Source organism: Musca autumnalis, unplaced genomic scaffold (assembly GCF_047663935.1).
Source record: "Musca autumnalis isolate F117 unplaced genomic scaffold, ASM4766393v1 scaffold_2, whole genome shotgun sequence".
NCBI classification, from domain to species: Eukaryota; Metazoa; Arthropoda; class Insecta; order Diptera; family Muscidae; genus Musca; species Musca autumnalis.
The window spans coordinates 94,301,043-94,372,529 of NW_027411755.1; the positions used below are offsets into that span (position 1 = coordinate 94,301,043).

General features: G+C 35.3%; 1 protein-coding gene across 21 annotated transcripts; it reads right to left on the reverse strand.

Moving 5' to 3' along the window:
* Positions 1 to 16,848: 16,848 nt before the first annotated feature.
* On the reverse strand, positions 16,849 to 48,048 carry LOC141394288 (uncharacterized). Of its 21 annotated transcripts, none has more exons than XM_073968478.1 (9): positions 47,200 to 47,499; positions 46,326 to 46,495; positions 44,981 to 46,198; positions 29,556 to 30,066; positions 29,383 to 29,488; positions 24,754 to 25,049; positions 24,151 to 24,690; positions 21,489 to 21,701; positions 16,849 to 18,048 (listed from the first exon to the last, which is right to left on the reverse strand). In XM_073968478.1, exons 4-9 carry the CDS (start codon positions 29,706 to 29,708, stop codon positions 17,824 to 17,826), a joined length of 1,533 nt encoding a protein of 510 aa, XP_073824579.1. In that variant the 5' UTR covers positions 29,709 to 30,066; positions 44,981 to 46,198; positions 46,326 to 46,495; positions 47,200 to 47,499; the 3' UTR covers positions 16,849 to 17,823. The 21 variants fall into 21 exon arrangements, with proteins under 21 accessions (XP_073824579.1, XP_073824580.1, XP_073824575.1 ...); XM_073968479.1 differs by lacking the exon at positions 46,326 to 46,495 and adding an exon at positions 46,510 to 46,572 and having other exon boundaries at positions 44,981 to 46,195; XM_073968474.1 differs by lacking the exon at positions 46,326 to 46,495 and adding an exon at positions 46,510 to 46,572.
* Positions 48,049 to 71,487: the final 23,439 nt, after the last annotated feature.

Sequence of the window (71,487 nt, forward strand, 5' to 3'; positions counted from 1 at the left end):
TATTTACGCTAGAACAAGGTAATGATAAAAAGAAGAGAGGGCGCCCTAATGTGGATTATAGTGAAGGAAGAAAACTTGCTTCGGAAGTCTGCTATGAACACGGCAACAGTACCAAACCCTTGATTCATGCCGCCTCTGTTTCGGCCAATTTGTCAAAAGAAAAATATTTAAACCATGTTCTCAAGGAAGTCCGGTATCAACCAACTAAATTGAGAAAACAATTAACTTCGACAGAGAAAATTTATGAACGATATATCCAAATCTGAACCGATTTCAATATGATGTCTCAATAATGTTTTCTAGACCAAATTCCGTCACACACTTTTAATTTCATCACAATTGGACATATATAGCGTGATTGCTGCACGAAATACCTAAAATTGGGTGAAAATATATATGGGAGCTATATCCAAATCTGAACCGATTTCGATATAATTTGGCATACTTTTTTTTCTAGGCGTAATTTCGTCACACATTTTAAATTTCATCGAAATTGGGCAGAATTTGCTTGTTTGTTGCACCAAATACCTAAAATCGGGTGAAAATATATATGGGACCTATATCCAAATCTGAACCGATTTCAACATAATTTAGCAAACATATTTCTAGACCAAATCCTGTTACACGTTTCAAATTTCTGCGAAATTGGACAGAAATTACGTGTTTGTTGCACGAAATACCTCAAATCGGGCGAAAATATATAAGGGAGCTATATCCAAATCTGAACCGATTTCAAAATAACTTGGCAAACTTATTTCCAGTCCGAATTCCGCAACATATTACAAATATCATCATAATTGGACAGAATTTTCGTGTTTGGTCCATCAATTACTCGAAATCGGGCGAACATATATATGAGAGCTATATCTATATATGAACCGATATCAACCAAATTTGGCAGATTAGCTTCTAGGCCGATTATAAACATCTGCACGAAATTTTGAAGGTCTAGCTTGCCCCTGTGATTTTTTGCCTCAAAAACATATCATCGGCCCCATCGTGGAATGTAATGAAATTTTTTCTCAAAAATGATTTCCTGTTGCACGAATGAATAAACATAATCCTACTAATAACTAAAACAAAAAGCCAACTTGAAACAAATTTTGATTTTTTTGTTAAAAAATTATATTTTTGATGAAAAAGCGTTTACGACATTTTTATGATTCTCAGAATTAAAGAATATTAGTAAGAAACAAATGTCATGTCAGTTTGGTTATCTCATGTGGCTTTAAAGTTTATTTTTAATTATATATTTGCTAACAGTGGCTTAAAACGTGTCCATAATTCTGATAAATTCAAATTTTGATACTGATATGAGGTTGTGAAGAAGTCATAACCCTAACGGACATACTCCGGAAAAATGTGTATCGTTGTAATAGGTACCATGAAAACAACCTTCAGCAAAAAATTTCAAATATATCCGAGACGAGTCCTCTAACTGCACTTTTCCCAAATTTTGTGTGGGAAGTACCCGAAGGACAGGTCCGATATAGTTCATATTCGAACCTGATACATGACTGCATGAAATAATATGATGTGCACATTTGGACCAATCAGAAACTCCCTTTGAGAGTTATCTTGTGGATTTGCTTTTTTAATTGGTGCCGTCAGACTTTCATGGAGCTGTTAGGCCGTTATCTCAGGAAGTATGGACAAGACCCTGAAAAAATTCTATCGGCCTCAAGTAAAACTGCTGAAAAATCAAAACTATCCTATTGGATATTTTTCTGACTTTTGTGTGGGGTGTACCCGATGGAATGGACCGATATAGTCCATATTCAAACCTGATCTATATCTGGAAGGAATAATACGATATACAAAGTTTGGTCCAAATCGAGAGATATCTTTCACACCATTTTAAACATTTGTGGGGGAGGTACCCGAAGAAGTGGACCGATATGGCCCAACTGCGAACTTAAACAAAGTTTGGAAAAATATTACGAAGTGCGCACAAACCAGCCAGACAGACGGACGGATCGATTCCAATTTGTCTGAAAAGGAATGTCTGACCTTGCTACAACCCACTTTAAAATAAAAATGGTTATCCTTTTATAAAGGAGTGGATAAAAAAACTATTTTAAAAAAACCGATACACTGACCTTCTATTTTTTTCCTTCTTTCATTAAAGGATACTTTGTTAGAATACGCTCCTCATCCGAAGTACATCTTACAAAACAGTACGACCTAAGGTCAAGGTCATATTATTTGATTTATGTATGTACATAAAATCAAGATTATTGTTATATTATTTATACCTTTACATGTAAACATTCTTATTGAAAAAACTGTTCCTGCATCGACAACTCTATATGCCGTTCGATAAGATGAGAGCCAATAGCGAACTGTGCCCATCCCGGCACCTTATGCTTGAATGAATCTGCTGCTTCCTTAAAATAACAGCAACAGTAAACAACAGCAAATCTATTTAGGACTATGTAGTATATTCATATGTATATTCCTATGTACATACGTATATATCAACCAATTTTTCGGCATTAGATGTGTGCGTGTCGATGAAATTAAATTAGCACAACTTGTTTCAGACATACTCCAACAAATCCAAATAAAATTTATACACAAATGTAATCATGCTGCGTTAGTATTAGTAATAGTTCCGTTCACAATTAATTTATTATTTAATTTCCTGCTAATCAGATCATTACGCTTTTTAACAGGCGGGAGTTTTGCGTTGGTCTGGTTTGGTTTATTGATGTACCGTTTGTGGAGTAAACAGTTTCAGTTTCTCCATGAGCTGGTAGTATAAATGAGGAAGTCCTAGCCAAAAAATAGATCAATAATATATTAAATTTGTTTATTGTATTTAATTCATGCGTTCATATGTTTTCACTCATTATTTTATTGCAACTATCAATGTGATTTCGTGTTAGTGCGTTGTAACACATATTCACATATGAAAGTAGAATAAAATTATAGGACAATAAAGACTACCAGGAGTAAAAACCCGGGCTGCACTTTTGTGCAGGAGGTTTATGGAGGAGTGGAAATAAATATTTGGACATTTCGGGGCCGATTAGAACAAAATATATCGCAACAGTCATCATCACTCGAACTACTCGCTATTAAAATTTCAACACTATCTAAGAATTTACCCGCAATTAATATTTCCGTGAGATCACAAAAGTGACTAAATTTAACGTAAAAGTTTGAACCTTTTGTGGATGATATAACTTAAGCAATGGTGTAACATAGTCCATCTTAAGATTTACTGTAAGATTGGGAGTGGCTACTTTCTACAATTACCGTGCCTCTAGCTATTTTAGATGAACACCACAGGATATTCTTGAACTTTCGGGCCATTATATCAGGAAGTATGGACCTGGATGCGAAAAACATTATTTATGTAATTTATTTATACGTTGCGAAAAGAGAGCCTTTATACCAATCAGTGTCGAAACACAGCGGGAAACTATAAATACTTACTTAACATTATTTACACAATGTATGTACATATGTTGAAACAAAACACGGTGCTCTTGAACCAACTGTAAATGAAAGGAGCTTATACCTGGGAAGTTTTGCGGATTCTGAAACTACAATGTTCATAGATGAGAAAAATCAAAAAAAAAAAAAAAAACGCCGGAGAGCTTTTGAAATAAATCGCGGTGAAAGTTCACATTTTTAGGGTTTTTTTAGGTTTTCACAATTTTGCTTGGAAACCGCAAGTCCTATCGAAAAGGGATTAGAGAAAATATTGTTCTTGTTCTCTACAAGATTGACCTTCATGATATTTTCGTAGGTTTTACCATTTTTGTGATATAGAAGTTCAAATTGGGACAATGTACTGACTGCATCGCCTTCTTACACAACAATGTCATGTACGGTTCGCATTAGCTAACTTTAAATTAAAACCGCTTACACCTGGCTGTGAGAATTCTCTACAACTGTCTCTTTAGTTCCATTCATTTAACCAGTTAGGAAAGGATCATAGTCGGGCGGGGCCGACTATATGATACCCTACACCACTGTGAATATGTAAAATATATATAGGAGATATATATCAACTTGAACTGCTTTCTATATAATATGGTACCCTTATTACTAGACAAAATTTCGTCACACATTCCAAATTTCATCAATATATATATATATATATATAGCATGTTTGGTGCAGCAAAAAAATATACATATATATGGGTGCTATATCCGAATCTAAACCGATTTCGGTACAATTTGGCACACATATTTCTAGACCGAATTCAATCACAGATTCCAAGTTCCATCAAAATCGGACGTATATAGCGTGTTTGGTGCAGCAAATACGTCAAATCGACCGAAAATATATATGGGAGCTACATCCAAATCTGAACCGACTTCGATGTAATTGGGCACATTTATTTTTAGACCGAATTCAGTGACACATCCCATATTTCATTGAAATCAAACATATATAGCGTGTTTGGTGCAGCAAATACGTGAAATCGGGCGAAAATATATATGGGAGCTGTATCAAAATCTGAACCGATTTTCACCAAAATAAATAACGTTCTTTCTATGGCTAAACAAATTATATTCCAAAGTTTCTGCTGAATCGGGCAAAAAATGCGACCTGTACGTTGCGAACAAAAATACATGGACAGACGTACGGACATGCATGAATCGACTCAGATAGTGATTACGAGTATATGTATATCCCCAAAAGGAACTATAGGTCTATTTCGTTTCCTTTTGTATGTTACATACAAATGCACAGAGACATAATACCCCTTACCACAGTGTGGTGTAGGGTATAAAAAGCGCTCCGACGACTTTTTTGTTTTTTGATTTCTCATCTGTGTGTGTGTACAGTAGATTCGTATTCATATTAGTGACAATTGTTATCAATATACAGGAATGTTCTGAGTTTACTATATTTGACCACACGAATCACATTGGTATACAAATTAAAGCTTTGTTCCCGTACTTTTTAATAGTAAAACTATTAATAGAGAGAAAGAGGGCAAAATTGTTGTCACACAAAAGTTTTTTCAAAAAGTTCGGGAACGCAAAAATGGAAAAAAACGTCAAAAAAAAATGCTGGAACAAATGTCAAAGTCGGCGTACCAGCCAATCAGATGCCGGTATTCATGTTACTATTTTTTGCACGCTCAAATTTTTCGAGTAAAAAGTTTTTAAAGAGAGCGTCATTCAGCGCCATTTTTGTTTAAAGAGAAGTGAACATTTTACAACTTTTTTGTGTACGGGAACGGGTTTTCGTGTAAAATGTGTAAAAGTCGTAAAAATTGTAAAAAATTTTTGGTTCTGGAACACAGCTTAAGAAATAGTTACCTTTTTAACGTAATATAAAGGTCAAAAGATTCTCTTCATACGTAATTTACTTCCTCAGAACTAACTACTTGTCCAAATAAAAAATATTTTTATACCCTCAGCATTTATGCTAACGAGGGATATACACTTTCATACGGGCAAAATGTGCCTCATCGAAATAATGGTTTTTTAGTTTGAACGAAATGTGTTTTAGACAATTTGGAGTTGATTTAGCCATATCCGTCCGTCTGTCTGTCTGGCTGGAGCGCACGATAACTCTCGAACGGGTCAACCGATTCGGTCCAAAATTTGGCTTTAGTTTAAGTTCGAAGATGAGTTTTATCGGTCCACTCCTTCCGGTACCTCCCCCACAAACTTTTGGAAATGTTTGGAAAATTCGTGCGCACGATAACTCTTGAAGGAAGTAACCGATTTGGTCCACACTTTGCACATCGTGAAATTTGTACCAGACTTAGATGAGGTTCCAATATGGTCTCAATCGGTCCACTCCTTTGGGTACCTCCCACACAAAATTTCGGAAAAGTTCAGATTAGGACCTGTTCACGAATCGCTTTGATTTTTGTTGTAGCAACTTGTATTCACTGCCTCCCACATAACGGTATAAGTTTCGTCAGGGGCAAGTCAATACTTCCTGAGAAAATAATCTGAAAGTTAGAAAAAAACCTATGACACCGTGTGTAGTGGTTGGAGCGCAAGATAAAGTCATATCGGTCCACTCCTTCAGGTACCTCCCCCCACAAAAGTTCAAAAATGTTCGGAAAAATTGTACACACGATAACTCTTGATGGGAGTGACCGATTTGGTCCACACTTTACACATCCTAAAATATTTACCAGATATAGATCAGGTTCGAATATGGGCTATATTTGTCCACTCCATCGCACTATAGGTAATATCCCCTGTTTTTGAGACAAAAATTAATAAAGGCGGAATTAAACGATCTTTAAACTTTTTAAATGGTTAATATGTATAAGTGAGATAAAACAAAGATTTCTACAGATAAATTCGGATATAACGAACAACGGTTATAAGCATATACGTTAATAAATATTGTAAAACAGGCAAAATCGGGTTTTGAAACCTATTAATACCAATGCGGAAGACCTTCAGTAATGTTTTTTAAGTGACAAAATCACGACCAAACACGGCCAATTTAGTAAAAGTATATATGAAGTAAGTTTAAGAAAAATAAAATATTTTTTTTAATTTTTGTGTTTTTTGGCCGCTACATAAAATGTTTAAGGTATATTATATATTAAATAAATTCCACTCGCAATGGTCAATCTATTCCATTTTAAATAACTTTATATTTGATTTATATTTCCACGGTTTTAAACAGATTAAAATAGGCCTTATAAATTATTTATTTTTTGTTTTTTTTTCTTCGAAATTCTCAGTTTGACTGCAATTTAAACCGCGATAATGGCGGTATTTTGAAAAATGTCATTTATATTCATAAATTTTGACATGTTCTTTTTTCAATGCCAACTTAAAAATTATTAATATTAATAGTTGCAAAATCGACTTTTTGCTTCAAAAACTGGGCAAATTACCTATAGTGCATCGGGTACCTCCCACACAAAATTTTGGATAAATTCCGGCCCCCCTCAGGATATGGTTTGGTCGACTAAAATTTTTTGAGCTACTTTAAGAAATTATTACGTTTTTTTAATAAAATAGTTTTTATTTTTGGAATTTTTAAATGAAAACGTATATTGTTCTGAATGTCTTGTACTAAAAATGTACTTTATAAACAAGTTGTCTAAGAAATATTAAAATTTTTTTTTTGTTTGAATACTCTTTTTGAGAAAACTTCCAGTGAAATCTGAATTACTTCTTTTTCTCATGTAACTTCATTATAAAATAATAAAAGGTCTAGGAATAAAGGTCATTCTGTATTCAAAAAATTACGAGTTTAGTATTCTGCGGATTGGAAGTGCTTGAAATGACATGTTTACTGTCCATGGAGTACGAGTATATCTCTAAAACCAATAAGAAAATAGTTTTACTGCCTTATTTTTTTTTATTTATTTAATGGAGAAAATTTTTTGTTGTGCGTCATAAAGTGCTAATATCTGCTTTAAGTAGCTTACCCACCTGAATTTTTTCCTATCATTAACAAAGTTGTAACTGAAAACCGCAAACAAAATTAATGCTCAAACATTGGTAAGATGGTATTAAAATCTGATGTAACTTCGGGCTTTAGGCTAACGATAAAAATGTACCTCATCGAAATAATGGCATTTGACTTCTCATATGTTTCGACAAAATCCGCTTCAAATAATTTGGTGTCGATTTAGCCCAGTTCTTTCGTCTGTCTGGCTCGAGCGCATGATAACTCTCGAACGGATCAACCGAACTTTAAGTAATATCGGTCTACTCATTTTTCCCACAAGTCTACAAAATGTTTCACCAAATCGATTTTTTCGAGACATAGATTATGTTCGAATATGGATTATATCGGTTCACTCCTTCAGGTACCTCCCATACAAAATTTCAATATCCGATTTCACCGAAACTTTGAACATCCTAAAATTACTTCCGGAGGTACATATGTATATCAAGTACTAAGAGGGTCTATATGGGGCAACATCTACGGATACTTCCCTCACAAATTATCAAAATAAGTACAATATAAGGGCTGTTCGAGAATCCATTGGTCATTTTTGCCAATGCTACTCCTTGCGGTCGTGTTTACAGCGTGTTAAGGCGAGAAAAGAAAAGACGCACAACTGCACTGGTCGATTGCTATTTCGATTCTAATTTTATTTTAAAATATTTTACTTAAGAGCTACATAAACTAATCTAACCTAGCCTAATCTTAGCCACTCCCAGCACATTGAGGATTGTTTTGTCCCTACACTTAAATGTGCATCTACCTACGCATCGACATCTCGGTGTGTGGACTTTATCATGTTATCAGTGCACACACAAACAGATTTTACGATCGCTTATAATTATGCATACTTTAAAATGCATTAACCACTTATCGTCAGCGCGAGCGCGCAATGACTTATATGATATTTAATGGCACTGGGAAATTTATAATTGGAATATTTACTTTTAGTTGTCTGATTTTTCCCAGTGCCTTAAACTAACCCAAAATATGTACAATTTATTTGTATGTACACAGCGATATTCTATTTTTCGTAGGTAAGTGGATGCTTCCTGGCATAACGGTTCAAAAGTTCTAAATCTTACCATGACCAACTAAAATGACGGATTGACACGATAACTACAAAAGGAATGACTTCCAAAATTAGGTCCACTTCCAAAATGGAACATTCTTGCAGGTATCTTCTCCACAAAAGTGCAAAACTTTTGCGCTCTTATCGTAGTCAAATTTATGACCACAACATAAACATTTATTCGCAACGCTCACAATCGTGTAGTTTTATACCCAAATGTTTCGATATTTTTGTCGGAAAGTGTATATGTCCTAAAAAGACAACGAAATTCTGAAACTCCCTGACTACACAATTTTTAGGACAGAGATATTGGTTATGAAGCCCGTATTCAATCTGTCTATAGATAAAAGTCTCAACTCAAACAGGCTGAGGGTATATCTATGACGGAAAACCGGACTGATACTTTTTTACATGTTTTCGAGAAAACAAAAGTTATGACTTTTCATAAGTTGGTGCCGACAGAAGTGCATAATCTTTGTTCATAGTCCTTGGAAAGTTTTAAATGTGATCGAGTTCATAAACATGTAATCGTATAATTAAGGTAGAAATAAATCGGAACAACCATTGAGATATCAGATGGAGTTTCTTGACTTAACCTATTTTGTCAGGACTTAGCTAAAATTTTGTGGGTTTCGTAGTCTCAAACAGTACTGCGTGTAGAATTCGTTGGTATCGCCCGACTCCTGATAAAAATGTTTTCTGTTCTATATGCCTGTTCCAAAACCTGCAAGAATCTACAGATTTTTACTACTGAAAATTAATAGATTCCTGCGGTACTGGAACAGACCATAAATGTAATTTTCTGAATTTTTTAGTTGGCTTCCATGGTAGTAAAGTTTTCGTGTTTTTATGACATAGAAGAATATTATTTTCTTACAATAGCTGGCAATGTTTGATTGCAAATGTTCGGTACAAGTCTAATCTGCACTCGGGATTCGAGTTATTCTTTTTTTGGAGTTATTTATTTCAATTAATTAATGGTATACAACTCTCTCTATTGAAATTATATACTGTGTGTCAATATTTCATATAAAATCAACTAAAAACACTTTAAAATAGCTTTATGTAACGCTACACAATTTCATGATTTTTGGTCAAGGTGGTAGTGGTAGTGGTTTGTTATGACAATTTCTCTGACATTCTTCTTATTAAAAAAAACCTGATAAATCAGCTCGTATCGAAAGAGAAAAAAATAACAAAAATAAAAATTACGCTTTTTGGTCATTTAACCACCTTAAATATTTTACGATCATTATCAATAACTATAGGTATCTATACCTGTCGGAACACGACCTCTATTTCGCGTGGATCGGTACTTTTTGTACATTTTAATCATGTTCACGGTGTCCCTTACCAAATTTAAATGGAAGGTGCTTACACCTGGGAAGTTTTTGCGGATTTTGAAACTGCTATGTTCATAGATGAGAAAAATCAAAAAAAAAACTAAAAGATCGCGGAGGACTTTTTAAATAAATCGCCGTCAAAGTTGAAAAGTTGCTTGGAAACCACAAGTCCTATGGAAATGGCACTAAAGAAAACGTTGTAGCAGTGAAAATTCTCTACAAGATTGATCTTTATGATATTTTCGTAGGTATTACCGTTTTTGAGATATAGAAGTTCAAGTTGGGACAATGTACTACCTGTATCGCCTCCTTATAAAACAACGCCATGACTACAATTTCCAAACTTAAACTTATATATCTCAAAAATGGCACAATCTAGAAACAATCATGTAGAGAATTTTCACGGCTATATGATTTTCTATAGACACATTCCGATGAGACTTGCAGTTTCCAAGCAAAATCGTGAAAACCTAACAGAAAACCCTAAAAATGTGACCTAAACTTCTATATCTCAAAAATGGTTAAACCTACGAAGAAATCATAAAGGTCAATCCTCTAGAGAATTGTTACAGCTACAATATTTTCTTTAGCTCCATTTCGATAGGACTTGCGGTTTCAAGCAAAATCGTGAAAACCTAAAAAACCCTAAAAGTGTGAATTTTGACCGCGACTTATTTAAAAATCCCTCCAGCGATTTTTTCTTGTTTTTGGATTTTTGTCATCTACAAACATAGCTGTTTCAGAATCCGCAAAAAATTCCTAGATATAAGTGGTTTTCATTTAAAGTTAGTTATGGCGCACGTGTATTATATTGTTTTATAAGGAGGCAATACAGTCAGTGCATTGTCAAAATTTTAACTTCTATATCTCAAAAACGGCAATACATACGAAAATATCATAAAGATCAATCTTGTAGAGAATTTCCACTGCTACAACGATTTCTTTACTCCCATCTCCATAGAACTTGCGGTTTTCGAGCAAAATTGTGAAAACCTAAAAACCCCTAAAAGTGTGTTCATTGACCGCGATTTATTTAAAAATCCCTCTGGCGATTTTTTTAGTTTTTTGATTTCTGCATATTTTTGAAATGTCAACCAATTGTAACTACGTTATTATGCAGAACTATTCGTTCTAATGACAGAAATTTGATGTCATATTGAAAATAATCAATAATACGTACAAAGCTCCAGCTTCTATTGTTTAATAAAGGAATTATTTGCATTACAATTTCCAAGAATATGCAAAAATCCTACTAATCAAAATCTACTTATCACTAGACATCGGATTTTGCATATTTGTGTATTTTTTATTAATAAAGATACGAAAATTCTGATTGGACCAAAATTCGTTTCGAAAAAAAATTTACGGGCTCATATTTTTTATTTTTTTTTTTTTGCATATGCATAAATAATGCAAAATATATGCAAAGTATGCAAAAATTATGCAAGCATTTTTTGACGAAAACCGTCAATTAAATTTGGAAAATCATCAAAAATGTGTTCTAAATTAGGTTTATTGTCGTTAAACGTCGACTTCTTAGCAGATTATTTAGTTATTAAGACTCTCCAGATATGCCGCCACAGCAATAAATCTGGACCAATAAGACTTAAATACAGATATAAACAAAATCAGTTTTCACAAGGTGAGAAAATTTCCATAACCCAGCCTTCTTATTATAACATAAGTTGCTTTCCTATACAAATTTGTTCAAAAACTCAATCAGTAAGGAAAATAAATTATTTTCTATGATTAAATCACTCGTGGTAGTCGTATAATAATACTTTTTATACCCTCAGCATTTATGCAAACGAGGGTATATACACTTTTATACGGGCAAAATGTGCCTCATCGAAATAGTGGTTTTAGACCCCAAGTATGTTTGATTTAGCCATGTCCGTCCGTCCGTCTGTCTGGCTGGAGCGCATGATAACTCTCGAACGGATCATCCGATTAGGTCCAAAATTTGGCCTTCGTAATATTTTGTCCAAACTTAGTTTAAGTTCGAAGAAAACCCATATCGGTCCTCTCCTTCAGGTATCTCCTCCACATAGGTTCAAAAATGTTCGGAAAAATTGTGCCCAAGATAACTCTTGAAGGGGATGACCGATTTGGTCCATACTTTGCACATTCTAATATATCTACCAGATATAGATCAGGTTCGAATATGGGCCTAATCTTTCCACTCCTTCGAGTAACTCCACCACAAATTTTCGGAAAAGATCAGTTTAGGGCCTGCTCTCGAATCAATTTGATTTTTGTTGAAGCACCTTGTATTGGCTGCGTCAATTACGACAGTAAAAGTTTTTTCAGGGGCATGCCATACTTCTTGAGAAAACAGCCTGAAACGTGTAAAAACCCTTATACCACCATATGTAGTGGCTGGAGAGCTCGAACCAAATACTGCTTTCGTCTACACTTTGGATATCGTAATATTTCTTCGAATATTAGATGAAATTCGAAGGTGGTGCTTATAGGTCTACTCCTTCCGGTACCTCCTCCACAAAAGTTCGATAATATTCACTAAACTGGTACGCGCGATATCTCATTAACGCTCCAAACAGGCTGAGGGTATATCTATATCGGCAAAGCCGACTGATACTTTTTTACTTGTTTAAATTGTAAAAGCCAACCAGATTGTGAAAGTAGAGCTAAAAATATGACGCTTTAAAAGTTTACATCAGGATGTAAGTAAACAAGGGAACAAGTGTGAAATTTCATCTTTTTGGAAATTAAGATTCATTGAAATCTTTGCCTTCAAAAAGCGCTTTTAAATAAATCGCGATCAGAGTTCACGTTTTTAGGTTATGATATTTTCGTAGGTTTTACCATTTTTTGAGATATGGAAGTTCAAATTGGGAAAATGCACTGACTGTATCGCCTCCTTATTAAGGAAGGTCATGTACGGTGCGCCTAACTAACTTAAAAAAAAACCGCTTACATCTGGGAAGCGTTTGCGGATTCTGAAACATCAATGTTCATAGATGAGAAAAATGCAAAAAAAAAAAAAAACAAGAAAAAATCGCTGGAGGGATTTTTAAATAAATCGGCAAAGTTAACATTTTTAGGTTTTTTTTAAGTTTTTTGCGATGTTGTTTCCAAGCAAGCAAGTCCTATCGAAATGGGACTAAAGAAAATGTTGTAGCTGTGAAAATTTTCTAGAGGACTGCCTGTTATGATTTGTTCCTAAGTTTTACAATTTTTGAGATATAGAAGTTCAGGTCACATTTTTAGGGTTTTTTGTTAAGTTTTCACGATTTCCTTGAAAACGGTAAGTCTTATCGAAATGGGACTGGGGAAAATCTTATAGCTGTGAAAATTCTCTACAAGATTGGCTTTCGAAATTTTTTTCTTGGTTGTACAATTTTTGAGATATATAAGTTTAAGTTGGAAAATTGCAGTCATGACATTGTTTAAAAAGGATACGATACAGTCATTGCATTGTCCCAATTTGAACTTTTATATCTTAAAAATGGTAAAACCTACGATAATATCATAAAGGACAATCTTGTGGAGAATTTTCAAAGCTACAACATTTTTTATAGGTCCATATGGATAGGGCTTGACATTTCCCAGAAAAATCGTGAAAACCTAAAAACCCCTGAAAATGTGAACATTCACCGCGAAACTAGAAAAATTCCGCTTTTATCTAAAGAAAAATTCGAATGATTATCTCTGTCTCCTTTGTTTTTCTGCTAGACAATTTTGGTCGAGTAAAACTGTTACCATTTTTGGATACGTTGATTTTGACATTTCTGATTGAGTTTTTGAAATTTTTGAACTTTTTTTTTTAATTTTTCCATTACCGACATTTGTACGGGAAAACAACTTATGTTGTAATAGGTTTTTATACATTTTCTCACCTCGTGAAAACTGATTTATCTGGAGAGTCTCAATAACATAATAATCTGGAAAAAAAACTATGTTTAACGGCAAAAAACTTAATTTAGAACGCTTTTTGATGGTTTTCCAAATTTAATTGACAATTTTCGTAAAAAAAACAATTGCATATTTAGCATATTTTTTGCATATTTTTGCATATATTTTGCATATATTTTGCATGTTTTTGATATGACCCCAAATATCGAAAAATTTACCATCAAAACGCCTAGATCCAAAATTTGAGTCCAATCAGATAAGAAATAAAAAACATGCTAAAATCCGATGTCTACTAATCGCCGCTTCAGAGATCTGTCCAACTCTACTAATGCTCGACGTTCCAAGACATCATTACTGCAGCAGCCGCTCGCCATATAGCTGCTGGTCGAAAACCCGAAGTGAGGCCAAACTTCTAAGCAGAGGCGAAGGGATTAGCAAATGAGCGTGATGAGCTTTATCGTGCGAATCCCAGTGACCCAAGAGTCAGAGAGCTGACACTGGAAGTTACCAGGTTGGTCGGTGAACATAAGCGGATGCTAAAGCCGGAATAAATAAATTGTGGGCAACGGTTAAGACATTATCGAACCTTTGGAAGAAGGAAGATAGGATCTCACTCACTTTTGGCGACGTTGCGCTGATCAAACCGTTAAGCCTTGACGGTAATGCTGAAACAACTAGATGAACCGGTAGTTGAGTATCTCACATCGTGTCAACATCAGAAATGTCTATCCAGTTACCGATCATCTGCATGGGTTCCATAAGCAGCACAGTATTACAACAGCGCTGCACGCCATATCCATTAGAGTTTCTGGTCGGGAATTCCCGACCCGGAATTTCCCGGGAATTCTTAATTTCTTTCAGACGGGATTTCCCGGGAAATTTTTTTGAAATTTCCGGGAATACGGGTATTTGTATTTTTCATATGTAAGTCTTATACTATTTGTCTTATAGTTATTTAATGTTGACAATATAGTGGAATAGTGATTATTCATACCCCGATAATTCGCAATTCCCGATCATTTGTAAAAAACTTAGGGTCCATAGTAAAAATCGCAATAATTCGTGTATAGCACATACATTTTGATCCTCTCAATAATTATTGTTATTTCTGGAATTCGAAGTCTGTATAACCTCACATAATTCTGAACTTTTTGGAGCCATTTCCTTGTTGTTCTAGTCCATATTTTTATTAATGGCATTCTTGAAGTATATTTATTTGCTTAGATATAAATTCTGTGATCGCACAGTGGATCCACTTGTATGGAGAAAGTGGCCAAAAATATTTAGAGTGTAAAAATCAACCCAATGCGCCGGTTACAGCTTTGAGCTGCTGCGAAGAGTGTTTTAAGAAACCACGAGCGTAACATTCCCTTTCCCCTCTGGAGGGGGTATACAGTAAAAATTGTTTTATGTTGTTAATACAAACTGACATGAACAAAGGTCCCGATTATCTTATGATGCAAAAATAGGCTTGGGGAAACAAAACAATCTCCAAAACAACATAAAATCCAACCAATTTAGCGGATAAAAAAAATTCAAAATTGTTGTCTGAAAATTGGTACAATTTTTAATATAGATCTTACAGCGTTGTTCCCGGAAGGTATGTACCGCCAACGTAAAACAAATTTGGAAGAAGATTTCTTCATCTTGCCACTGATACCAATTATGTTAATGTATGTAGTCAGATAACAGAGTTATACGCCAATATATCCATAGAAACCCTATTCTAAGGGCAGCTTTAGTCAGCGGCCCACCATTTATAGTCTGGCACTAGATGGCAGCTGATTTTAAGACTGAATAATCTTAAACCCATGAACTACTTTTGGAAAATTATTCCGGAGGTGGGCACTGGTGGGCATCATGATAAAACCTTAGGTCAAATTTAAGTATATGATCGAATTGTCATTACAAAATACGCTTAGAAAATATGCAGCTAACTAGAATTCCACAACACGCTAAAACACTATTTTTTAATGAAAATTAAGCTATTACCTCCTCCTTCAAAATCCACTATAATATTTTGCTATACGTATTAGTTTCGCGATTTTTTGAATATATTTACTTGCACATAAAATTTAGGTTGTTCTCACAACAAAAAATATTTGTCAAATGTTCCGACTTTTGAAGCTATTCTTAAGAAGATCGCGTTCGAATGAGACAAAAACTAATACATTTTGAAAAAGGCCCATGTCATAGCTGTCAGAGTTGCCAGATGTTGTACCAAAATTTTGACATTCATTTTTTTATTTTTGGCCAATGGATGGATCCACTGTGGATCGGTTCGAATCGTTGTTTTCTCCGAAATTATTGTATGTAATATTAAAAACTGTATAATGTCTATGTGGCAAATCGTGTATATTAGGAATGGAGGTCAGTAACAACTTGGTGCCTTCCTGATGCAATTGTGAAGTTTTGGTCAACCTTGTAATAATCCTTTTTTAACGGATTTATTCTATAATCGACACGCCCTTCGAACCATAAAAAGAACGTCTCATATAATTGACCTGAAAAATAGAGTCGCACAGCAATCATTGATATGAAGGAAGCTTTTGCGAGGATGGTCGTGTGAAACAGCATTTTATATAATCTCCGCAGATTAGTCAGGAAGAATTGGTTGGCTTGAACAGCTGCCATATGTGATGTATTGGTACTTTCAAGATTTTGGCGCATCGTCGTTAATATTGTTTCAAAGAGATAACTAATGATACAACTATAAATATAAGGAGTATTTATATACTTTATGTTTGCTCTCTGTCACGTCTACGAACTCGATTTCTCATAGTCCCGGGAATTCCCGGGTTCCCGGGTGTGAGAAATTTTTATTCCCGATTTCCCGGGAATGAAAAAAGTCGGTAATTCCCAAACTCTAATCTTCATACATATTAGAGATGATTCAACTAGAGCAAGCAGTGTGATAGCACAGTGTTAGTGTTGTACACGCTGTTTGAGGATAAAGACTTATATGTGTGGATGCTAGTCGTACATAGAATTCAGAAACTAGAAGTCTAAACTCCGTAGAGTGAAACAGGGATATCCGTAAGATGGAGTGATATCTCCGGAACTGGTGCAGGCTATTACATGGCCAGCATAGCAGATCGAATCTAACCATTCCATACTTTATAAAATGTTTAAACAAAATAATAAACAACTACATCTGTATGTGTATATGTATTTTTATAATAGTTATTTATATTTTATTTTAAAATCAGTTTTGTTTAAAAATATATTTGTTGACTAGTATTAGATTGATTTTTTTTATATATGGTTTGGATTAGTATGTTCTGTTTTTTTATATATTTTCTCCACATTTTTTTCTTGTCTCCTCTAAAAAATGTTGTGAACAAAACAGTTTTGAGCTCAAAATGCTTCAATGTTTTTTATAGGGGACTCTGTATTAGCTTTTGCCTCAAATAGGATATCCATGTGGTTTAATACGAGCATAACTATGTATGTATGTGTGTAAACATAAATATCATAATAAGATACTACATAAAATACATAATCTATCATAACACAATTATTATTAATTTATGTATGTGGTCATTTGAATTTGTTCGAATATTCTATACCAGCAATGGACGCTAAGAAGCAAACATCAAATGGTTACTATGACCGCGTTCCTTTTGGAATCTATGCAGCTTGGGCTTCACAGCTACACGGACATAATAACAAGTTTTTTTTTGAGGAGTAGACCATTGGTCATAATACGATTTACGCTTTTACACTTGAGTGTGGCCCTAGCTGATCTAGATATCCGAATCATTCTAATTTCACTGGATTAGTAAATTGAGAAGCAAACAAAAATAAACATTAATAACTTATTATTGCATGTAGGTATGTATGTATATATGGGTGTATTAGTTATGAATATGCACTCTTTTATATCATGTACTGCTGCAGGCTTTTTGATAGAGGACAATTGCTCTGACAAAATATGTATTAGCGTCTCGTCTTATTTATGTAAATGCAGTATTATTTAACTTGGATTTATATGTATGTATGTGTGTGTGTAAATTGCATGGGGGTTACTCTTTATGTAGATGCGTGTGTGTATGTGAGTTATGTCTACAATAACAAATAACAGATATCAGTAATATGCTTGTATACACATTCTCTGCAGCGTATACATTCTATTTGGTGGATGGATAATAATAGAGCACCGTATTGCCGGGCAATTGCCAGTGTGATGCCTGTAACTCAATCAATTGCAACAAGGTCCTTCGGATAGCTGGAGCAGAATCACTTGCATTCAAGAAAGCGTCTCGTATCATTGATAACAACAATTCCAATTGTTGTGGCAATTGCATTTCCAAATCCTGACCAATGCAGGTTAAAACATAGAATAAGCACTCAATCTGAAACATTGATCAAATTATTATATAAATATATAGTGGATACACATATATGTATGTACATATATACATATCGTCCATTTACTCCAAGAGTATGTTAAATAAAAAAATACATCTGAAGCGATCCATTGTACAGAATTGGTCGGTTCCAGAACTACAAGAACCTACTATTTGTTTACAATTTTGTTCGATAAGCTTCTTGCATGTTCTGGAACAGAGCAAATATTTAAATATTTTCATTTCTATCCATATTCAAAACCTTAAATTCACATATATTTTATCCTTAATGTAAGTTATAAATTACTAAGATGCAACTTTGTATTTGGAATTCAACTGACTAAATTCAACAAAGTAAAATATTTTAGTTACTACTATTTCTAATGTAAAAGTAGGTCCTAAGTAGAATTGAAAGAATTCGTTTGTTCGAGGAAAGATCACCTTTAGTGAGGTTTTCTGTTGACTTCACTGCTGACAATTGGACTCGTAATACTACTGCTAAGATATCCACCTCGAATATAACCTAGGCACATGGGCCAAAGAAAAAGTCCAGCGGACCTGATGGTATCCTGGACATTGTGTTAAGAGCAACAGATACTATCACGTGACAAACCATTTGTTTAACCACTGCATCAATTTTGGATACTTCCCGAAGACATCTATTACGGTCTCAGTCCGGAAGCCTGGAAAGACCCATCCAAAGCTGATAGCTACAGACCAATAAGTCTCTTGGGAAATTATTCCATTTTTTCTTGTTGAGAAAATTAGACAATGCTATTGAAGATAGAAACAGTTCTCAGGGCGGAATTCTAACAGGATTGCATATTTTTCCATCACTTTGCTCATATTTTCGTGGATCATACTGGCGACGCATAGCTTACCACAGACCGACCTATCGCGGTATATGTGGTCGTCAAGCTTTCTTTATCAGCGCCCCAAGTGCTGCCGGCTAGGGACTTGCGGAAGTTGTTCCTACATCTCACCCCTAGAATCTTGGGGTAGTTCGCTAGTAGCGGATATTTGGATATTCCTCGAATGAAAAAAGGTGGTAAGGGCAGTCAAATAAGAGTATAATTTTTCACAATTGACAACAGGGAAGCTACCAGACTCCAAGATCGTAAAATCTTCCGCATACGTTTCGATCTCAATGCCGTCTGGAGGGGTGGAATACTGGGGAGATAGAGGTTAAACAGTTCCAGAGGTATCACCCAACCTTAGAGAACTACCTGTTACACTCTACAAAGCTTGGACTTGTTATTCTTGAATTCCACGCACGACTGGGGTCTAAACATATAATTAATTATGCAACGGTTCAAACATGGTCGGAGGGTAGTCTGCTCGATGTCCACAGAGAGCATGGAGTGCTTGACAGTATCAAAGGCTTTCGATAAGTCAAGTGCCACCACCACTGTTCTATCACACGGCTTGCTCTGGTTGAGTCCTCGACTAATATGTGTGCAGATGTTCAAGATTGGCAACTGGATATCTGTTTCTGACGCTGGGGAAGACTTAAGCCTCAAGGGTCTTTGCTACGGGCGACAAAATCGAAATCGATGTGAAAGATTCGCCTTTGCTGGCATCCTTGCCTAGCTTAGTAGCTGGACCACCTTGTCCATTTTTCATTGGGAGGTGGTCTGATCCAAGAGAAGTGCCAGGTGACGTCATTTGTCAGACCACCATGGTTATGTCTGGAGAAGTGTGACATTCTTCCCTAATTTTTGGTAGAGGCGTCTTCATTGACCGTGCAAAACGTAGAGCTGTCAATCTCATGATGTGCATTGAAGTCCCCAAGACCAAACGGTAATGACCTTACAAAAGCGGGCTTATGTTGGGCCTATAACCTGGATTACAGCTGTTTATCGGCGGGATGTACACTTTCAGCAACTCTACCTCGGCAGTTCCACACCTGCCAGCGCCAGGCTCAAACGAAATAGGTCTGTATTGAACAGACTGTTGTAGTTGGAAAGCTAATCCCCCACCTCAACTTCGGTTGCGATCCTTCCTCAGTACGTTGTAATTATCACATTTGTTAAGCTTGATTTGCTACACCGCCGCACTATGTCGGAGTTCATAAAAAACGGTGGCCAAAAATAGAAGGAGTTGGTGTAGGTGGGTTAAACTTATTGTTGGCTGACAATGTCGAGGGTGAAAAATTGGTAAGGTCGGTCCACGTTTTGGTATAGCCCTCATATAACGGTACCTCCCGATTTTCGATATTTTGAATATATTACCTAAGTTTCTCTACCAAATTGGCTGAATTTTTGCATCGAGGGTTCCCAGTGGACGAAAAAAATATCTGATAAAAACTATGAGCATATGTCCACGTTTTGATATAGGCCCTATGTTACGGTACCTCCCGATTTTCGGTATTTTACCTAAGTTTCTCGATCAAATTGAATTTTTGCATTGAGGGTTCCCAGTACACAAAAGAAAAATGTCTGATTAAAAAAAGAGCATAGCTAATTTTTTTTATATAGCACCAAAAGAACGGTACCGACCGATTTTCGGTATTTTGAAGGTTTAGCCATATTATCCACTCGTAATGACTAAAATGTTGTGTTCAGTCTTCATATATTTTGTGGGCTTATTGGATACATCAAAATTTTGTATTTAAATAATGGAATTTTCCTCAAAAAAGTTTTTTACTAAAAATCGGAATTTTGACTTTGACAGTTCACCCTTTTCAAATTCTTTCGCTTAAAGACAAGCTTATTAGGTACCTAATAAGCCCACAATGATATATGATGATCGACCCATTCGTTTTCGATCTTTGGTGGACACCTCAAAACACTTGTATAAAAGTGGGGGTAACCCCTTAATGAGGTGGTCACTGAAAAAAATAAATAACATGTCCGTCTGCAAACTTCTACAGCTGGCACCTTTATACATTTGAAGTACTCACTCTTCACAACTCAAACAGCAAATAATATCGGCATACACTTTTACTACACTATTTTTAACATTTGGTTCACAAAACCGATGTACTAAGTACTACAGTAAGTATAAAGACAATATGATCATTATTTACTGCCAAATAAAAAGAAAGCCAACTTTATTACATTCTAAGAAATTGTAAAAATTACTTTTAAAGCGACCATTACTTTAAATATTAGAATATTGGAGTATAATAAAAGTTATTAATTTTAGTAAAATCAGAACAAAAATACGTATTTCCAACAATTATCGGATTTGAACTTTCACATTGACAAAACTATTTGCAGAGAGCTATGAACTAGATTTAGACAACTGTAATCTTAAATGTTCCGCACAATATTTGACATAAGTTTCGTCTCTTGACTCTTTAAAAAAAAACGTTGACAAACTTCAAATGCATTTTCTGCAAAATCGATTTTTTTAGTTACGACACTCTTTCAGTAAAGGAGCGATATGCATATATATAGTCGTAAATATGTACATACATATGTATGCAATTATATTGTACTTACCTCCGATAAGGATCTGACTGGGGGTTTAACGCAATCTTCACAGCATTTGGACAAGAGAGTTAGGAGAACCAATGGTGGGGGTGCTCCCTCACACTGTGTGCTCAGCTGAAGTTGGCGTCGCTTTAATTGACAAAACATTTCCGTTAGAAATGCCATGAAAGCGGTAAAGCGAGCTCGCGATGGTGACTTCATTCCTTGTATAGTAAATAGAAGCTGTATACAAAAAAATAATAGAGTTCGGATATTATCTATTGACTAATCAGATGAATGTATTTCTCTTATTATTTGTTTTATAAAAAACATCAAAATAAGTGTTTTAGATTCCAAATAAATATGTTAAGACCAATTCCGTGTCAAAAAATTTTGGGTTCGATATAGCTTTGTCCGTCCGCATGTCTGGTTGGCTGGTGCTTGCTATAACCGGTTTGGTTATTTCACGGCTATTCTTTACCTCCTGATATAATGTCCAAAGCTTAACAAAATCAGATGCTGACCAAACAAAGTGACTGATGCGTACTATAACTATCGAAAGGAGTGGCAGACATTGCCAAAAAAATGCTTTTTGACTATGCTGGGAACCAGGGCACTGCAAAATTATATGAAACGAGAAGGCAGATGAACTAGTTAAGCATCGATCACAATCCGAAAGTCTAGTCCATCTCCATCAAAGCACCTATGTGTAATTTTTTTTGAAACGTTCTTTGATGAAAGAGCCAAAGAACTATGGCGTAATGAACCTATGTTAAACGTATCAAGAGCCATTTGGCCAACTTTATCAACCAAGAGAACAAATTCACTTATAAAATTGAGCAAACCGGAAATTAATGACTGGAGCTGGAGGCATTACCGGACACTGTAATATCAGATCTTTTACCAGTAAATGGAACGCTGTCGGCGTTTTAATCAATCATGGGAATGCTAATTGGCTGAGTTTCCGAAAGTTCACTAATCGCCGCTTCAGAGATCTGCCCAACCCTTCTGAAGTTCGGTTAGCAGAAAGGACGTTTCGAGGCATATACCTGCTGGTCGAATAACCGAAGTGAGACCAAACTTCCGAGCAGAGGCGACGGGATTAGCAAATGAGCGTGATGATCTTCGTCGTACCAACCCCAGTAACCCCAGAGCTAAAGAAAAAGTGGTTAAATTATCTGAAGAGTTGCAACGTTGGAATAAGTGAATTGTGGCCGACGGTTAAGACAATCTCCCACCCTGGATAGAAGGAACAGGACGCAAGTTATTTTAATCGATAGTTTGTTGAGCACCCCGGGACTGACAGGGCGAAGAGAAGAGCACTATGTCGCATTGAATATCTTCCTGCCGAGGATGAACCACCACAATTTACAATGGATGATGTTGCGAACGCTGAATCATCCAAAGCGTTCGGACCTGTTGGAATCTCCATGGTAATGCTGAAACAGCATCGACACATCGATAGTCGAGTATCTCACTAAAGTTCTCAACCTGTTGCTAGCAACTCACGTCGTTCCCGAAGTCTGGAAAATGGGCAGGGTTGTCCCGCTACTGAAGATAGGCAAGGAAGCCTGCAAAGATGAATCGTACATACCGACTTTGCTTTTGTCGCCCGTAGCAAAGAACCTTGAGGCTTTAATCCTCCCCAGCGTTAGAAATAGTTGCCGATTATCACATGGATTTCGTAAACAGCACAGCACGACAACAGCGCTGCACGCCATCTCCACACATATTAGTCTAGGACTCACCCAGAGCAAGACGTGTGATATAACAGTGGCTTATCATAAGACTATGATACTGTTAAGCACTCCACGCTGTTTGAGGATATAGAGCAGACTACCGTCCGGGCAAGTTTGAAACATGGGATAATTAATTATATTTTTGGACGCCAGTCGTACGTGGAATTCAGCAATAAAAAGTCCAAGCCCCGTAGAGTGAAACAGGGGGTTCCCCAAGGTGGGGTGATATCTCTGGAAGTGTTTAAAATATACCTCTCCTGTATACCGCCCACTCCAGACGGCATTGAGATCGTAACATATGCGGGTGACTGTACGATCTTGGCGTCTGGAACCTTCCCTGAAGTCATTTGTGAAAGGCTGAACTCCTATTTAATCTTACCACCTTCTTCCACATGAACGGCAGAGGTGAGAACAGAGTTGAATGTAATGGGCAATGCTAGCAGAATTCCGACCACAAACTACCCCAAATTTCTAAGGGTCACATTCAACAGCATGTTTATGTAGACCGTGCATGCCACAGCTATCTGTGACAAACTGAAATCTAGGAACAAAGTTCTTAAGTCCCTTGCCTGCAGCACTTGGGGTGCAGATAATGAAGCCTTGTTGATAACATATCACGCGATAGGTCGGTCTGTGGTAAACTATGCGGCTCCAGTTTGGTCCACGAAGGTCTTCGAGTGGTGTAGTCACACAAGTGGCTACACTAACTTAAAAAAATAGGCAATTGCATTTTATTAAAAAAAAACCACTGTGAAATATTGCGAAACTCCAAATATTTGGATTGGCAACAATTAAGCAAAAATTTTAAAGGCCATAAAATCCGAACGTAACTTTCCAAAGACACCCCGAATTTTCTTTCTTTTAGTCTCGAAAAAATGTCTGTTACGGCTTCTTTGTGTTTCTACGTGATCAGTATTATCCGCTGTTCAAAAAATTCTCAAACAAATGTATACCTTTTCTCTCTCTTGATACCACTGACGACAAGTGTTGAGCAACGCTTCCAAAAATGTCTCCTTCTGCTCCTTAGCTATTATGCTGAGGCAAAGCCGAGCAATAGGCAATGCAAAACGACGACCCTCTACTGCCCGCTTAATAAAGTGAGATGTCAACTCCATAAGGCTGCGTGAATTCAACTTATTTGGATCCTCCAATGCTGTATCGATAAGAGTTTGAATTTCTGGAGGAAATGGACCAATGTCGGTGACCTCATTTCCCAAGCCCAATCCGAGACCGGCAATGCCGCGGGTCAAAGCGTCGGCCGATGATAAAGATTTCGAGCGTTGTAATGGTGAAATATTCATGGTAATATAGGGATCCATTGTTCCGCCATTCGGAATTTGATTGTTGCCCATAATGTAGGGAGCCATGGGATTCATTTGTTGTTTGTAATTTTGATTGAGGTTGTTGTTCATTTGAACCATATTCATTTGACCCTTGTTGTGAGGTATTTTCTGAGGTTCTGGAGCAAATTTCACCCGATTTGCAGTTGCTTGCTAAGAAATAAATACATTTGAAATTTACTGACTACCCAAAAAAATCAGCACAACTACACTTACATGCAATATATTACCACTGGAGGGGGAATTTAACAATGGCACCTGTTGGGGCATGTGGCCCATTTGCATTGGATGAGAGTGTGTTACCAAAATAGGACGATGTCCTGTGGCTGCCATGGGGTGTGCCTTGGGGTTTATAGCACCCAACGGCATACTTCCCACTGAGAGTCCTGCCTGTCGCCGATTAACCATGGCATTGTTGGCTGCTACATATTGCATTTGCTGTTGCAGGCCTGTCGGTGAATTGGGAAATACCATAGATGAACTGGAAGAATGTTGCAGATTATAGTTCAATTCTGTAAATAAAAAAAAAAAACAAACGTCCAACATAATTAATATTCTACTAATTACCGATTATTCAATTGACGGATAGTGGAAGGGGTTGAAGTTGGTGTTGTATAGTTTCGATCGCAGTCAATTCTGTTACGGGCTTCTGTGTAATCATGTATTCATCGGTATGATTACATACATACATATGTAAAAGCAATGCAAATTTCGAATTCATTGAAGGGCGATCGTTAAGCATGAGAGGACAACATTTTCTCAAATCACATTTACCCACACAGTGACCACACGCACACATATTACATCAAATTGTGAAAATGTATGTATGTATGTGGTGGTGTTGATTGATTTATAAACAAAATTACATACAAATAAATGGGATATTTAAATACAAACAAACAAATGTATATGAAACGAGACAGAAAAAGAGAAAAGTAAGATTTAACAATTCGAAATAAATTGTACGGATGATTTGAAGTGGGATGTGTTTTATTAAAAGCGAAATGAATGTTTAATGACGTGAAGAATACAAACATTCCAACAAACCAAATCTTCAAATTAATTACAATTATTTGTTCAATTTGTCTAAGGGATATGTTATCCAACTTCTTCATTATAATGAATTTTTCTTATTGTCTTGTATGTGGGTTCTCAATATTCATTATCCTTTCTGGTTTTCTCTGATGCTTTTTTGTTTTGTCTGGTTTCCTCAATATAATTACATCCATTCCGAATTTGGAACGAAGTCTCTGCAAAAACATAATATTTTCCTTTGAGGTTTCGGTCCGAAATCATGTCAATATTTCCATATAACCTTTGCTCACTTTTATTTGTCCGATTTCTGAAGCATCATCAGAAATTAGGTGCAATTTCGCAAAGTTTGTTTTGCGGGATGACAGTCGCTCGATGGATTGTCGTGTGCAATAATTTAGACTAAATAGGGGGGCACTTCCGTGGCAACATGTATTGTTAGGCTGAAATTATGCGTGTTAGTGAATGTTGTTGTTGTTGTTATAGCAATGCAAATATGATCGTTTATATAGCTTTTTCGGTTATCCTGGTTTTGCTAAGCAGCTAAACAAATGCAGCGTGCCGTGCGGTTCCAATCCACATGCAGGGCATGTGTTGGGTATCGTGCCATCGATTCGCTCCAAAACGAATGGAGGCGACTGCATCATCCGGATCTGGCTTTCTTCTGCTGCGATGAATTGGGAGTGATCTCCGAGTACGGCATTCATACTGTACCTTTGTACTTCATGCGCAACTGCATCAGTCTGAATGCTACTCAACTTCCTGATAGGTTCGTTGATCTAGAGTAGAGATATATAATGAAGAGCAATAATCGATTTTTCGATGTCTACAAATAAAACTGCGATTTTCCGGTCTGATGATTATTTCAGTTGTCCTAAAACTCGATTTACGACTTTTTGATAGCCGCATAAAATCGATTTTTCGTCGATTTTCGAGATTTTTATCCTTTGCACTAATGATTTTGTTGCTATCATGAAGATCTCTCTCGACGTGACTGTGTGAGGCAAGCCTTTCCACTAGATCGTGGCAAGGATGCTCACGGTAGTAACACCCAAGCAGTTACTGCATCGACAAAATCTTGTTGTTTTGATATAAAATCTCCCTCTCTTCATGAAGATGGTTCACTGGTGTCACGAGCAAGTGCTGCCGGCCAGTGACTTGAGAATCAGATAATCCGATCGCAAATAGCAGTGGTGTGCGCGATCGATATAAACATGCTGTCGAACGTTACGCCCTATAACTTGGGGTGGATAGTGGTCGGAATCAGAATACCATAATACCAATATGTTCAGACTCATTTCAGCCGTCCAGGAGGTAAACAGTGGGGCAGTGTATTTAAAGGCAGATATTTTTTTATATTTCTCGGATGGAAGAACCTATCACAGATGTCATCGACCATAGGACCCGACGCCAAGATCGTAGAATCTTCCGCCTGCATTGCCATCTCTGTGCGGTCTGGAGGGTGCAGAACTTCAGAAAGGTAGATGTTAAACAGTTCCGGATATATCACCACGTTTTGAGCAATTTTCTGTTTGACTCCGTCTGTTTTTGACTTCTTATTTATAAATTTCACGACTGGCGCCCATACATATAGCAGATTATCCAACGTTTCAAACGATGCTGAAGGGAAGCCCTCTCTATGTCCTTGAACAGCTTGGCATGGTTGACGCTATCGAAAGCCTTCGATAGGTCAATAGCTACCACAACAGCCTGGTTTGGTTCAGTCGTCGTCTGATACCTGTGTATATGACGTGTAATGATGTTGTGGCGCTGTATATTTTCCCGTATCCGTGCTGATGTTGAGCAACTGGAAAGCTGTTTTTCAACATGGCAAGTAGTAGTTACCCTAGAATCTTTGCTACTGGCGACAAGAGGGATAGATTGAGGCGCATGTTAAATACTCAACTCCGAGTTCTTCCAGTTGCCTAAGCATTACTCTTGACATTCGTCTTTCAGATGAGGTCTGCATTACTCACCGTAAATGGTGGCCTTTTATACGGCGTATCACTCTCGGGGTGTTCTATAAACTGCCGGTTAAAATAAAATGCACCTGTTTGAACCTGTCACTTTCCGCCAGCATTCCCTCCCGGACATGAGAGTGATTTAACCGTTGCCCACAATGCTCACCTACTAGCCTGTTAATTTTAAGAGTAAGTTCCCTAACCCTTAGATCTTCAGGGTTAATACGACGAAGTTCATCGCCCACATTTGCTAGTCCCGTCGCCTTTGCTAAGAAGTTTGGTCTGATTTCGGGTATTCGGATATCAGATATGTAGCGATCTGCTACAAGCGGAAAATTCTCTTAGCTACCCTTGCCAGGGTTTAGAATAGTACTGTGGTCAGAGGTTATGAAATCGGGTTTAATAGATCACCCGATTTCATAACCTCTGAACGCAGACAATGATCGGAAGATGGTCTAACCCAAGGCAAATAACGAGTTTCCAGGACGAGCTGTAGCGATTTCATTTTATTCTCGTATGGGCCTCTTCGTTCACTGTGCAAAATGTGAAGCTATCAATTAGTTCGACCAGCGCTGTATATGGTCATTTCCTAGGATGTAATCCCAAAGCTCAGGATGGGCATTGCACCAAAAGGTTATTGCTCTCCAAAAGTGAACGCAGGGCACAACTTTTCATCGGCAGTTTCTACACATTAAGCAACTCTTCCTCGGCAGTCCCACACTTTACTCTTACCCCCATACATTCCATGTATGGTTCACTAGAGTCAAGCTCAAGCGAGATAGGTCTGTGTATAACGAAAGCAAGTCCTCCTCCTCCGCTTCTTGTACGATCCTTTCGCAAAACGTTGTAACAATCGCAAGACTGCAAGCTTCAAATGTTCAAAACTTTTTACTGATTTGTATACCCTACACCACACTGTGGTAAGGAGTATTATGTCTTTGTGCATTTGTATGTAACATACAAAAGGAAACGAGATAGACCCATAGTTCCTTCTAGGCATATACATAGAATCACATTCTGAGTCAATTTATGCATGTCCGTCCGCCCTTTCGCAACGTACAGCTGAAAATTGTGGAATATCATTTTTTAGCCATAGGAAGAACGCTATTTTTTCACCGCTATATTTTCGCCCGATTTCAGGTATTTGCTGCACCAAACATGTTATATACGTCCGATTTTGATAAAATTTGAATGTATGAGTGAATTTGTTCATAAAATAAATGTGCCAAATTATACTGAAATCTTTTCAGATTTGGATATAGCTCCCATATATATTTTCGCCCGATTTCACGTATTTGATGCACCAAACACGCTATATACGTCCGATTTTGATGAAATTTGGAATGTGTGACGGAATGTGGTCCAGTAGTAAGTGTTCCATATTATACCGAAATCAGTTCAGATTTATATGTATCTCCCAAATACATATATTTTACATATTCACAGTCGTGTAGGGTATCATATAGTCGGCCCGCCAGACTTTGATCCTTTCCTTACTGGTTTTAAATTTAACTAGAGAATCATGCCCGGATGGTTACAGATTCATACAAATTAACAACCTCCCAGAGTGGATACGTACTCTATTCATCATGCCGTTCGAAACCGGCGTTACGTAAAAAGTCTTATATCAGTGAGAAGTTCTCCTTATACCATCCGAAAAGTTAGTGGGATCAATGCATGTTCGTTACTTTTACAATGAGTTTTTACTATGAATATTCAAAAAGTGTATTTTTCATAAATTATTTATAATTTAGAAATTTTGTTAGTCCGAATTGTACTTAGTATGAAAAATGATAGCCGCGGATGTTTTATTGTAAATAGAAAATATTAATATTACTACATATTTACTTACTTGGTGGTCTATAGATGTCCATTGTTGGTTTGCCTCTCAATTGTCCACCTTGATTGACAGCTCCAGTTTGAATATTAAATGCCAGGCTACGTCGTTTATTTGCATTCTATCAGAAAGGAAGATAGAGGATTAATGTAAGGATAGTGGATAAAGAAAAGTGAAGACATTCTTACTTGTTGGTTCGATGTTCGGACAAAACTTCTTTCACGTGTTATACTGGCCGGTACAATAACCTGTTGTTGAGGTTGGAATTCTGGCGATTTGCGTATTTTCCGCCCCTCATTATGAGCACTGCTTATTTGCGATTGTTCAACCTTGTCAGCCATGCTTTTCAATGGAAATCAATGGGATTTGCTATTCTTTGGTTAAGTTGAGTATTTTCCTGAATTGATTGGATATTACTAATGTGCTAGTATGTGGGTAGATTGGTTCTTGATGGGGATTATGAAAAAGTGTAGTAGAAAAAATTGTCCTCTGTCTTGCGATTCCTTTTGGTTAATGGATGTAAAATTGTAATTTCAAATATCACATTCAATGTTGCATAATAGAACTAAACAAATAATGTTCTGTTTCCGTTTGTATGTATATACACAGTATATGTTTTTGTTTTTCCTTTTTTAGATAAATTTTAAATTATTTTTTCTATATTTCGTAGATTTATTTCGGAGAGTATTTTAGATAATCCTGAAAATTAAACAAAAAACATATATTAATAAATATGAATAAACTGGTGTGCAGAGTATTGCCGAGTGCATAGGTGAGTTAGCATGCATGCCCTCCATATTTGCAGAAAGATTTAAATCGATTGATCCTCTGGTCAGCAAACATCACATTTTTTCAACGGTAGGTTAAACCCTCAGCGTAATACTGCTTGTCTGCCAAGTAAAACTAATCTAAAAGTGGTGACCCACTTTATTTAACATGCCGTTCAGAGTTGGCAATAAGAAGCTATTACATTGAGCTAAACTAAATTTGAAAATTTCGAATTTTTCATTTAAATAACTACAAAAGTGGCAGAACGTGGTAAAAGTTTTAAACTAAACCTATTAAATACGACAATACTTATCACCGTTTCCACAAATGTACATAATTTTCGTAGTTAATTTCTGGAATCTGACGCATATAGAAATCTATTCATTTTGTTTAAATAATGACTGCAGTTATTCTTAAAGTTACATAGATACATATGTATGTACATTAGGGTCGTAACAAAAAAGATCATCCCAGTATCCTAAAAATGTCGTTGTGATTTAGTTTTCAAATTATTGAACAAACATGTTTATGTATACATATTCTTTATTGAAGTTCGAATACGCTACAGAAATTGCTAGCAACGAAAGCTCGCAATGTTATCCCTGCCTACGGCAAAGCTTTAAGAAGTGTGGTCCCATCTGATCAAGTTGGTCGACGTAAACCAATCTTAATAATTTTTTGTAGCAAAATATTCCACCTCCTGACAGTACAGTGGCCAAATTTCCGAAAAACCTGGCCAAAAACCGAAAAAATTGTATCAATTTACACTAAATAGTGAAAATATTGTTTATAGAATCCCACTGCGTGTAGTTTTGGAATAACATATACGTTTCTTGTTTAGTAAGGTCAAAGTGACCTTGTTTGGAATTTTTTGTTTTTTCAATATTTAAGTTGTTTATTAAATTATTATAATATCCAAAATAAATAACGTTTTTTAAATACTTCTTTGTAATTGTAATGAAAGGTATGTGAAAACAATTTAGAATGCTTAGTGTCACCAATGAATGGCGCGTTTCTTAATAATTCTATATTTTACAAATATATATTCATCATAAATATGTATTTAAAAAAGCCTTATTAAATGACGCACGCAACTTCTTAGGGACGTATTCGTGACGAAAAAAACATGGATGAAATATTTTTGGTGTTCAATAATAACGACAATCTGGATAAAAATCGTAAAATATGACCTTAAAATACATATCAAAAAAAAAAGGGTTGCTAAGGATGTTATGTATTACAGTTACATATATCTTTTGTTTGGAGACTCATAGTGAAATTTGATTTGAAACATTTCTTCCTTTAACAATAGGAAAATTGAAATATTTTGTTAGATTTTGGCCCAGTATGGAATTATGTAAAATTAAGTGTAATTCATCCTAAAACAAATAATTTCATCCTAAAATATATAAAACTGTAACCTTATGTTTTAAGAAAATATTATACGTGCACGCAAAAAAAAATCGGCCTCTCTAACATATGTCCCAAACATATTTTGCAGCAAACATATATATGTTTGCAACAGTCCCAAACATAATATATGTTTGGGTCTGCAAACAAATATATGTTTGGGTGGAAACAAATATATGTTTGGGTGCAAACATATATATGTTTGGGTGCAAACATATATATGTTTGGGTGCAAAGATATTTATGTTTGGGTGCAAACAATTTTATGTTTGGGTGGAAACAATTTTATGTTTGGGTGCAAACATTTTATATGTTTGGGTGCAAACATTTTATATGTTTGGGTGCAAAAAATACAAACCCAAAAGGCACAAAAAAAAACAAACACATGCACCAGTGAGCGCTTACTAAGAGCAAGGGAGCGTAAAATTCAATGTAAAACACTTTAAAATGTGTGCTCACTTGCTCTCAGTAAGAACTCACTGGATATCTCCATAGTATACACACAAATGTTGAGGTTGTTTATTGGAAGGCAAAAGAACAACAAACACATAGGTACATACAAAATTCCAAAGAAATACATAACACAATTTAATAAAAGAAAAACTGATTGAAATAATTTGTAAATAGTCACACTTTTAAAAAGAAAAAATATATAGAAACGTAGTTGAACGCTTCTCCTTTGTTGTGAAATAAAACAAATTGTCCTCATAGTTGAAATCATCAGCGGGGAATCGGCATCTAGAATCAAATAATTATGTAATGTAATAAATAAATATGGATATGCCATATTTCAAATATATATAAGTATGTATGTAATTACCAATATTAAATGCGATTTCTTCCTTGTCCAATAAAATAATTCCATTCAACTTTCCGATTCAATTATAAAATGTATTGGGCATTTAATTTACTAAAAAGCACAATTTCTTTAAGAAAACACAAAACACTGATTTATTCACTCACTTTACCGTCTTGACTCTACAAAGGCATCTAAAACACTGAAGAAAGAAATAAAATATAATTCATATCATTTTTTCTTTTCTTCTTCTCCTCCTAAGTTGGTTAACAACAACAAAACAAGAAACACACGAGTTTGTCGCATACACGCCACCAAAGCCCCCTTCTTCGCTTCTACGTCTTCTATTATACAATACACACAACTCTTCATTATAAAACAGCAATCCACAGCCGCGAGAGCACTGTTATTACTCTCGTTGACAAACATCCTCTCTCCACCCATGAAAAAAATGCTCTAACATAAAAAATATGTTGGTACCCAAACATATCAAATTGAGATATGTTACAAAATGTTGCAAACATATATTTGTTTGGACCCAAACATATTATGTTTGGATCCAAACATTAATTTGTTTGCAACCGATCCCAAACATATATTTGTTTAGAACCAAACATATTTCTAACATAAATTTTTCTGCGTGTGGATATATGTTTTATTCTGAAACTTATAATTAAATTTTGTGTAGATTATTTTCTTCTTTTGACACTTTTCACCTAGAACCAAGTTTCATATTACTTTCATGTATCAGTTCGAAAAAAGAAGGAACATTTTTTTTCAAAAAAATTGGTAAATATTTTCGTGTTTTTTCAGCAAAATTGATACTGATATTTTCATGATACGTAATGTAAATAGATACTTCATTTTTTTGGGGAAGTTTAACGCAGAATATTTTCGTCTTTGACGTCATCCCTCTAAAATAATGTTTTGTTGGACAATTTTGAATAAACTCAGATGAAGTCCGACTTTAACCCTAAAACGTGTTTTTCTTTTTAGAGATTCCTGACGATTAGAATAGATTTATAGGTTTGGTATATTCTGAGACCTATAGTAAAATTTTATGACAAACATTTTTGTCGAATATTTTGATTTGATATGGTCACGTTTTAAAGGAGATTTTGAACGATTTTCGAAAAAAAAAAGACCGAAAAGATCCTTTTAATAAACAGCATGAGGGTTAAACGTTTAAACACAAATATTCCCCATACTCTTGTCTTTACAGTCGCCAAAGACACTATATGTCTAAAATGCACGGATTCCAAGATATCTTAAATTGAATATTTCGGAAAAACAAGAAATGGGCAGAAGTTGCCATGCCTACTTTGGTTACTTTCCGATGTCAAGGTGAAAAACGCCGATACACGTGTCTCATATTTTTAGTCCTACTTTCATAATCTGTTAAGTTAAAAAAATTGAATTTTGTTGCACAGTGTAATTGATGTCCGTACTTGTTGATTTTTTCAAGGTCAATTTGAAAGTACGGAATTACAAGAAAATCAATTAGAAATAAACTAAACTATCATAAACTATGACGGAGACTATCTTTGTGGATAGCCAAACGGCTCATAAAGCCATCAAATTGGAAACCTTTGTGTGTAAAACTCGTTCGAATGTAAAACAGTCTTGGGAAATCTTATTAATGTCTTCCGATTATGTTGGGTACCAATATACTACGACTTCCTGGGAAATGAGAAACCAGATGATCTCGATAGATAAGTTGTTGTTGTTGTAGCAGCATATAATGCTGGGTTGGCAGCCGCTGGCCGAAACACTTTTGGTTTCGGGTCAATCCGGTACGTAAGAACCCGCTGCCGTGGGATTGTCGATAGATAAGTCCACAAGTCTAGCAACCACTGAGTATCAAGCCATCTATTTGTCATTTCATTACATCAATTGATCAGTTGAGATTAGAGTTGTATAGTTCATGAACGAACTAGTTCAATTGAACGATTCATTGAAAAGAGCGTATGAACTAGATCAGTCGATATAGTTCATTATAGTTCAATAGCTCACTGAGCGCCGACCGAAAGATCCACAAAGAACGATCAACGAACGAACGATTCACAATTCTGTTCAGCATGTCATTCACATAAAGTGACGCCGTCCTCTGTGCTAAGTGATGCCTTCGTATTTTAATGAGTTTTGTTTATGTTTTGAATCAATGTGAAGTGTCATCCCCCATTGTAATTAAAATAAATTTAACATAAAGAGCAATTTAAACACATCGTATCCCAATATATCGAATCCATTACCTATTCAATGTGCCTTGTTTTGGATAGAAAAAAGGAAAAAATAAAAAGAAACATACATACAGTGATAATTTCTACAAACACACAACGTAAGATTTTCTTGCCAGCCACTTAACTGAAATTGTAATTAAAATTTTTCGAAGGATGTTTTTTCTAAACTTAATCTTTCTTTATGAATGGAATAAAAATATCTAAATGTAATATTTTTGTAGTTTAATTATACTATTCTAATGTTTGTTCCTATTTCATGTATGTATGTGTTTTCATCAAGAGAACGATTAAGAGCCCGTGAACGATTCTGATCCGTATGATTGAACTGGATAGTGAACTATGAACTAGATTACTGAACTAGTTCAGTTAAAAGGGCTGAGCTATTGAACTAGATCTTTCAAATGAACTAGATTGTACAACTCTACTTGAGATTCTTTGATGAAAGAGCGATATAATCGTGGCACAATGAACAAACGTGCAGATACAGATAGGATTTTATGGCCCCATCTAAACGTGTTTAAATATTGCATTTTTAATGCAATTCGGGGCTATATCCCTGAAACCAATGCGAATCTTCTTCTGACCTCTGAAGCATGAGTAAAATATTTGGAGAAATAATGAACTCGAAAATGTAGTTCTTGCCTCAAATTTCATAACATATCTAAAAATTCCAGAATTTGTATACATTTCGCACCATATACTCGCTGGAGTGACCAAAACATGTTATTAGTGTTGTATGTATATTTTTCAAGAACAATCTAATAAATATGTATGTCAATCATGTGATGAAATCCCAAATGTGGGAATAAACTGCTCGTGTGAACATTGTTTGAAATGGGTGAATGGGAGTTACCGAGAAAAGTGGTTAAAATTAAAATGCTTTTAATTTCGGTAATTAACGATATTGTTCGGTAAGTTAAAGACCAATAAAAAGTAGTCGGAATGTTCTACCGATAGCAACAGTGTTGTCAACTTTTTTCGAACGTTTCATTAATAATTTTGCGTTTTAAAGTTACCGATTTTTGTCGGTAACTCAAAATATGAGTTATACGGCGTTTATATTATAGTTTTTTGCAGGGTTAACCTTCTTTGTGAGGATTAATTTGAAGTATACACAATGGAAATGGCATTTGAAACCCAGACCCACTGGGTTAACTCGGTTATATGTAAACGTCCTTTTAGAGAATCCCACTACAGAATTACAGAAATTATGTAAAATTTTCTATATTTTATCGATTTTAAGTTAAGTTCTACTAGTGTTGGGCTATAATATTGTCGAAGACAGAAAGTCTACATTTTTATTTGTTTTTGAGATAAAGGCCCGATAAATGCAAAAAAGTAGATTTTGCCCGGTTTAGATGAGGCTATATATCCGAAATAGATCTGACAGGACAAAATCCAACTAGAATGTTGGTAGTCCCGACATGTACTTTCAAAAAATGCAGAAATTGTTTGCATTTTCATTTCTATCTAATTGTAATAATGGAGATATGTATATGTACCGCAAAGGCCAAAAGTCAATGGATTTTTGTTGCTTATTTTTTCCAATGCTCTTCAAAGCGATATTTAAGGGATCAAAGTCAAAATTAATTGATGCACTTTTGCACTGGTTTTATATCTGACATTTCGATTCGAAATTTAATGTGATAAAAAAGTTTTCTGTTTTAAAAACAGTATTTGGCTGTGAGTTTTACTTAATACGAAAACACTATAAAAGTTGGAGTAAAGTTTTACGTCATTTCTGATAAAAGAATAATCGAACTAGGTTGCCCTTTGTCATTTATTCTTTTGCCAGAAATGACACAAAACTTTACTCAAACGTTTATTCTGTTTACGGCTTAATTATCTCCGAACAATTCATATTAAAATATAAAATCCGAATTAATAATTTGAAATAATTGTGTTTTTAGCGTACATGAATTTTGAGCTTCGATGTGTTATACCAAAAAATAAGCAGCCTCGTGAATGACTTAAGAATGCCATGCTGCATATGTACCGCCGCCCTTTTGTCTTCATTCTACATCCACCTTCAGCAAACTACTTGGCGATGGACATGAGTAATGTCATATTAGGATGAGGTTACGAATATGTAATAAGTATAACACTCCATCGTTTAAAATTAGAGACGGAAAATAAGTCGTTGATGTAACAGTCTCCAATTTGGACGACTTTGACATCGCAAACCGTTATTGAAATGTAAGGAGAACTAATTTCAGGCAGATACACAGTCCTATCAAAATCCCAACAACTATTCCCCAAACATTCTTCTACAATGTCATAAGGATTCTTATCCACATATTGGGAATTATATAAAGGAAAGGAAATGAAACGGCACGTTGACAGCACGATACGGGACATACATATGTACATATATGTATGTATCAAAATGTGGGCCTATGTTCATATTTTTGTAAAGAAGTTTTTTAATTCACAAATTACTCTAAATAGTGAAATTCAGGGGAATCCATTAACAAAATATGAATAAAACTTTAAAAATTCAGAAAATAGGGGTGACGTTACCTGCAAGGATATACCATAACCAGACCTTATAAAAAGGTTTCACCTTATATAAAGGTCTCACAGTCTATTACTCAATCAAAACCCAAACTGACAAATTAGCGACAAATTTAGTTAAAACCTTAAAAATACCTTAAATCGAAACGTATATCACGAATATTGTCAAATATTTCATATTCCATTTCAGAAAAAAAGGATAAATTTTTTTCGCGCTACATCAACGATTTTTGATGTGTAGGTTAAGAAAAAAATTCCCAGTATGAATCTGGTCGCGAGCCAATTTTTGGTTGTTGCGGACAAAAGTTATGGCGCTTTTATTTCGCTTTTTAAGAAAGAAAATATTATAAAAACGCTAATTATTTTAATGAGCACAATTGTTACAAAAAAGTTCTCTCGATGTGACTTAAGCGAGTAGATTGCATAATACCTGCAAAATGTTACACAGAATTCGCGGAATGTACATAAAATTGAAATTATTGAATATAAGTAAATTTTGTTCAAAATTAAGGCCCATTTAGTGGTCCTAAAATTACATAAACATTTTTTGTGGATCAAAACTTCACGGCGAATCAAATGAGACTACAATCATACAGATTGGTGTTATAGTTTCGATGTTACAGCCAAAATAAGCACGTATTTTGGCCAAGAAAGAATTTTTTTATTGGAAAAAAAATATTTTTTCACATGAATTATGTAGTAGAAAATATTGGAAAAATCTATAGGAATACTTCCTTCATTTTGCTTAAATCTCCCAATAAAATAGACGGATTTTGCTTTATTGACATTCATATTAAAGCTTTCCCATTAGGGAAGGTAATTGGGTTGATGAGGATATATCTCAAAGCTACTGAAATGGAAACAGAGGTCAAATAACCCATTTTAATTTATATGAATTTTAAAATACGTGTAAATCGCGTAATTATCAAAATCATTTTGTCCGCATGTGATTTTCATGAACAGCAAGACCATATCTTTTAATTTGTATACATTTTTCGAAATTTAATTTGGAGGCTAAGATGTAGCATCGGCTGCATCTAAGCACTAAAAAACCTATAAAATATCGCTAATTTGCGCAAAGTGCATACAATTGTTGTCCGCATCCGACTTCGGTGTTCACCATGAAAATCTATATCGAAATATATCTATTTCAAGGCGATCAATCAAGAACCGTGGATGTAGCATCACACACTATTTTTTCGGATAAAATGAATGTAGCTCCCTTATCAGTGAAGTTTTCAAATCTCTGTTTCCGCTAAAACGAAGATGCTGTACTAGTTTTTTCATTGCAGTGGAAACGAACCGTAGAAAACGTGACAAACTACGCGATATTTCCTAAAACAATTTTAGATGATTTTTCTACTTTGGAATTTCTTGTAACTCGCGTTTTAGTAGATGGATTTTCACGGGGAATGATTTATTGGATCAGGAACGTAAAAAACTAAAATGTGCAATCAAGTACGAAGAAATCGAATGACAATTGTTAAAATTAGGCCCGAAAAATACGATTTTTGGAAAAATGTTCGCACAAAATTTTCGCATTTGGATGCAGATTTCTATGAATCTGTGCAGACTACATTCACAATATTCATATCAAATAACTCAGAATCGCAAGTACTACAATCCTATATATGGTTTTTGGAAAAACCTGTTTGCGGAATGAAATTAGAAGAAATTTTCAAAAAAACACTGTAAATCTGGCTTCAAAATGTCAGCATCATTTAATGGTAGAAGCAGACGAAATTTTGAAAAGTACTACACTAGTGAGATAATCCTTATTTAGTTTGCTTCTGCTTTTACTTTGACAGGAAACTCGAGAGAAGTGTGGTTTACTCACAAATCCAGAGAAAACAAAAAAAGACATGGTGGCTTCAACCCATTTTCACAAATTTTTTTAACATAAATATAGCCACAGCTTCCACGCAAATTATCTTTTAAGGCCAATATTGTTTGCCACGTCCAAAAACATTTCATTTTATCCAAAAGTATTTAATTTGTATAATATACAATCACGAGTCGCGTGTTCTAAAAGGGCAAACCTTGGCTTCAGCTATGTTAAATTCTCAAAAATATTGGTGATATATAGGTTGAGACTGTGTATTTTTGCTCACACAGTGGTTCAGAATCGTTTGATCCTGATCAAAACGCTGTAACTTTTGAACGGACAGAGATATTTTCATAATTTTTTTTTTTGTTCGACAAAATCATCAAACGATCAAATTCGAGCTAGTTGTTACAGAGGAATTCAAGTTCCAAGTTGAAATGTTGTGTTTTTTTCATATTTGGCATCAAAATATGAGCGTTTTTGAGTTTTTCAAAGGATCCAATCTGTTAAAAAATGTCAAACGCCAATAAGCAAACCAAAAAATACAAAATAATAATAAATGTTTTCTTACTTTTTTAATTAAAAACTTGTTAAAAAATTAAAAAAAAATACTCCTTGGGTTTCATATAACTCATATAAAAATTTATATATTTAAAAAATGTTCATTTGTGTAAAAAATTATAACTATTATTAATTATGGGGTATGGAAAAAAACAATAAAAAGTGTTAAGCGGGCGGAACGGATACAAAAGTAGGCACCATTCTGCATAAATGAAACTTTGTTCATGCTGTTTATTTGGAATTTCACTAAAATTTAGTACCTGAGGAAAATAAAATAACTCACTTCGAGTAAACGCTACGGCAATTTATTAAAACGGTTCTTAAAGGCAACATTCCTTCCTACCTCTCTAACAAAAAACAATGAACACAATATCTGATGTAATTTCCGAGAAATAGCTACACATTTCTTTCTCCAGAAATTTGCAAAAATGACGTAACATGCTACGCCCTTCCAATTTGTTGACCTAATATTGTGGTTTCATTAGTTTCAATATGATTACTATAGAATCCCATATAGAAATTAACAATCGAGGAAGACAAAAATTGAGGATGTGACCAGAAAAATCAATTTCTGAACCACTATGCGGCGCTTTCAATCTAAAATTTCAAGCAATTCTCTTTTAAGGAATTACCCCGAATTGCAACTTTCAAAGAATCGAAACTTTTTATTGGCTCATTTTTAAGTAAAGGGTGATCCACTTCGAGGTTCCTAATTTTTTTAAGAAAAAAAATACAGAAAATTCAAACTGAATGGGAAATGTTTATTATCATGAAATGACACGCGTGATGTTTTATTTCGAGACCTGAATCTAAGCATAAACTTTAGACTTTACTTACATATACACAGCGGAAAAAGTCTAACGGTGTGATATCACATGATCTTGGTGGTCAATCGAGCGGACCAAAACATCGTAGTACCTACCTTCCAAACAGAAAACTCGCAATACCCCTTCTATGGGGGCTATATTAAAACGTGCATCTATACCCACAATTCTCTGTACGCATGTTTTATTTCGGTAGGATAATGTGACAAAAACTTTCAAAATGTCGAGAATCGGAAGGTATCGTTCTATAGGGGCTATATTAAAACATGGACCTATACTGACTAATTTTAGAGGAAAGTTTTGTAGCCCCAAGGAAGACCAAATACCAAATTTCAGTCATTTTGGTAAGATAATGTGGCTAACCCCTTCAAAGTATCGAAAGTCGGGAGGTACTGTTCTTTGGGACCTGCATCAACACGTGAACCAATACTAACGAATTTCTGGCAGAACGTTTGGGAGCCCTAAATTTCAGTCATTTTGGTAAAATAATGTGGCTAAACCTTCAAAATATCGAATGTGTCAACACGTGGACCAATACTAACGAATTTCTGAGAGAACGTTTGGGAGCCCCAAAAGAAGACTAAATATCAAATTTCAGCCCTTTGTGTAAGATAATATGGGTAAAACCATAATTGCGGCCTTTAGAGTAGTTTATGTATATACAAATTACTATGGAAACAAAGATCGCTCGGGTGACGGGTCAACGTTAACCTACCGCCATAAAATTTCCTATATAAGATTTTTGGATAAAATTGAAAAAATTTAGGGGATACAAGGACGTATAAATACTTTTCAGAAACAATAGTACGTATACGTCACTTTTCAATTTTTATATCAGGTTCCACCTTCAAAGGAACAAGCCACGTTCTTCCAATCTAGCCGGCTTTTTAGAAAAAAAAAAATAATGAAAATACCCAGCTTCACCGTCACGTCATGGCTTATTCCTCGAAAGAGTAAAACAGTGGATTTGCTGGACGCCTTTCATGTTTTCGGTACATATTACGGCTTATGAACTAATTAAATGTGAAGGAAGATGTACATACTCATGAAATCTGGCGGATTTATATTTTAATAATCTTAACTAATTTTAATATGTCAATGTTGCTATGGATCGCTATCTGTCCGAATTTCATAATAACAAGTAAGAAAGTATCAGCCAGCTGTGCTGACGGAGATATACCCTCAGCTTTGGAAAGGAAAGTTTTATAAATATAAAAAGTTATGACTATATCAACGACTTTGACACTTAAATTTAACGATTTTTCAAAAGTGGACTTAATCGATATGTGCACTGAGCGGGTCAAATATTGATTTTGTATCATGAGTTTGCTTTAAAATATGTGTAGATACTGTAGTGTGTCTGTAGATACCGTAGTGTGGGGCTGTACCAACTCATTGACATATACCAACAATTTTTAGCAAGCAAACTTCTGATTTATAGAGAACTCGAAATATTAAACTAAGTTTGCCGGCAGGGTTTTTTGGAGCCTTTGGGCTATTATCTCAGGACGTATGTATGTGGAAAAAAATTGTGCCGTTGTAAAGGGGGCCGCTAGGACAAACTACTGAAAAATAATTCAAAACTTCACTTTTTCCTAATTTTGTGTGGGAGGTATCCGAAGGAGTGGAACGATATAGCCCATATTCCAAACTGATACAGGATTGGATGAAATAATACGATGTGCAAAGTTTGGACAATCAGAAACTCCCAGCGGTAATTATCTTGCAGATTTGGCATTTTAGTTGGTGCAGTTAGGATTTCTTGGAGCGTTTAGGCCATTATCTCAAGAAGTAGTAAAGGAAGCCACGTGGACAACCTACTGAAAAAATTTCAACACGATCCGAGAGAAGCTCTTAAATTTAATTTTTCCGAATTTTGTGTGGGAGGTACCCGAAGGAGTGGACCGATATAGTCCATATACGAACCCGAACTATATCTATAATTATAAAATACGATGTGTAAAGTTTGGACCAAATCGATTGCTCCCTTCGAGAGTTATCTTTCACACCATTTTACAGAAAAATGTTGAACTTTTGTGTAGGGTGTACCCGAAGGAGTAGCCCAATATAGTCCATATTCGAACTTAAACTAAGTTTGGGCAAAATATTACGAAATGCAAAATTTCGGTTGATCCGTTCGAGAGTTATCGTGCGAACCAGCCAGACAGACAGACGGACGGACATGGCTAAATCAGTCGATAAAGTAGGGCATTCTAATCATTTTTAACCAAAGAAAACTTATAAATAATTCCGCGGACACCGAAATAACAACATAAAAGTGTTTAAATTGACAGATAATTGAAACATCTCGGAATGTCAATAGCGTATGTTCTCATACCCGATTACCTGGAGCATATTTCCAAACCTTTAAACGGCAAACTTGTACGCGGAAAACCCATTTTATTGAACAAAACATCAAAGTTTTTATAAGAAATTTTTACGTTTTTCATAATTATTATGAAAATGTTCCATCTTATCAGCATCCGAAGCACTCGATTGTATCCGTCGAGGTTGTCTGTGTCATATTCTATCTTATTGTGAAGAAATATGTCATAACTGCGCGACTCCTATAGATATTCCAAAATATTCAAATATCTGTCAATTCAAACTCTTTAACGCTGTTATTTCGGTGTTCGCGGAATTATTTATATTTTTATTATTTTATTTTTATTATTATTTTTTCTTTGGTGAAAAATGATTAGAAAGCCTTGCTTTATCCACTGAGAGAAAAATCAGCGTTAATATCTAAAAAATTCGCAAAAATAAAGTGACTGTTCTATCCTGATGACCAAAAATAAATGCCTATTTTTCATAGTACTATCGGGAAAATGATCAGAAAATCATTTCGCGAAGAGGTAGAAACATAATTTTTTCTGTTTTGATATGGAACATTGTCGACTTTAAATCCCTGCAAGACTAAAAACGAAGATTCATTCGCTTTGGGATAAATAAGCTAACATTAACAAAAATTTAGGTGTTCTATTTTATTTTATTTATTTTAGAGGATTTTTAAAAGGTATTTATGTTTTTCCTAAAAAATGAATGATCCTATTATTGAATATATTTTTTGAGATTTTAGCTTCAATAAATTTGTAAATAAAGCAACAAAACAAATGTTAAACAAATTTAATTTTGTATTGTTTTGGTAAAATAACAAATGTTTCACTCGGGTATAAAGGAAAAATTGTATTGAAAAACTTAAAAAAATTCAGAAAAAATAGTAATCGTCCGAATCCCATTACCACATAGGACTTAAAATTTTTGTAATTGAACGTAGTTTAATACAAAAAAAATTAAAGAAAATCGAAGGGGTCGAACATCTTTAAAAATTGATTTTGAATATTAAATCGCGAAAATAGCATCCAAGCCCATTGTGCAAATTTTTTTGCTATTTTTTATTAAATAGCTGATAAAACAACAAAGCATACAAAAAAGATTTTTTCAATTTGGACCAATATTAAAAAAGTTATGAGTATTTCTTTGCATGTAGTTTTTACAGAATTTGACTTTTTCAAGGCGCGATATCTCTGGAACCGTTAGTCAAAAAAAATCTGAAAATGTACTAAAATGTTTTGTTAATCAGCAGCATCACCACAGCAAAAAATAAGGGAAATCAAAAACCTCATCTTGAAAAAGTGTCCGATTTCACTCAGAAATCCCCATATAGTTTTTACAGAATTGGACTTTTTAAAGGCTCGATATCTCTGGAGTCGTTAGTCAAAAAAATCTGAAAATATACTGAAATATTTTTCTGATGAGCAGCATCACCACAGCATAAAAGGAAATTAAAAACCTCGTTTTGAAAAAGTGTCCGAATTCACTCAGAAATCCCTATATATAATAATTTAAATAATAAATCTCCCTTAAAATTTCTCTTTTATTATTTTGAACACCATTAGCTTTAATTTTCAAAATACTGAAAATAGACAGGTACCGTTATATGGGGGCTATACGCAAACGTGGTTCACAATTTTTGTTGGAAAAGTTTAGCGACCATTAAGAATCCTAAGTACCAAATTACAGCTAAATTGATAGGAAAGTGTAGCTTATATCCTCAAAATACTGAATATTGGGAGGTATATTGATATGGGGATATACCAAAATATTAGCCGATATTGTTCATATTCAGTCCAGTATAACCCACAGATTCAGGCTGAGTATGTGCAAAATTACAGAAACAAATATCAATTCGTTTGCAAGTTATTAATTTGGCGCCGCTAGATCAGTGATTTCGACCACTGTGAATCGCCGAGAAAAATGTAATGTCGTCGAACCTACGACCATCTGTATGCAAGGCGGCCTTGGTAACCATTGCACCACGGTAGTGGCACACATATTTATGATATTAAATACCACTTTTGTTTCTTTGAAAAGCCGGCTAGATCGAAAGAACGTGGCTTGTTCCTTTGACGGTGGAAACTGATCTAAACAAATTGATTCTTAGTGACGTATACGTACTAATATTTCTGAAAAGTACTTATACGTCCTAGGACATGTATGTATATTCAGATGTGTCTCAATAGCAATAATCAAATCATGAGTTTATTAATTATTAATATGCACATATGTATGTATGTACATAAATAATTGATAGCATACGTTGTTTACTTATTTAGCCAACATAAATACTTAGCTCTTAACTGGCAACAGTATTTGAATAACAAATATATGATTACCTTTTTAGTGAGGATATGTGATGTATATGCTCTGCGTTTCTTCCGGCTATATGTGAATGGCTTTACTGATGCCTTGTTGTCGTTGCCGTTGTCGTTGTTGTTATAGTTTAGATTCAGCTCTCTATTGATTTGCCTTCTATGATGATGCTAAGCCGTCGATGGCTGCTTTCGATTATCGTCTTTGTGGTTAATTTGAGTTGTAAGTTCGCTGCTCAAATGGAGGGGGTATTTGCTCAGAGAACGTTTGACTTTCAATTAATAGAATTTTAATTTTGATTTATTCTTTGTATTTATTATTATTTATGTTCGTGCGCGCGTGCTTTGTTTCGAATCGTTGTTTACTTTAATTAAATTGTATTTCGTTTGCTATGTTGTGATTCGATGGGACAAAAAACTCTTCTTCTTGCCGGTTGACGATTTTTGTTGTGATTTTTTTAGACACTGCAATTAAGTCAGAGATTCACGGTGTGATGCAATGTACCTCTCGTTTTTTGAGAAAGTTCCCGCGCTAATTAATTGCAAATATGAAATCTGTGTTTGGCGGGGGTGGATGACATAAAACGGCTTTGGCAGTTTGTAGTGTCAAGTAGTAGTAGGTAGGTAGACAAAAACACAGATAACGTCTTCTTGACTGATGTTGGTTGGTTGGTGTCGGTCGTACTTCGGCGTCGCAAATGTTTGGTTTTTTATATTTTTGTTTGTTTTTTTATATTTTTTTCTTTTTTGTTAAGTTAGTACTTCGTTCGTATTGATCGCTCAGTGAATGTTGCCGAATTTGTTTTTGTATGTTTTTGCTGTTATTTTATTGTTTCGTTCGATTAAGAATTTTTCTCACTTTTTATTGAAATTTAGTGGGGGTATGCAGCACATGTATATGTGTGTGTGGCAAATTTTCCACAGCTCTCTTGTAATTGCACTGTTCTCTTTTTTCGTTGGATTGGAGTACAAAGAAGTGAAAAGAGCCCGTGGTATTAGTATCTCTTTTATTAATTATATCTATTGTATGTAGGCGGACTGGTAGTATTTAGCTCCCTAGCAATGGTGCTGTTGCGTCTGTGGGGTAAAATAATTTCTGTTCCTCGATCGGTCGATTTGGATAGTTGTTCTCTTTGTTTTTTTTTTTCTATTTTTTATTTGCTCTTTTTTATCTGTAGCTTCTTTGCTATATGTATGAAATATTTATGTATATGTCACTTGGATCTTCGACAGATCTGCCTGCTAAAGAAAAACAAAAATAGATATTAAAATTTCTTGTTGTTGTAGTTGTGAACTATAGTGTCGTTGTCGTTGCTGGTGTTATTCGCTTTGTGTTCTTCAGTTTTTCCCATCTATTGCCGATAATTACGTTGAGGATAGATGTTGGCAATGTTGTTAATGTTGATCGTATATCGTTATTGTTTCTTCCGCTTTTCCTTCCGTTGCTTTGAGCTTTTTTTTCTAAGTTGATGACACCACGATGACGTATTGAGCAAATTATGTTACACACTTTTTAAGGACAGACAGACATACATATGCCTGTACATACATACATATGAATAAATATGTTTTATTTTTGTTTCTGTTGCTTTCGTTTGTTGTTGTTGTACTGTTGACTAAATATGAAAAAGAACTTTTGCGATTTATAGAATTGTGGTAAAATACAAAACTAAATATATCATATGCATATGTATGTATGTACGTATGTATATTTGTATCTTTGCAATACATGTGCATATGTATAAGGACTTCGGTGGACCTTAAGTTTTTTACAAATTGGTGTTTACAAATAAACAAACATATGTAAATGCCTATACAATTTTGTATATACATATGTACATACATACATATGTATATACATATTGTAATGGTATTTAAATTCAAAGTATAATTATCCGTTAATTTCGTTTTATTAGTAACGGATATTCTCTTGAAATTTGCACAAACCAATCACTTTTAATGTTAATTCAAAATATACTAAACACAAACAGTAATATCATCATCACCACAATTTCTCAACAAAATAGTTATTTTAAATTTATTAATACATATTTTCTATACTATATAGATATCTTTTTATTGCGAGACTATTATGATCACACATAGACCGCAGCAAATATGTACAAATAAATCGACGGCTTGGTAAGTTCTTTGCATTTATTTTTAGTTCGTATTTGTCATTTGCTTTTTTAATCCGCTGAGTTATCGCTAATGATATTCACGTTTTCAAACCGCTTGCCTACCGTTTATTTATTGTTAACCATTTATACGATTCTGTTCTGTTCTTAACCGTCGAGAAAATCCCAAACAAACAACAATTTGACGTAATTCGTTTCGTAAATTTTTTTTATATTCGTTTTGCTATTTGCAATTTTCACAAAAATAAATATGTATATTTTTTGAGTTGCTTCTTTTCTGTCTCTTTTGAAGGCGATGCAGAAAAGTTTTACTAATTGAATGAATTTCCCGCTTGAGAGTAAAATACTTCGTACTTAAAAATATTTAAATTTAATCATTGGGCGATCAGAGATAGACTAAATTCAAAATTTTTGTCAATGTTTCGCAATGCTTCAAAAGCGCACAGCACAACCAAAATTGTCTTCAAGTTTTTGCTCAATCGTTAGCGATCGTTCGTTTGCATTTCTCTTTTTCAACACTCGCGCACGCATCATCATCGCCCGTGAAGAGCACAAATCATTTTTAGCTGTTTGTTCAATGTTCGAACATACATATGTACACATATTTTAATTTATGTTTGTCGATTCGTTGTACTATTTTTTTAAAGACTCTTAACTTGTTTATTTCTTAACTTAATGTAATATTTCTCCAATAAATAGTTTATTTCAATTAGTATGGTCGTTGTTGTTGTTCTTGTTGCTGCTGACTGCTGTTGTCTACAATTCTAAATAATAATTAATATGAATGAAGTAATCGTTCATGACTCATTCGTCTGTGTTGTTAGCCAGTTTTGTTGTTGTCGACCGCTCTCTGCAATAGTCGACATTTTTATGAAAAAGAACGAACACTCATCGCACAGAAATGTTCTCAGTTCCCATTCCCAACCAGCAACTGCGTCCATTATGTCCACACGACGAGTGAGCATGTCGATCATCTGGTAGTCTCTTTTTTAAACAAAAGCCAATTACATTCATATGTATATTTCGAATTGCTGTACTCTTTAATTCTCTTGATTTCCGTTGATGTGGTTAGTTGCAAAAAAAAAACTTATTAAATTAAAACTAAACATTTACTGGGTGTGTTTCTGCTATTAAAAGAATCAAAACGATGGAGAGACAAAATATCTACCAAAAATATCAACTAAACAAATATACTGGCGTATATAATAGTACAACGATCATAAAGAGAGTGTTAGGTCGGGACGAATAAAATTTGCCCTCCCCAAATGAAGTTGTTCATCAACTGCGACATGAAGAAGACCTTAATGACTGCCAATTTCAGAGAACATGCCAATGTCATATTAATTGAACGTTGTCATAAATTTTGATAGCAAAAACATTTGGTAGCCTTGGCCGCCAATATTTCATATTTACATACATATGTAAGTATTTATAGACATACTAACATACACATGCATATTTATATGTACATATGTCGGCAAATAAAGAAAATTGTACTAAGAGCAGTCAACAATACTGTTGATCGATCGAACAGTTAAATTAATGGCTGACTCTTATGGTTTAGCCAACAACAACTGAAGATGAACAATGGTAGTTGTTATTAGGTTGGGTGCAGGATCCCGAGTATAAGACTGTGTGTAATTTTTTAAGTCATGGAAAATTAACTATATTCTGACACATCATCACACTGATGAGAAAACCAAAAATAAGACAACCCTTCCGATATTCTGGTAGCAGAAGGGACGTTCCGAGACATCATCACTGCAGCAGCTGCTCGCCATATCGAACTTCCCAGCAGAGGCGATAGGATTAGAAAGAGAGCGTGATGAGCTTCTTATTGCCGACCCCAGAGGCAGGGAGCTGACACTGGAAGTTAACAGGTTGATCGGTGAACACAAGCAGAACAAGTTGTTAAATCATTTGAAGTGTTGCAGCATTGGAGCCGGAATAAGCGAATTGTGGACAACGGTTAAGTTACCCTCGAACCCTGGAAAGAAGGAAGATAGGACCTCAGTCACGATTGGCGACGTTACACTGACAGCGTAAGTTATTTTAATCGACAGTTTGTCGATGCTGTCAAGCACTCCACCCTGATTGAGCACATCGAGCAGACTACCTCCACCACCTCAATTATATGTTTGGACGTCAGTCGTACGTGGAATTCAAGAACTGTTTAACCTCTACCTCTCCTGTATTCCACCCCCTCCAGACGGCATTAAGATCGTAACATATGCATACGATTATGGCGTCTCGTACCATCCCTGATGTCAATTGTAAAAGGCTGAACTCCTATTTGACTAATGTTACCACCTTCTTCCATGAGAGGAATATCCGATACTAAATCTACGCCCAAACGGAATGCCGAGATGAGCACTTAGCTGAATGTCATGGTCGATGGTAGCAGAATTCCGACCAATAACTACCCCAAGATAGTAATGGTCACATTCGACAGGGTAGGAACAAGGTCTTCAATCCCTAGCCAGAAGCACTTGGGGTGCAGATAAAGAAACCTTGTTGATGACATATAACGCGATAGGTTTGTCTGTGGCAAGTTATGCGGTGTCACTGTGGTCCGCGAATATACGTCAAACGCGATGGAAAAATGCTCAAATCTGTCAGGATGTAGCAACACAATACATGTCCCAAAGGTTTGAAGGGGTCATTTGTTAGGTTCATATCTTCCAACCTGCTAAGAATTTGATTTACTCTCGGAATCAACGTTGTAGCTATTGACTTAAGGGGTTATGGCCACTTGCAAATTTTAAAAAATTGAAAAACATATTGCATGTGATAAATTAAAAGTTCGATGACAGGAAAGTCACTCCGATATGTCCGATGAGCTGCTACCAACAGCGAAACCAGGTTGTGTGGGTCCGAATCTTTGGCTTTCCTTTTTCACTTGCAAAAATTTTTCGGCAATTAAGCTCGACTCCAATGAGAAATGTATTATATTGGCGGACAGATCAAATGTATTTAGGGTCTTTTCAGAACTTTGTGACCCTTTTTGGACACTTGAACTTGCCGACAACAATATGGATTAGGATTAAAGGAGGAGGTACTTGAAGGAATAGACCGACATAGTCCTTTATTGAAGTGGATTTTATTTTGGGACTCATATCTTGGACTTGTCCACGGAAAACATTATATCGCTGTAAACAGGACCACAACGGCATCGGTATACATTTCCAAAGGATCTCCGAAGAGACCCTAAACGGCACTTAGACAAAAATTTTGATCTTTTGTGGAGGAGGATATGGGCCATTTCAGAAGTTAAACTAAAATTTGGACAACATATTAGGAGATCCAAAGATTGGACCAAATTGAGAGATATCGTGCATACCATTTAAATGACATTTTTTAGATATTGGGGGGAAGTACTGGAAGTTGTGGACCGGTATTGCCCATCTTAGAGCTGAAACTAAGTTTGGAAAAAATGATTAAGGCCAAATTTTGGACCAAATCGGTTGATCAGTTCGAGACTTATCGTGCTCTCCAGCCACTGCAAATGGAGCGAGCCAAAGGGGTTTTTTACACCTTTCGGGCTGTTTTCTCAAGAAATATGTACCTGCCCCTGAAAAAACTTTTACCATCGTAAAGGAGCCAGCGAATGCAAGTTGCTGCAACAAAAATCAAAGTGATTTGAGAACAGGTCTTAAAGTGAACTTATCCGAAATTTTGTGTGGGAGGTACCCGAAGGAGTGGACAAACATAATCTATATTCGAACCTGGTAGATATATTACGATGTGTAAAGTATGGTCCATAGAGTTATTGTGCGCACAATTTTTCCGAACATTTTCGAACTTTTGTGTGGAGGTACCGGAAGGAATGAACCGATATAACCCATCTTCGAACTTAAACTAAGTTTGGACAAAATATTACGAAACCCCAATTTTGGACCGAATCGGTTGATCCGTTAGAGATTTCGTACGCTCCAGCCAGACAAACGGACGGACGGACATGGCTAAATCAACTCTAAATTGTCTGAAACGGATTCCGTCCAACAAAGACGTATAGCAATAAAGACCCGAACAAATGCATTTTCCAAAAACATATGCTAATAGTTCCACATTTTGGTTACAGATGGCTACACAACTCACTGGAATTGATAACAGCAATGTCAATCGTTTTTTATTCCCATTTCTCTCGGCAGAAAACATTAACGTCGTGTTTTGTGGCTGAAATTTATTTCTTTTCTTTTTTTATTGTTCATTCAATGAAAAAATCAAAAGCGAATGCCGTCAAACTTGAGTTTTAATGTTTTTCTTGTCAATATTCCAATGAGTAACAGTTTTCGTTTAACAGAATGTTGCTATGATGTCGTAGCAACAGAAGTTAACTCCCTCTACAGTTAATTTTTCACAATTGACTTTTCCTATCTTATGTTTGGTTTACATTCGGCGTCTTTTCGTGATTTCGAAGGCGTTTCGTGATTTCGCGCGAAATCATGCAAAATTTATCATGATTTCGCATACAAAAATGAAATCATCTTATTTCGTGATTTCAGCGAAATCAACATCGAAATCACAGTACACATGATATACAACCTTGCTTTTGCCTAAAAAAGTACCAAAAGTTGCAACACTTTTCACGTATCACAATAAACAAGGTAGATGTGCGAATTGCTGAAACAAAATATGTTAATATCAAAATTTGTAAACAACGTGAAAAAATATTAAATTACATTGTTACAATGATATTTTTCATTGTGTTCCCGTACTTTTTTCAATCGTAATGTTAGAAAATAGACCGAATTGTCAAAAATTGCTTCCCCATACAAATTTCTTAAAAAATACGGGAACGAAAAAATGACGGAAATTGCAAAAACTCCAGCAAAAATGCCAAAATCAGCGTATCAGCCATCGTGTTCAGATGCCAAAAAACATGCTGCCAGTTTTTACTTGGCCAATTTTTTATAGCAGAGAACAGGAGAAGAGGCTTTTATTCAAAATCAAGTGCAAGTCTTGCTAGATTTCGGAGTACTGGAACGCATTTCTAGCACTAAACGGCGGGGAAAATACTGCAAGTAGTAATATTTTGCAGTTTCTGAACACAACTTTTATGTATCAAAATTTATTATTATAATGTCTCAACGATAAAATCATTTTTTAGTTTTAAATTTCTTAGTATTATAAACAATTAATACGATATATAGATAATTTTACGATCATTTTCGAAATAAAGCAGTAAAGTTCTATATTGTCGTAAATTTTTGATGATTAATTCAATTTACAACAACTTTTTTCTAAAATTCATGTTTGATCAGCTGCGCATTTGCATCTACCTTGATTATTGTGATATGCTTGAAATCAACAAAAAAATAAGTGTAAACACCGGGGTGTATTTCAGGATTTCGTGAAATCCTGTGGATTTTAGAGCGCAAGTGTAAACTTGGCATTATAATATTGACATCTTTGCCGTCCAAACATACTTGGGGTCTAATGTTTGGTTTACATTCGGCGTCGTTTCGTGATTTCGAAGGCGTTTCGTGATTTCGCGCGGAATCAAGCAAAATTTATCATGATTTCGCATACAAAAATGAAATCATCTCATTTCGTGATTTCAGCGAAATCAACATCGAAATCACAGTACACATCATATACAACCCTGTTTTTGCCTAAAAAAGTACCAAAAGTTGCAACACTTTTCACGTATCACAATAAACAAGGTAGATGTTCAATTGCTGCAACAAAAAATTTTAGTATAAAAATTTGTAAACAATGTGAAGAAAATATTAAATTTGTTACAATGCTATTTTTCATTGTGTTCCCGTACTTTTTTAATGGTAATGTTAGAAAAAAGAGCAAATTGTCAAAAATTGCTTCCCCATGCAAATTTCTTAAAAATACGGGAACGGAAAAATTACGGAAATTGCAAAAATTCCAGCATAAATGTCAAAATCAACGTATCATATTAGATGCCAAGATCTATTTAATAGGTCACGTAAGTAGCACAACAACAACTCATTTTTGGCGGAAAATTCTTCAATATGTCAAAATGTTTGTTTACGTTTTCATAAAATTTTTTCACAATAACAAAAAAAAATTGACAGATTGAAACCAATCAGCTGGACGTTTTACGCCATGATTAGATGCCAACGAACATGATTGCTGCTAGTTTCTACTAGGCCAAAATCGTATGGCAGAAAACAGGAGAAGAGGGTGTTATTCGGCGCTATTTTTGTTTAAAGAGAAGTGCAAGTCTTGCTAGATTTCGGAGTACGGGAACGCATTTTTAGCACTAAACCGGAAAACTGCTGCATGTAGTAATATTTTGCAAGTTCTGAGCACAAGTTTTATCTATCAAAATTTATTATTATGATGTCTCAACGATAAAATCATTTTTTATTTTTTCATTTTTTAGTACTATACACAATTAATACGATATATAGATAATTTTATTATAATTTTTCAAATAAACTTGTAAAGTTCTATATTGTCGTATATTTTTGATGATAAATTCAATTTACAAAATTTGTTTTGAAAATTCATGTTCGATCAGCTGCGCATATGCATCTACCTTGATCATTGTGATATGTTTGAAATCAACAAAAAATAAGTGTAAACACCGGGGTGTATTTCAAGATTTCGTGAAGTCCAGTGGATTTTTGAGCGCAAGTGTAAACTTGGCATAAAACCATATTTCGATGAGGCATATTTTGCATATAAGCTGAGGGTATAAAAACGTGTTTTTCTCGAAATGGCGGTGCCCATTGTGGCACGAAAACGGATGATCCGATATTTTTGACGGATTTATGGCCGCGAACTGTCCATTTTTATACCCTCCACCATAGTATGGAGGGTATAATAAGTTTGTTTTTCCGTTTGTAACGCATTGAAGTACTAACTATAAATTATATCACCAATATTTTTGAAAATTTAACATTGCTGAAGTCAAGGTTTATCCTTTTAAAACACGCGACTTGTGATTGTATATTATACAAATTATATATTTTTGGATAAAATGATATTTTTTTGGACGTGGCAAGAAATATTGGCCTAAAAGATAATTTGCGTGGAAGCTGTGGCTATATTTATGCTAAAAATTTGGTAAAAATGGTTTGAAGCCAACATGTATTTTTTGTTTTCTCTCGATTTGTGAGTAAACCACACTTTTCCCGAGTTTCCTGTCAGGATAAAAGTAGAAGCAAACTAAATAATGATGATCTCTCTAATGTATTACTTTTCAAAATTTAATCTGCTTCTATTATTAAGTGATGCTGACATTTTGAAGAATGATTTCCGGTTTTTTTTGACATTTTCTTCAAGTTGCGTTCTGCGAAAATCATTTATAGGATCGTAGTACTTGCGATTCTGAATTATTTGATACGTATGTATATCGTAAATGTAGTCTGCACAGCTTCATAGAAATCTGCGTCCAAATGAGGAAATTTTGTGCGAACGTTTTTCTAAAATTCATATTTTTGGGTTATTTATTGCACATTTTAGTTTTTTACGTTCCGGATCTAATAAATCATTCCCCGTTAAAATCCATCAACTAAAACGCGAGTTACGAGAAATGCCAAAGTAGAAAAATCACCTAAAATTGTTTTTGAATGTATCGCGTATTTTATCGCGTTTTCTGCTGGTCGTTTCCACTGCTTCACTGATAAGGGAGCTACATTCATTTTATCCCAAAAAATAGTGTGTGATGCTACATCCACGGTTCTTGATTGATCGCCTTGAAATATATATATGTATGTATATCGATATAGATTTCCATGGTGAACACTGAAATGGGATGCGAACAATAATTGTATGCACCCTTCCCAAAACTATCGATGTTTTATAGCTTTATAGCAGCCGATGCTACATCTTAGCCTCCAAATTAAATTTCGAAAAATATATACAACTTAAAAGAGATGGTCCTGCTGTACATACAAATCACATGCGGACAAAGAAGCTTTGAGATATATCCTCAGCAACCCAATTATCTTCCCCAATGGGAAAGCTTGAATATGCATGTCTATAAAGCAAAATCCGTCTATTTTATTGGGAGATTTAAGCAATTTTTTCAATATTTTCTACTACATAATTAATGTGAAAAAATATTTAAAAAAAAAAATTATTTTTTTTACCAAAATATTTTGGCTGTAACATCGAAACTATAATACCAATCTGCATGATTTGATTTTAGTCTCATTTGATTCGCCGTGAAGTTGTGATCCACAACATTTTTTTATGTAATAAAAATAAAAATAAAATAAATAAATAAATAAATTCTGCGAATTCTGAGTAACATTTTACATGTATTATTCAGTCACTTCGAGAGAACTTTTTAGTAACAATTGTGCTGATTAAAATAATTAGCGTTTTTATAATATTGTTTTCTTAAAAGACGAAATAAAACGGCCGTAACTTTTGTCCGCATCAACCAAAAATTGTACCAAAAATCTTTGATATAGCGCAAAAAAATTTAACATTTTTTGAAATGGAATATGAAATAATTGACAATATTTGTGATATATGTATGTATATTCTTGATCAGGATAAAATTCGGAGTAGCCATGCCCGTCTGTTGTAATCACTCTAACTTCCACAATAATTGAGCTAGAACGCTATATTTTTACACCAGATTGGATTTTTGCCATAGGCAGGTCAAGTTCGAATATGGACTATATCGGTCCAAGTTTTGGTAGAGCCCCCATATGACGGTACCTCCCGATTTTCAGTATTTTGAGGGTTTTGGCAAAAAATTTTAACCGAACTAGCTACATTGTTTGGCGGAACTACCAGTAATTTGACATTGGAGGTTCTCTCCTCCAAAAATTGTCAAGATAGGTCTACGTTTTTCTATAGCCTCCTTTATAAGGTACCACCTGATTGAATACATTTTTGGATTATATTAGATAATTTAGGTATTTGGGGTATCTGTGGCCGAAAAATTTTTGCACCTAAAATTTTGGACAGGAGATGAAACTCATTATTCCATTTTAGTTAGGAATATTTTATGGTGGAGGGAATATAAAGTTCGACCCGGCTTTTTTGAAGACTTTTTACTTGTTTTCGTTAAAATCGAAATTTGGAGTTTGTTCAACATTTTTTTAAAATTGAAATTTTTTAATGATTTATTTTTTAATGGTGGGGATAAACGCCGCGATATGCTTCTTCTTATTTTTGATCTTCTATCAAAATATCGTTGATTTTTTCGTGTCTCGCAGTGTAACAAGACAACTTTAAAACGAACATTTTATAAAACTCATATAAAATTCACCTCTCACAGTGTTGCCACAAATAATCCTCCGACTTGACCATGAAATTTTGAACTTTCGTAGAGAAGATACCAGTGAGATTGGACCGATATAGACCATTTTGAAAATATATGTAAACTTGGAAGAAATATAACGAAGTGCTATATTAGCTGGTGGCCGTAGGGAATTTTAGACCTTCGGGTCTTTATCTCAGAAATTGTGGACTTGTCCACGAATTAAATTGTATCTTTGCATCCAAGAGCACGAGGGCTATCTTCAGTAAAAATTTCAAAACAATTCTCAAACAATTCTCGAAAAATATTGAACTTTTGAGCCAGTTGGTGTGGACTAGGCAAAATCGATATTGGATTTTTTTTTTGCTGCACCCCAAAAATTGTTTAATCTTGTTAGATTTTAAGATTGCCAAATTTAGAGAACAATTGATCTTGATTAACATGTGTCACTGGGGTCTCGATGTTCTGAAAACCCATATCTATGAAACGGCTAATGCTATTTTAATTAGTAACAAAATACGAACGTATTACTGAATTTTTGTATCAATTAATGTAATATTCAAGACTCTGCTGCAACTAATGTAAAAGTACAAGAATAAATAACGGAAAGTGCAAGAAATGCTGCAAAAGAGTTGGATAATTTCCTGCATATTGCCCACCAAGATGCCCTGACGATGTTGACTTCAGAACAAGACAAGAAGTTTATGTTGAAACAAAGGCAAAGGAAGATCAGGCTCCATACTAGGAGTTGATTAACTTTATACTTATTGTCTAATCACATTGTTCACAGAGACCTTACAAATGGAACGCAAGTTCGGTAGTCGCTGTGTGCTTCGATACAACAGCGTCAAATACTGGGAGACTCAATGGACCATGCAACTCCTGGATCAGATGTTAGCTCGAGAGGTCCTGTACGCATTGTGCCGACACCACGCCTTAGATATATTGTTGAGAGTTGTTTTGACTGCAAGTATGGAAGCAAATCGGGACCTCAACCAGACATATTCAAGAGATTTCAAAAAGAATGGTCTGTGAAAGAACAAGAAGCCGTAAAAGCACTTGGCGTTTTCTTCGTTTGAGTCTATTGAAAAGCCTGGTTTAACGCCCCCAGAACTTGTTTAGCACCAAAACAGGACCTAGACCCCATTGAAAATCTATTGAAATACGAATGCATTCAGTAATACTTACGTACTTTAATTTGATGTACAATACGGGAAATTTGCTTTGGCCGTTCCAGATATATGGGTCGCAAATAGCCAAAAAAAAATCCGAGATTTTCAAAACTTCGAGGCTCCAGTAGCACGTGTTAACATCTTCCAATTGTGTTCAAACTTTGGTTATCTTAAAATCTAAAAATGTCCACCATCGATTTTTTCTCCTGAGATAAAACCACCCTAATGTACATACAATGCTTCTCAAAACATTCGCAGCTGGAATGACTAATTCATATTTTATTCTTTATAGTTCTGAGGTAGTTTGTGGATTTGGAATGCAAATATTTTTGTAGATTGATTGTTTATTGGATCCCTTTTAAAGATTTAGAAATAAATTTGCGAAAAGTGCTCTTATTTTACAAAAATATACAAAACAAAGCTCGAACTCAATTTTGGTTCTGCTCAAAACATTTGCAACTGAGAAAATTTGATTCAAAATCTAAAGAAATTACTTTTGTTTTGATAATACATTGTAAGTTAAACATTTTATTTATTATCTGGAGACATCGTAAAGGAAACCAGTTAACTAAATAAATAAATATATCCTTTGGAGTCCTGTGCTCTAAGGTTTATTGTTAAATACTAAGGTTTTGTTCGATATTTAATAGTCTAGGGTCCAGATTAAAGTCCCGGAACTTCCTATATGAATTTAGATTACTTAAACTGATCGGGTTCGGTAAGAACTTAACCATATTTGCAAAAAATTACTAGTTTTACGTGGTTATATATACGTTTAGAGGCGGTATTATGCCAAATCAATCTGTTAAACGACACTTCTGGTATGTACATGATGCGATTTTGGCATTTTATCTGTCCGTTGAGTTCTTGGATCTGATAAATATCTCGACCTCATGCATCCTGTACCATTTCTGCCCATAAAATACCTCCAGGACAATATAACACATCTTCTACTTTTTTGGTCAACTTTTTTGTATAAGGGGACGAATACAATTGTCATTCGACCTGGCGATCAAGTACATTTTTTCAAGTCATATAACATAAATATTGATTTAAATATTCACTTCCCCAAAAACAATACCACACATTTTTTGCAAAATTTGTATGAAAAATTCAATTTTTCCTGGAAATTACTGTTTTCCCAAAATTTGTCTATTTTGGTATAACGGTAGGTGTACTTGGTATGTATCAGAGAAGTTTGTATAGAGTTATCGGTGTCAAGTCTTATTTTAACATCTGTTGATGACCTCTGAGAGATCTGCTTAGTAATTCATATAATTATTTGCTCATCCCCTGCAGGAGATGTTATTGTCCTTGCACCTACTTTCCACATTACGGCGATTTTACACGGTATCCATCTCTGTTTTAGATATTGTGCTGTTCCGATGTTTATTTTTGCACTTCGTTGGATCCACAATTTTCAAAAATTACCAATTTAGCAAAGCTATAATATAAATTTCTGATAATAATTTATGTTGTTCTTAAAAAATTAGACACGTCATGTTTTCGGCATACTTGTCTGTCAAAAGTAAACATAGGTGGGATAAAATGTCCCCTTCTTCTGATTAAAAACAATATGATGCCAATCAATATAAAAACCCCGTACCACGGAGTTGCAAATGTTTTGAGCAGGCTAAAACATGTGTTCCTCCGATATTTCACACATTTTTGTAAAATAAGTGCTCATAACTGAATAATCATTTTTAAATCTTGAAAATAGGGTCACTACAGAATCGAATAAGAAAAACAAATATATTTCAAAACTCAAAATGTCCCTAAAAATATATTAAATAGGGAGTTCCAAATGTTTTGAGCAGCACTGTGTGTATGTTTACGTTTCTTATCTGATACGACGAATCTTAAAGAATTTTTTCGATATGTCCATCTATAATAAAGTTATGATTCTTTAAACATTGAAAATGTTTCCCAGATAATCGAAAACGATAATCATATGAAAATTGAACGAACTTTCAGATTTTTCTAAAAATTTGTTAACAATGGGGATTGATGAGTGGGCCATAATCAGGGATGACAACTATTCCGAGGTAAAAATCGCTACAGATACAGTTGTGTTAGAAACCACCACAAATCTCTACTGACAAAGACAAAAAACAGTAAGGAAAGGATCAAAGTCAGGCGGGCCTACTATTTGATACCCTACACCACTCTGAATGTGTAAAATATATATGGGAGCTACATATATCTAAATCTGAACCGATTTCGGAATAAAATGGCCCACTTATATCTACACTGAACTCCGTCACACATTCAAAAATGCATCAAAATTGGACAGATATGGGGTGTTTGATGCATTAAATACGCGAAATTGGCCGAAAATATACATGGGAGCTATATCCAAATCTGAACCGATTCCGATATAAGTTACACACACATTCCAAGTTTCATCAAAATTGGACAGATATGGGGTGTTTGGTGCAGCAAATACGTGAAATCGCCCGAAAATATACATGGGAGCTATATCCAAATCTGAACCGATTTTCACCAAAAGCAATAGAGTTCTTCCTATTGCTAAAAAAAATTATATTCTCCAGTTTTCAGCTGAATCGGACAATAAATGCAAACTCTACGTTGCGAACGGACAGAGGGACATGCATAAATCGACTAAGAAAGTGATTCTATACATATCCCAAGAAGGAACTATGGATATATATCTTTTCCTTATGAATGTTACATACAAATGCATTAACACATAATACCCCTTACCACAGTGTTGTGTAGGGTATAAACACTACGAAAATGTGTAAAAACGGCAGAAATTATGATTTGTTACATGTTTTTATCCATTTCTTCAATGAAATATCCGATTCCTATGCTAAAATTTGAGCGCAATACCGTTCTCAAGAGTATATATGGGAGCTACATATATCCAAATCTGAAACGATTTTTGTTAAAATCGGTAAAACTGGGACTTAAAAAAACTAAAATTGACCGTGTTATAGCAAAATCGAGGAAGATATATATGGGGACTATAACCAAATCTAAACCGATTATAATTTTTCATTCCTATGCCCCCATTTTTCCACGTTTACATGGGGGCGGCAACACTGTGCATTACACAGTGGTTCAGAATCGTTTTTTCCTGGTCAAAATTCTATAACTTTTAAACGAAATAGAGATACATATTTTCATAATTTTTTTCGGCAGATAACACAATCAGCTTTCCTGTGAATCAAATTTTGTGTTTTTATATTTTTTATCTACTATAAAAGGTCAAAACACAATCAATAAACTATAAAAATAAAAAATATTTTTTTTAATAAAAAATTAAAAATGTAAAATTTGTTAAAAATTTAAGAAAAATTCTCATTGGCTTTCATAAAACACATATATTATATTAAATAAATGTTAATTTGTGTAAAATGTTATAAATAATACCCGTGTAATTTCAGTAAATTAAAAAAAAAAGTATTAAATATGGGCGGAAAGAGGATACTCTCTGTTCCATGTTGCTTCCTAAAAGTTCTAGTCCACTAAGGAAAAATAAAATAGCTCATTTTGTGTAAACCCTACAGTAAAAATCGATAACATAATATTTCTGAGAAATAATTTGGTCTGTTCCAGAACTGCAAGAATCTACTAATTTTTATTATTTTTTCGATAACATAAAGGAAAAACTGCTATCGTAGCAAAGAATGCAAGAATCTACTAATTTTTACTATTTTCTCCGATATCATACGTTTACGTTTTTATACCCTCAGCATTTATTCTAACGGGCAAAATGTGTCTCATCTAAATAATGATTTTAGACCCCAAGTATGTTTGGACGAAATCCGTTTCAGACAATTTGAAGTTGATTTAGCCATGTCCGTCCGTCTGTCTGTCTGGCTGGCTCGAGCGCACGATAACTCTCGAACGGATCAACCGATTCGGTCCAAAATTTAGCTTTCGTAATATTTTCTCCAAACTTAGTTCAAGTTCGAAGATGGATTATATCGGTCCACTCCTTCCGAACAAAAGTTCGAAAATGTTCGGAAAATTTGTGCGCACGATAACTCTTGAAGGGAGCAACCGATTTGGTCCATACTTTGCACATCGTGAAATTTCTACCAGTCTTAGATGAGGTTCCAATATGGACTAAATCGGTAAACTCCTTCGGGTACTTCCCACACAAAATTTCGGAAAAGTTCAGTTTAGGACCTGCTCTCCAATCTCCTTGGTTTTTATTGTAACAACTTGTATTCACTGTCCCCCATACGAAGGTATAAGTTTCATCAGGGGCAAGTCCATACTTCTTGAGAAAATAGCCTGAAAGTTGTAAAAACCCCTATGGCCCAATGTGTAGTGGCTGGAGCGCACGATAACTCTCGAACGGATTAACCGATTCTGTCCAAAATTTAACTTTCGTAATATTTTCTCCAAACTTAGTTTAAGTTTGAAGATGAGCACTATCGGTTCCCACCATCCGGTACCTCCCCCAAAAAAGTTTAAAAAAATTCACTAAAATAGTAGGCGCTATACCTGTTGCAACCGTCCAAACTTGGGATCCCCTAACATTTTGTCCAAATATAATTTTACTTCTGAAATGGTTCATATCGGTCTTCTCTTTAGGGTACCTCCCCCACAAAAGTTTAAAAATTTTTGTTTAAGTATAGTTTAGGATCTGATCGAAGATCCTTTGGAAAATTATACCGATGCTACTCCTTGTGGTCCAATTTAAGCAATAGTACGTTTTTCGTGCGCCATTGCATGCTTCCTGACATAGTGGTCCAAAACCAATGTCGGTCTATCATTGTTCTCGAGAGTGGTTGTGTTTATATTGTGCTCATACAAAACTGGATATATTTTGAATTATAATCGCTACAACTTATTACAAAACGACTCTATAAAATAATCAATACACCCTGCTAAAATCATGCAATTTATTTTCATGTAAATGTAAAAAAATAAACAAAAACAAAGAGTGAGCATAATACACATAATAAAAGGGAACACCCATAGTGAGAGTGATTTATCCTATTCTCTACCATCAAATGTCAAATTATACATGTCTTTTAAACTGTATTTAAAATAAATGCGCTCCCATATAAACCAACTGAAAGTTTTTGCTTAAACATTTCACTCGCGCTTATAAGTATTCTACAGTAATACATATAGACTTAAAATTAATAACACTGGTCAACACGACTTTTGTTTCAAACGAAGTTGCGGTTGTTTCTAGATGAAATCGGCGAGTTATTTTTAAATCCGGTCCCGGTTTTTCTCCATTAGCTCTTGTTTTCGAGATATAGCTCAAAATCGGTTTATACGAGTTTAACCCAGACTTTCGTTATTTTCGGATACAAACAAATATTTTTTGTGGGTTTTTCGACATTAATATATTAAGGAGATGTTGTACGCTCGATACAAATCGTTTTTGAAATAGTTATGGTGAGTATATATCAAAAAATATAGAAAATATACGACGGACCTTGTAAAAATTGCATATTTTGAGTACTTTAAGCTGTAATTACGTCATCGGGGGAAGTCATAGGATCTTCATATGGCAATGCGGATATGCTTAGGGTGTCTACTATATAGTCCAGTATTCAAATATATAATATAAAGTTCATAGCGCCCATGATTCGGCCATAACGTAAAAATCGCCATGAAGACTGCTAAAGGGAAATCATTTACCAGTGATATCATTACCACATAAGCCATTTACTTTTCAATGGCATTCTTCATGATGGTTGTTAGGTTATGGCGGAATCATGGGCGCTATGAACTTTATATTATACATTTGAATACTGGATTATATAGTAAACACCCTAAGCATATCCGGAGTACCATATGAAGATCCTATGACTTCCCCTGATGACGTAATTACAGCTTAAAGTACTCAAAATATGCAATTTTTACAGGGTCCGTCGTATATTTTCTATATTTTTTGATATATACTCACCATAATTATTTCAAAAACGATTTGTATCGAGTGTACAACATCTCCTTAATATATATATGTCGAAAAACCCACAAAAAATATTTGTTTGTATCCGAAAATAACAAAAGTCTGGGTAAAACTCGTAAAAACCGATTTTGAGCTATATCTCAAAAACAAGAGTTGATGGAGAAAACCCGGGACCGGATTTGAAAATAACTCGCCGATTTCATCTAGAAACAACTGCAGCTTCGTTTGAAACATTCAACTTTTTCAATTTTGTTGAGCAGTGTAATAAGTGTCTCCATACGATAAATTTCTTTCTTAAATCCATCTCAAACTTTAAAAAGGCAAACCAAAATAAAATGTTCCTGATCTCTATTGGTTTCTCATCAACTGCTCTATTCTACATTAACGAAAGTTTGTCAAACACTAATTATTTCCTACTTCAAGATGCTATTCAGTTAAAGAAGAAAGGCTTGATAAAATCTTCCGCAACACTTTAGAGCTTCAAAACAAATATATTTGCTGAGGGTATATCTAGGGTGTCCAAAACCGAAACCGGTTAACCGGTTACCCGGTTTTGAGTTACAAAACCGAAAAAAAATAAGCTTTTCCTGAACTCTATTGTTTCTCATCAACTGCTCTATTCTACATTAACGAAAATTTGTCAAACACTAATTATTTCCTACTTCAAGAAGCTATTCAGTTAAAGAAGAAAGACTTGATAAAATCTTCCGCAACACTTTAGAGCTTCAAAACAAATATATTTGCTTAGGGTATAATTAGGGTGTCCGAAACCGGTTAACCGGTTACCCGGTTTTGAGTTACAAAACCGAAACAGGTTTTCGCCAAAAACGTAATTTTCTGTTAACCGAAAAAACAGGTTTTTTTGTGTCGGTTAACCGGTTTTAAAAAATAGGAATATTTTTAATATTTTATTAAAATTGTATTCTTGAAAGTAAACTAAACTTAACTAACACAAGGTACGGTCAAAGTTCTAAATGACAGAACTTTAAATTTGAAAAATATTTAAACTAAATAAAAATATTTAATAAAATGTAGCGTTGTGTGAAAAAAAACTGTGTTTACGTAATATGGCACGGTAGTTTGTATGACGTTGCTTATACGTTTTCGAACAAGTATAGTAAAGGGTACGATAACAAAATGTATTTTTGATTACGACATTTCACGATAATTTGAGGTTGGCAACGCAAGTCTTCGTCCAGACTTAATAAAATGTAATTGTTTTGGTACACAACGTTGTATTTGTAAGGGTTGTTACTATTCTAAGGCCCGTTCTTACATCTTGCCTTTAAAGTCCATTTTTGATATACCTTACTTTAAGAAAAGTAGGGAATAAAGTTAGCATTACCAGAGATTTATTATTACATCTGCCATTTAAAATAAATGCTACATTTTGTAAAAATATGGCAATATCAAGCAAAAAAGACTATACACATCAAATTTACTCAAATCTGATTGGTTGATATGGATTTGCTCTCAATTTTTTCTTGTTTTTGGTGAAGCATACTCTCGGGCGCACTTTAATTTTTAAAAGGAACACAAACCTTCTTTTATTTTATCTGACACCTATTATTAAAGGAAACACGTAAGAACAAAAAACGGGTTATCTGTCCGATACCGGCCAAAAATTAACTACAGAAAGGATGTCATAATGGGTCTATGAGTACAATTTAGTTCTCAATTTTGCAGTTCCTAGTTCGAGGTTGAATGTCAAATAACAAGGATATTATGAGATAATTATATAATAACGAAGTGGTTATACTTAAATTACCTCTTGCCGCACATTTTTAATCAAATATTTATCAAATATGAGCAATTTTGTAACTATTTAACAAAACCGGTTTAAACCGGTTAACCGGTTTTGAAAATTTCTAAAACCCGAAAACCGGTTTTTGGTAAAATTGAAAATTTCGGTTAACCGAAAACCTTTTTGTTTGGAAAACCCGGTTTTTTGGACACCCTAGGTATATCTCTGTCAGCAAAGCCGACTGATACGTTTTTACTTGTTTATTCAAAAATACTTTATTTGGATTCATGGCACAATTACCCAGGTAGTGGTATCACACCAGCTGTTCGAATAAGAAAAGTCAAATCCCTTTATAAAAAATTATTTTTGTTGTAATTTCCCCAACAACATAAAGAAAGTTTTGACATAACATATTCAAAATTTTACGATGCCACTACCTGGGTAATTGTGCGATGATTTGGATTAGTTCTATTAGAAAATTGTGTTTTAGTTATAGGTTTTGCCATTATACAATGCACAAATGCCAGTATTAGCTCTGTCTGGTTACCCTAAAATTTGCAACAATTTGTTCCAATTGTTGCTGGAAGTCGTCTGTTAACACAAAAAACCAGCAAAAGAGAGCGATTCGAGAGAGACATTTTGACAGTTCTTTCACTGAGAGCTTGCAAATTCTTGCTGGACAAATTTCTTCTAGCAGCAACTGGCAAAGCAATTCTTCTTCTTCTTCTTCCTGAAAACAATCAATCATCTGTTTCTAATTTGTGGTTGATGTAGGTTTGTGAAAATTAAAAATAATTTTTTGTGGAAATAACATAGTCTAATTGTATTGTTTTATGGAGAACAAATTTGTGGAAAAATACTTGTTTCAATTTCTTTTCTTTTCTATTCTATAAAATACAACGTGTTTGCTTCTTTATTGGCGGACAAATTGTTCTGTTTTGGCAAGCCAGCTGATAGCTTGCTGGTTTTTGCTGGGAAGTGTCTGTTTACTTTTTACAATTTTCTAGCAAAAGAGAATAAAAACCCCTTACTCTCTGAGAAAGTTCTTGCTGGACAATTCTTGCTGGGAAAGTAACCAGACAGACTTATTGCAAGACAGTAGCAAAAATACAAACCTTTTTCACAAATTTTTAAATATGTATAGAGAAAAGTATGAATGTATTGGTGAAAATGGTTTGTAACTTTGCTATTTTCTTGCCAATACTGTTTCTGTGTAAACGCCTAGTAATAAACATATTCGTAGGACAACTCCAAAAGTATTTCTTTATATAGGCATGTCACAGATTCCGATCGGAATGGTTTCAATTCCGTAATTTCATGTCGATCGTTTTTGTTTTAGCTTCTTCAGATTCCGATCGATTTTGCAAAATCGGAAAACTTTATTATTTAGTTTAAATATGAAATTAAATGTAAATTTGTTAACAAAACAACATTTTTATTATTTCTAAGTGTTTTAAAGTGGCAAATTAAAAAAAAATAAAAATTCAATTCCGTTTACAAAATCAAAAGTGGTTTCATTCCGAAAAATTCTTCGTTTTCTGAAGAAGCTAAATACAGAATTAATTCCACTTTCGATCGGAATTCGTGTCGTGCGGGCCCATGCCATATACCGGGCACATGTCTTTCACGGCGCGGTCGATTTCCGCCCAATAAGAATTTAGGCGACTACAATATCCTGAGCGAATTTGAGCCAAAACTACTCTAGTTTGTCGTGGCAGCTGACGCTCCTCAGCTGCAATAGATGGGGGATGTATTTCGAGGAATTTATTCACACTATATTTGCTTATGGCCTTAGCAACTGCATCCGTGTGAATACTATTTAAACCTGTTTAATATGCCTGTTGATCTAGGTGTTCTCTCTTATATTGTTAGACCTCCGCCTCTAGAGCATGAATACCCTTCCTGATATGCCTAAATGTGTCGGGCCTAGCCAGCAGATGGTGATTGGGATGGCTCTCACGGTAACACCCAAGCAAGTACTGCAACGAAAGCATCTCATTGTGTTGCTTTACTGGAAGAATCTTTGTCTCCTCATGTAGATGGTCCACTGAAGACTTGAGGAGGCTCCCTGTTGCTGTTCTCAGGGCGGCATTCTGGCAGGCTCGAATCTTTTTTAAATTCTTTATCTGCACCCCAAGTGCTGCCGGCTAGGGACTTGAGGACCTTCTTCATACTTTTCAGTTTGTCGCAGACATTTGTGGCGTGCGCGGACGACGTGAAAGTAGTGTCGAATGTGACCCCTAAAATTTTGGGGCAGTTTGTGGTCGGAATTCTGCTACCGTCGACCACGACATTCAATTCTCTTCAAAACTGCGCTGTCCATGTGGTGAACACAGTGGCTGTTGATTTTGTGGCGGAAATTTGCATATTCCTCTAATGGAAAAAGGTGGTAAGATCGGTTAAATAGTTGTTCAGTCCCACACAGATGTCATCAGGATAGGCACCTGACGCCAGGATCGTGCAATCATCCGCATACGTTGCGATCTTGATGCCGTCTGGAGGGGGCGGAATACAGGAGAGGTACAGGTTAAACAGTTCCCGACCTTGGGGAACTCCTTGTTTCACTCTACGGGGTTTGGACTTCTTGTTCCTGAATTCCACATACGACTGGTGTCCACAAACAACGTGGAGTGCCTGACTGTATCAAAGGCTTTTGACAAGTCAAGCGCCACCATGACTGTTCTATCACACGGCCGTCTTTGGTTGAGTCCTTGACAAATATGTCTGGTAATGGCGTTCAGCGCAGTTGTCGTGCTGTGCTGCTTACGGAATCCATGCTGATGATCGGCAACTTGATAGCTATTTCTGATACTGGGGGGACTAAAGGCCAGAACAGAATCAATCGTCGCTTGCGTTGCTTGCTTCCCAAATGTCAAATTAAACAGGAATGCCAGAGCCTCCTAAAGGAGAACGCAGGCGGATTTGCAAAGAGGCTCTGGCTTTCCTTTATAATTTGACACTTGGGGAAGCAAGCAAAGCAAGCGACGATTGATTCTGTTCTGGCCTTAAGGCCTCAAGGGTCTTTGCTACGGGCGACAAAAGCGAAATCGGCCTGTACGATTCACTTTTGCTGGCATCCTTGCCCGGCTTCCGTAGTGGGACCACCCTGTCCATTTTCCAGACTTCGGAAACAATGAGGGTGGATAGCGACAAGTTGAGAACTTTAGTGAGATACTCCACTCCCGGCTCATTCAGCTGCTTCAGCATTACCATGGAGATTCCATCGGTGCCCAACGCTTTGGATGATTTTGCGTTCCTGATGGCATTGGCAACATTATCCATTGTAAACTGTGGTGGTTCCTCCTCGGCAGGAAGATATCTGATGCGACGTAATACTCTTCGCCCTGTCACTCTCGGGGTGCTCGACAAACTGTCGATTGAAATAACTTGCGCACCTCCTCGGGTCAGTCAGCGTAACGTCACCAAACGTGACTGAGGTCCTATCTTCCCTTCTTCCAGGGTTCGAAAGTCACTTAACCGTTGCCCACAATTCACCTATACCGTCTCCAATCTTGCAACTCTTCAGATGATTTAACTACTTGTTCCGCTTATGCTCGCCGACCAACCTGTTAACTTCCAGTGTCAGCTCCCTGACTCTGGGGTCATTGGGGTTGGTTCGACGAAGCTCATCACGCTCATTTGCTAATCCCGTCGCCTCTGCTGGGAAGTTTGGTCTTACTTCGGGTATTCGACCAGCAGGGATATGGCGAGCGGCTGCAGCAGTGATGATGTCTCGGAACGTCCTTTCCGCTACCCGAACATCAGAAGGATTGGGCAGTTCTCTGAAGCAGTGATTGGTGAACTCTCTCAACCAGGCCAATCATCTTTCTTATGATTGACAAATGTGCGCCGTTCAGGGGTAATGAGATCGGGTGGTCTGCTAATGTAGACAATTATGGGGAGATGGTCTGATCCAAGGGAAATGACGGGTTGCCAGGTAACGTCATTTGACAGACCAGGTGACAAGATGGTTATGTCTGGCGAGCTGTGACACTCTCCTCTAATTCTGGTAGGGGCTTCCTCATTGACCATGCAAAACGTAGAGCTGTCAATCTGCTCAGCCAGCGTTGTCCCTCTTTGGTCGTTTCATGATGCGCATTAAAGTCCCCCAGGACCAGACTATTATGACCTTCCAAAAGCGGGCTAATGTTAGGCACGTAATCTGAGATACAGCTATTTCTCGGCGGGATGTATACGTTCAGCAAATCTATCTCGGCAGTTCCACACCTGACTGCTACCCCCATACATTCCATGTACGGGTCATTAGAGACAGGCTCAAGCGAGATAGGTCTGTATTGGACAGACTGGTGCAATAGGAAAGCTAATCCCCCAACTCCATTTCTGGTGCGATTCTTTCTTAGCACGTTGTAACCATCGCAACGTTGTAAGATACAGTTGTTGTTGAGCTTGGTTGCTTGCACCGCAGCGACCTTGATATTTCTCCGACTCATGAAACCTACTATTTCCTCGATCTTACCTCGGAGTCCATTGCAATTAAATTGCAAAAAGGATGCATTTTCCGGGATTGGGACAACAACGGCTAGTGTTAAAGGCTGCATGTGCGGTTGTTATCGAGGGGACTGCAGGGAAGTCCCATAATCAGACGACGAGGGAGTATGTATTCACACAGCATGCAGCAACATAGTCCCTGTCATAGTCCCTGTCGTAGTCCCTTACGTGGACAAGTACAGAGCAACCCCTTAGATGCACCCACTCCTGCATCTCACCGAAGGCTGGATGTGGGTGAAGATGCGGATGTGACAAATCGATCACAAATATATTGGTTCTGGGCTTTCCTCCGTCCCGGCACGGACCAAAAGAATTCGGAGCAGGCATTCCGGGATATGCTGCTCCCAACACAGAAAAACGAAACAAATACAAACATATGTACAGTGCTTTTGGTAACAAATATTATGCCTGTTCCAGAACCTGCAAGAATCTACTAATTTTTACTACGATAACAATTTTCCTTTATGTTATCGAAGAAAATAGTAAAAATGAGTAGATTCTTGAAGTTCTGGAACAGACCAATTAATAGAATTGTTATTAAATCATTTTTAAACTTTTAGGCCTTGACCTAATTAACTGCGTGTTGCGTGTGCGTTCAAAAATACAAAAACAAAATACATGTATTTGTTTTTGTTTTCAATTTGAAATACATGTATTTTGTTTTTGTATTTTTGAACGCACACGCAACACGCAGTTAATTAGGTAAAGGCTTAAATCCAAAAGAAAAATCAACCCTACAATTTTTACAATCAAATGCTTTGTTCCAGAACCTGCAAGAAGCTACTACTTTTTACTACGATAGCATTTTTTTCCTTTATGTTATCGGAAAAAATAGTAAAAATTAGTAGATTCTTGCAGTTCTGGAACAGACCAAAAATGATTGTTTGGCGTAGACGTTTTTGTAGTCGTTGTCATAGGGTTACTTTTTTGGTATCACGAAAATTTTACGACAACGACAATTCTTTTCTTATACAAAAATAACAAAAATATGTATATATTTTTTTAAATATAAAACAATTCATTTGTAACAACCTTTTTTATAAGAAATGAGAAATTTGCATTGCATGAACTGTTATATGGGGACTCTAATGGGTACTTTACACGATATGTATTTTACATATGGGTTGTCACTTTGCGTATACATTTTATATATAAAAAGTGACAACCCATATGTAAAATACATATCGTGTAAAGTACCCATTACAGATTTTCAATAGAAAGCTTGTCATCTGATAAAACACAAGTTAAATCTTAAGAAAATAAATAAAGGCTGGCTTCCGTTGCTTTGTGTTGTTTAAACTTCGTTAAAATATTTCAGTTGCACACTCATACATTGTTCCTCGAAAATGCAACTAAATGCATCAGAAATAAAAAAGGATACATGTTTGCTGCGTTAAAAGTGTGTATTTTTGACGTTATGAAACATGTAGTTTCGCAGTTGTTAAGCATAACGGCGTTAAGAGACATACTTCGCAAATTTTCAGTCATTTGTAAAGCAACTGACGATACGGAAGTCAACCAAAGTTAATAAAATTTTGTATTTATTTTAGTTGTTTTCCAAGGACGTTTGATGTAGTAGCTTCTAAATTCATTCTGCTTTGTTAAGAATGAATTTTAGGAATTGTGTGTGGATATGGTTCCTACTACCTCTTCCCTCTCCTTCTTGCTATTGAGGGTAATAGTTATTGGCGGTGAGATGGAGTTTGTTTGTGGGATCCAACAAAATGAATTATTGAATCATAAGTTTTATGATATTTTTGCTTAGTTTAGGGTTTTTAAATAATTTAGTTTTAAATAAATTAAATAATTTTGTTTTTTTTAGGGTTATGTATATAGTTAATACTAACAAATGCCCGCT

Excerpts from the sequence above, each read along its gene's own strand:
- LOC141394288 (XM_073968494.1), bottom strand. The coding sequence starts at position 29,708 with ATGGCTGACAAGGTTGAACAATCGCAAATAAGCAGTGCTCATAATGAG. Across the intron at positions 24,691-24,753 it reads CCAGTGGTAATATATTGCAT|CAAGCAACTGCAAATCGGGT; the intron begins GTAAGTGTAGTT and ends TTTATTTCTTAG. Across the intron at positions 18,049-21,488 it reads CAGTCAGATCCTTATCGGAG|ATTGAGTGCTTATTCTATGT; the intron begins GTAAGTACAATA and ends TCAATGTTTCAG.